The sequence below is a fragment of the Nicotiana tabacum genome, chromosome 12 (assembly GCF_000715075.1).
Source record: "Nicotiana tabacum cultivar K326 chromosome 12, ASM71507v2, whole genome shotgun sequence".
Classification (NCBI taxonomy): domain Eukaryota; kingdom Viridiplantae; phylum Streptophyta; class Magnoliopsida; order Solanales; family Solanaceae; genus Nicotiana; species Nicotiana tabacum.
Genome location: NC_134091.1, coordinates 88,494,406 through 88,566,494, shown reverse-complemented (window position 1 = coordinate 88,566,494; position 72,089 = coordinate 88,494,406).

Genomic DNA, 72,089 nt, shown 5'->3' with positions numbered 1-72,089 from the left:
GAGAAGATGCAATAAAGAATGTGAAATGAGTCTCGACTCAATTGTTTAAAAATGACTTCGAAGATAGAATTGTATAAAAGCTTTTGCACTTAATTCATGCCCATTAGTGGCTGCTTTAGCTAATGCTTTGACTTATAATTATATCCAGTGTGATTCGAGTTATATATACTCATGTGTTGAAATTGTACATTGTCATTTCTAGGGAAGAGTATTGCAAGAGTAAATGGTGTATTGACTGTTTATGATTTTTCATGTGTGTTTCTATTGTTGGTTGGTATGCCTCATTCTTTGGGAAGAAACTATTTGTGTTTGAAGTTTCCCTTTCAAATAGATTTGAAGTATATGATTTCTGAAATATCCTATATGTTGATACTTGATGGTGAATTTTGAAATTGAAAGTGGTGAAAGTGTGGAATATGAAATTGGGCCATCGTGCCAGGAATAAAGAATCTATTGAATGGCCTAATGAGCCAAGGAAATATTGTCATTGTGAATGACTGGAAATACTAATGAGAATTCATACAATGTGAAAGATGTTGAGGTGAGGACAATTGTATTTATGATATTTCTATTTGGAAATCAAATCAAAATTATTTTTGGGAGCATCATTAGCAATACCGAGGAAGGGTGGGTCATAAGGCCCACACCTGAAACTACACGTGCCGGTGTAGGGGTGGATTGAGATTATTCCTCTTATTTGGGATGAAATTGGAACCTTTGGAAATTGTGATATTATTCCCCTTAATTGGGAAGAAACTGGAACCTTTGTGGATTGGAAAAGTCAACCCACACGGTATATGTGGGAAGGGACGCCATATTGCGCATATGGTGGTACTACTCTTGGTAACAACTTTCTTTCGCATCACATGTCAAACCACATTGTTCGTGGGGAGATGGCCTAGCCGATCGAGCATGATCAGACTCCGTGCTAACAAAGACGGTGGTATATCGGTGCTAATGATCTCCCAACCAAAATTATATATGAAGTTCGTATTTTGAAAATTATTATGTTTTAACTGGACGTTTGGATATTGTTGATTGTGACTTGTTGTTTCTATGTGTTGCCTTTTCTTATATGGGCACTCTATTTTGAAAGAGGATATTTAGCTATACATACTAGTGCTATTCGACAGTACTAACGTCCCTTTTGCCGGGGTGCTGCATCTTTAATGGATGTAGGTGGTTCTTCAGCAGGCGGCATTGATCAGTGATAGCAGTACACTCTTTTCAGCTGATTTGGTGAGCCCCACTTCAATTCGGGGTCATGTATCTTTTGTTCCTCATGTACTGTGTTTTGAGGTATAGCCGGGGCCTTGTTGCCGGCATTTTCATATTACTCTTCTATTGTACTTAGAGGCTCCGTAGACAGGTTGTGGGTTATGGTTGATGTTGGGAATTGAACTAGAAATGTTGGTACTTGGAAATTATGATTTTTATTAACTCTATAAACTTGTAATGTTTTGGAAATTATGAATGAAGTGTCTAATGGGAATGAAAAGGAAGTTGTTAATAAAATCTTTTCTGTGATTGATTAATGGAGTACATCTCCTCTTTATTAATGGATGAGTTTGGGTAGAATGAAATCTAACAGGCTTGCTCGGTCGGGTTCACTCGGTTGAGCACCAGTCGCGCTCCTCGGTTTTGGGGCGTGACAAACTTGGTATTAGAGCCAAAGGTTTTAAAGTGTCCTAGGATGTCTCGGAGCCGTGTCTAGTAGAGTCCTTCTTATCGGTGTGTTGTCGACCACATCTATAATAAGGAGGCTACTTGGACATTTAGGAATAATACCCTTCTTTGATATTCTGAATCGTGCGATGAAATTGGTTGTGAAACTGTTCTTCCTCCAACTTGTGCGTTGATGTTCAAGGTATGTTTATGCGTTGAGGTTCAAGGTAAGTTTAAATGCTCTTTTGGTTTATTCCAAGTAATGTTGTCACGTGACATGACGAATAGGTAAAGGCTTGAATATTAAACAGATGGCACATGTATCATGTTGAATGAATGGTATGGCCATATGAGACAAGTATATATTACCATGAGCATACTTTATATGAGAAGAGTGCTAGAAGTGATTACCCACCTCCAAAGAGGCATTGACGTGATAAATGAGACCTAAGCTTAACTAGTACATGTGGATAGTGTGGGAACTATGTATATGATTCTAAGATGTAAACATGTTATATACGCACGTGATATATGAAAGGCATGGCCAGGAGAGTAATGATAAATGTGTAGGTCTCTCACGGGAGACAAGCATTTATGAAAGGAGAGTCAATTGTAGCACTATGAATATTATAAAAATCCCAGGAATGTGCGAAGTGGTGTTACACTCCAAAAAAGATATTGACATGAGGGATTTGGATCCCAAGCCTATGTGGCTGAATACGAGTAGAGAACGTATAAGGTTAATACCATGGTGACTTAAATCTCCCTAATAGTCGAACATATATATGAGGGATAGAAACATGAGACATATGTCCCTGAAGTTGCTAAATTCAAGACTTGTTTCAAAATGTGAATCATTCACCCCAAGTGGGGGAGGAAGGGCCATAGAGAGGCCACTTAAATACAATGAAACAAGAGTAAGACCTTGTAGTTATGATGTTTGGATATTTTTTTGAAGACATGTGTAGTATAGAAAAGTGGTAAGGGGTAACGTGATTCTCTGAGAGGGTATGCAAATGATAAACCACTAGTACGAAAATAATGTGGAAGGTTAGGAAATGTAAATTCTTCGTATGTGGCAATATACATGACAAGGTCAACGATACTAGAAACTAAGAGTAAGGTTTGCAAAAGGGTTTTATACTTGTTAGAGAGTCAGGGACAATGGAACCCAAGGAAGTACTACAGATCAAATGTGAAAGGCTTGCAAGTTCTTAGAATGAGTTAATTATAGATTTGCAATTTAGCTAAAGTTCCAAGTCTTTAAGAAAGACAGAACGAGTGGGAGAGATAAATGTGATGTTATAATAACCCAAGAGTACATCGGGACTTTATGGGGAGTCTCTTAAGAATCTTATAAGAAAGGAAGTGTTAAGTGATACACGGATGAACAGACTTTCCCACGGATATCCCAACAAGTGTCGAAAGGCGAGTATGATGAATTCCCAACTATGGGAAAAGACCACGTAACATATGGAAGAACACATGGTTATTCACTAAATAGGAAGAATGAGGCGAGAAGAATTGGAAAAGAATTAACAGGATGGTTATCGCAAAAGAGTTCGTATCAGAATGATGGACTCGCCTAGAGTACAAGTGTTAATAGAAGATATACAGGATCAACTGTAATGCAGTCAACTTGAGTAACACTGAATATCAACTAAAAGATATAGAGTCAGTTCATGTCTACATATTACATTGGAAAGTGATACTACTGGTGATGAAGTGGTAGTGTGATAAACTCAACAAACCAGGCATAATGATACTACGAATTCATGGGAGGCAAACACGTGTGTGGCACAATAAGGTTGTCAACTATGAATTAAGGACAAAATGGGATGGGAGTGAATGCTCTAGTCACAAAGGAAATATAGTACCAGCATATTGTCTAGACTAAAGGGAAAATGTTCGAAACAGATTAAGAGAGGATGAACATTTGTTATGAACCGAACATGTTTAACATGATAGCTCTTACGCTGCAATACCAGGAAACACTATTGGTGACTACAATACTGGAAATAAGGTGAGTTACTCATCGAGGATGGAATCGGGTGGACTAAGTCCTACACTTATAAGGAAAACAAGAAGGTGTCCTTGAAGAATTTAGGAGGATCTCAAGTTTTAGAAAAGGCCATGTTCGGGACAATGATTTTTGTTGAAGTAAATATATATATGAAGGGTGTTGATATGTGTTTTGGGAAGTATTTCGCAGTAAAGAGGGATAGTGAGAATGTTCACGAGGGAAGTAGAGTGGTCTCTTAAAATCCTATAAGACTTATAAGGAGAAAAGAGGGTGGCTAAGAAAGGTATGAGAACGATGTTACTTCACATATTGAGGCAATGCCATGCAGGTTGATGTTATTAGGGTGTGCGCGCAAGCTAGTAGATGTTTTTCATTTGAAACAGATGGTCCCATACGAAAACTGACCTAGTAATGTCTTTTGTTGGGAAATTTGGAAGAAAAAAAAAGACAAGTTGCAAGTACTAATAAGATTGTAACTATATCAAGGAATATTTTGTAGAACTCAATTCCTATGAGGTCATATGAAAGAGAAATGTGATATAGATGTTCCACTAATGATGAAATATGGCAAGATGATCATTTATGCCTCTAGGAAACTCTATGCCTCATGTGTCGAATTAATGATGTCATCACAATGATTAACAATGTCAGCACTATTAGTAGTAACCTTCATGTTTCTTAGGATATAACCTCCTAAAATGCTGTGCTCAGTACCTTGATGGATTTTGAATTATTTTAGCCAATCTTGAACCTCGTTGTTCATAACTATAGAAACCAGTGGGGGTTGAAGGCTCAAACATGTCAAAGAAGCATCATCACCCAGTGATCAAATGTAATGGATAGGAAGTTTTATGGTCATATTCAAGCTAGCACATCTTAGAGTGATTATTGGAGGTCTCCAAAGGTTTAGTTTGGGTGTTTGGCATAGGGAATTAGAGTTGAAGAAAGTGAAAGGGCTATTCTAAAGATTTTCTCTATGAATATATTGGGTGAATTGTTAAGGAAGGTAAAGTATGTGTAGTCACATTAGGTCTTATGAAATCTTGAAGGAAATAGGCCAAACTAAGAGTATGATGTATGTAATATTGAGATTAATGTTGTTGATATATATCGCTATGCTTTGTCGAGTTATGGAAGTGATGTTAGGGTGGTTTTGGTGTTACTCTGGCAGGTGGTTAGGCCCAAAAACAGGGGAGACTCTGCCGAAATTTCTGAAAAACAATTTGGGAGTTAGTCAATTTGGGGACTTGAGGTATGTGAGAAAAGAGATAAATTGTGTTAAGTATTTGGGACGGACACTACTCCTCATTCGAGGACGAATGATCCTAAGCGGGGGAGAATGTAAGGCCCCAGAAATTTTTTCTAACAATTTAATATTTTAAAGTACGCCAACGGTATTTGGGAATAACATGTTAGAGTATTAAAGGAGACCCATGGGATAGAACCATATTGTTTCCAAATGAAAAGTATATGTTTAAGGTGTGTTGAAACATACTAAGGAGTTTTGTGAATTGAAAGAATTCGTGTGGAACAAGTAGGATACATTAAGTGGAAAGGATGTCCCAATTTGCACAAGATCCTACTTCAAATGTATGCTGCTACCAAACTATAACGACTTATGAGGTTATCTACCTATCAAATTAGATCCCTTTGAGTCTAGTTTCTAACGCTTTAAACCGTTCGTCATTCGGACATTCCTACAAGAAGTTATGATCAAATACCCAAAAGCTGGCCTGTAGCTGGCGAGGCCAGGTTAAGACTAGGTTTTAGCCTGGCGAGGCCATACTAAAGCGAGCTAAGACCAGGCCATACAAGATCCTACTTCAAATGTATGCTGCTACCAAACTATAACGACTTATGAGGTTATCTACCTATCAAATTAGATCCCTTTGAGTCTAGTTTCTAACGCTTTAAACCGTTCGTCATTCGGACATTCCTACAAGAAGTTATGATCAAATACCCAAAAGCTGGCCTGTAGCTGGCGAGGCCAGGTTAAGACCAGGTTTTATCCTGGCGAGGCCAGGCCTGTCGTGCGGTCCGGAATATTTGGAGTATCCATTCTTCTATTGTTATAATCCGACCCAACTTCGATAAATAAGCCTTGAAGCTCATTTTGGAGCAAAAATCTGATATTTTTAGAGAGAAGTGAGAGGTTTCTAGAGAGAGGAAGAAGCTCAAGTGCTTTGTTCATCAAGATCTTGTCCAAACCTTGAAATCCAACAAGAAATCCCTCAACTTCTTCATCTAAGAGGTAAGGTTCCATACCCTAATTTTCAATTTCGAATTTGGATAGATGATGGTTGATTAGGAGTATTATTCATGGGTATGAGAATATTATTTATACGTGCATATACCAATAAGAATTGTGGGAAGATTGTTGAGCTGAAATAAGTAAGGATTGGGTTGTGGAGTGAAGGAAATCTTGTAGAAGAACCTTGTGGTTAAATTTGCACACCTAGTGTCTGATAAAATGCTCAAATGAGCTGAGACCATGAATATCTTCCTAATTATAGTTCAATTTTGTTATGTCTCAAAATAGATCGGGATTGCTAAGAATTCCTGATCATTCTAGAGTTAAGGAAGCTCGATTGAGTTATGATGGCTAAACTTTCTCTCTTGGAATTGAATTCCATAATGTTTCCGTAAGTTTCAAAGTATGGGTTATGTATTAAAGGGTTATGGCTTTGAGTCGTGTTTCAATGAAAGATAGTATGCCAAATTGTGTGAGAAAATCTCAATATTCTTAAGACTCTTAATTTCTCATATGTGTACCTAAAGTCTTAATTTAAAAATGTCTTATTGTTGATAATCTATAAAGATGGTTGGAAGTGAAATAAGTTAATTGGGGATATAGAGTGTGGCCAACGTGCCAAGAATTTGAGTTATGATTGTGTCTAGTAGTGCAAATTATTTGAGAAGATGCAATAAATAATGTGAAATGAGTCTCGACTCAATTGTTTAAAAATGACTTCGAAGATAGAATTGTCTAAAAGCTTTTGCACTAAATTCATGCCCATTAGTGGCTGCTTTAGCTAATGCTTTGACTTATAAATATATCCAGTGTGATTCGAGTTCTATATACTCATGTGTTAAAATTGTACATTGTCATTTCTGGGGAAGAGTATTGCAAGAGTAAATGGTGTATTGACTGTTTATGATTTTTCATGTGTGTTTCTATTGTTGGTTGGCATGCCTCATTCTTTGGGAAGAAACCATTTGTATTTGAAGTGTCCATTTCAAATGGATTTGAAGTATATGATTTCTGAAATATCCTATATGTTGATACTTGATGGTGATCTTTGAAATTGAAAGAGGTGAAAGTGTGGAATATGAAATACGGCCATCGTGCCAGGAATAAAGAATCTTGTGAATGGCCTAATGAGCCAAGGAAATATTGTCGTTGTGAATGACTGGAAATACTAATGAGAATTCATACAATGTGAAAGATGTTGAGGTGAGTACAATTGTATTTATGATATTTCTGTTTGCAAATCAAATCAAAACTATTTTTGGGAGCATCATTAGCAATACCGAGGAAGGGTGGGTCATAAGGCCCACACCTGAAACTATACGTGCCGGTGTAGGAGTGGATTGGGATTATTCCCCTTATTTGGAATGAAATTAGAACCTTTGGAAATTGTGATATTATTCCCCTTAATTGGGAAAAAACTGGAACCTTTGTGGATTGAAAAAGTCAACCCACACGGCATATGTGGGAAGGCGGCTTAGCTGATCGGGTGGAGATCAGATGCCATATTGCGCATATGGTGGTACTACTCTTGGTAACAACTTTCTTTCGCATCACATGTCAAACCACATTGTTCGTGGGGAGATGGCCTAGCCGATCGGGCGTGATCGGACTCCGTGCTAACAAAGACGGTGGTATATTGGTGCTAATAATCTCCCAACCAAAATTATATATGAAGTTCGTATTTTGAAAATTATTATGTTTTAACTGGACGTTTGGATATTGTTGATTGTGACTTGCTGTTTCTATGTGTTGCATTTTCTTATATGGGCATTCTATTTTGAAAGAGGATTTTTAGCTATACATACTAGTGCTATTCGACAGTACTAACGTCCCTTTTGCCGGGTGCGCTGCGTCTTTAATGGATGCAAGTGGTTCTTCAGCAGGCGGCATTGATCAGTGATAGCAGTACACTCTTTTCAGCTGATTTGGTAAGCCCCACTTCATTTCGGGGTCATGTATCTTTTGTTCCTCATGTACTGTGTTTTGAGGTATAGCTGGGGCCTTGTTGCCGGCATTTCCATATTACTCTTCTATTGTACTTAGAGGCTCCTTAGACAGGTTGTGGGTTATGGTTGATGTTGGGAATTGAACTAGAAATGTTGGTACTTGGAAATTATGATTTTTATTAATTCTATAAACTTGTAATGTTTTGTAAATTATGAATGAAGCTGCTAATGGGAATGAAAAGGAAGTTGTTAATAAAATCTTTTCAGTGATTGATTAATGGAGTACATCTCCTCTTTATTAATGGATGAGTTTGGGTAGAATGAAATCTAACAGACTTGCTCGGTCGGGTTCACTCGGTTGAGCGCCGATGGCGTTCCTCGGTTTTGGGGCGTGACACATATTCCGGATGCACTCCTAAGTCCAAAATTACCTATCGGAGCTAACGGAACCATCAGAATTCAAATCCGAGATCGTTTACACATAGGTCAACATCCGATTGACTTTTCCAACTTAAGGTTCTAAATAAGAGACTAAGTGTCTCATTGCACTCCGGGCCCGAACCAACTAACCCGGTATATCATAATATAGCTTAAGAGAATTAAAGAAACAGAAAAACGGAAAATGAGGCTATAACTCCCGAAACAATCGGCTGGGTCGTTACACTATATTTGCCTTCATAGCATCGATGGTACTCAAGGCCTCCATGAGTATGCATTCCAAGGCAGTGATGGTTTGCCTTAGCTCCATCTCAATCTGTGTACGTCCCTCCAAGTCACTTCAGATACTCTCAATCTCCTCAAGAGTGCGTCCCTCATGAACGCTAAGGGTGCCTTCCACCTTCCCCAAGCTTTGGCCAAAGATCTCGACGGCATCCATCCTCGCATTTACCTTCATCACCCACTCTTTACTGAGCGAGACGTCCTCCGGAAGGCCTCCACTTCATCCTCTCTCGCCTTAGTGGCAGATGGTTCTTAGGATGTAAGCCCCTCGTTTGGCACAATCTCAGGTGGCACCTCCTGACCCTTGTTAGTGGCATTCCTCTTTTTGTTACAGCCGTTCTTGCCAGCAACATCCTGGATGACGTTGGCTTGGGTGTTGCCAGTGTTAATTTCTCCGTCGTTCACCATTCCCTTAGTTGCAACCTTTGCTCTGATACTACGCTGTTGCGTCCTTAGTTTTCAACTAAGCGCACGTGCGACACTTGACAACTTGCTCACGATCTTGCGCAACTCGCTCACGATCTTGTTATGCCATGTCAGCCTTACTACACTAAAGATCACTAAGGGAATGTTAGAACACATGAGAATTTTCAAAGGAAACTTTTTTATTAGAGAGAACTTAATTGTTTTTCTTGATGAGTTACAAATGAATAGCCGCCTTTATTTAATAGTCTCTTAGGGGCTAGTGAGTAAATAATAATTATTACACAAGACCCTTATTATTTACAAGTAAGTCATTTCTCTAGAATTTTCTACATAGCTAGAATCTTCTAAGGACTTTCCTAACAATTCCATAGGGTTCTAAGGTCTTTCATGAGAAATCTACATATTTCTCTAGAACCTTCCCACATGTGCTAGTATATTTCATATGTAAGCTTTCCATATGGCAAAAATACATACCAAGTGGTACCTACGTGGCATGATGATGTGGCAGGCAATGGCACTAAGCTAAGTTAGGCATATACAAGATAAAATACAATAAAAACGGTTTAAAATAAAGGAAAGTAAATAATATCAAAATATATGAAAATATCCCAACAAAATAAATGAAACTATACTTTTTGGTTGAGACAGCTTAACCTTTTTATTCAGCCTGAACTGCTGGGAGGGTGGTTTTTAGGATTTTTCCCCCTTTAATATTCGTATCAGCTTGAGATAGTATTTAATACTAAAAAGTAGTAGAACTCTAGGATGTATATCGAATGCAATTTTATTAGAATGAAAATTTTATCTCTTAGAAAATCTACATAATTCGTTTGACAAAAGTACATTGATATACCAAATTTTCAAACCTGATAAGTGATACCACATATAGATACAGGCTATTCCAGAAATTTGATTCTTAATTATTCTGAGCTCTACCGGAACTAAAAGTGCTTGGCATTAAATTTGGAATCTAATATAAAACAATTAACTGCGATAAAGTATAAAAGTAGAAACCAATTAAAAATGTTTGATGTCACTGCAGTATCGTCAAAGATTGTACAAAACAAACTTTAAAATGAATTAATTAAGAGACAAGAAAATTTTACAAACATTGGCCGAACATGAATCAAGGTATCATGTTGATGTCTTTCCAAGTTAACCAAGAATCCATCGACAAAAATGGAGCAAATTAAGGAGTTATATATGTTAGGGAAGTGCCAAACATATGGTAGTTGAGGAATTATAGTATACGTATATTTTAGGAAGTGTATGTAATGATCCGATCGGTCGTTTTGAGAATTAGCGTCCCGTTCGGTGGCTTAAAGTCTCGAGCAGCTTCACATTATGTATTATGACTTGCGAGTGTGGTCGAGTTCGGATTTCAGATGATTCAGGATTGATTTTGAAGGATGATTCTTGTTTTAGAAGTTTAAGTGAAAAGAGTTTACCGCAGTTTTAATTTTGTGTAGACGACTTCAAAATGGTGTTTTGATGATTCTAATAGTTTCGTATGGTGATTTTGGACTTAGGCGTGTGTCTGGATTTGTATTTGGAGATCTGTAGGTTAATTTGATGTATTTTGGCAAAATTTGGAAAGTTGATGGTTTAGAAGGTTGAGAGGTTTGACCAGGAGTTGACTTTGTTGATATGGGGTTCGAATTACGATTCCGAGAGTTGGGTTAGCTCCTTTATGTCATTTGGGACTTGCAAGCAAAATTTGAGGTTATTTCGGGTTGATTTGATATGATTCGACGCGAGTTGTAGAAGTTGAAAGTTCATAAGGTCATTAAGTTCGATTTGAGGCGCAATTCATGATTTTGATATTGTTTGATGTGATTTGAGGCTTCGAACAGGTCCGTGTTATGTTATGGAACTTGTTGGTATGTTCGGGAGGGGTCCTGAGGGCGCCGAGTGTGTTTCAGATGGGCTTCGGGTCATTTCGTCATGTTTTAGAGTTGCTGGTTTTATGATGCTTCAGGTACTCTATGCGATCCCGTGTATGCTGTCGCGATCGCAATGTGTTGTGGGAGCTGGGCGTGGTTCTTCTTCGTGTTCACATAGCTGGTTCCGCGTTCGCGATGCTTGAGTTGCTTGTAAGTCGCATTCGCATCATGAAAATCGCGGTCGCGTAGTGCTGTGGAAGGAGGCAGGCTCGTTGGCTTACGCATTTGCGGAAGGTATTGCACGTTCACACCTCTTTGGTTCGCTGGCCTTTGCGATCACACTGTTTTTTACGCGATCGCATAGTGCAATTTTTGGGCAGTTATTGTTTCTTCTTCGCGATCGCGTGTGTATTTCTGCGATCGCGATGTGCAAATGGCTGGGCAGAATATAAGAACTCCATTTCGAGGGTTTGGCCAATTTTATAATATCTTGAGTTGTAGACCTCGGTTTTGGGCGATTTGGAGGGGTTCTTCACGGTTTGAATTGGGGTAAGTGTTCTTTATCCGGAATTTATTATATTTCATGATTCCATCTTTATTTTTAACATTAAATTAGTGGGTTGAGTTGGAGAAGAATGGAAATTTTGTGAAAACTTTCAAAAATGTAAAATGATGATTTGAAGGACGAATTGATGTCGGAATTAGATAAATTTGGGGTGGTTGGACTCGTATCGGAATGGGTGTTAGTATTTTATGAATTTTATTGTGTTTTGAGGTGCGGGCTCGGGTTTGACTTTTCGAGTTGACTTTTTGGGTTGACTTTTTAGTTTTCATTAAAGATCGAAGCTTTATTATCCGAAATTATTTCGTATGGTTTTTATTTATGATGTTAAGTTATTTTTACTAGATTTGAGCCGTCCGGAGGTTGTTTCACACGACAAGGCCATTTTAGAGTATCGATCTAGCTTTTTTGAGGTAAGTATCTTGCCTAACACTGTGTGGGAGAGCTACCCCTTAGGATTTGAGTCGTTTCTGCCAATTGTGTTATGTGAAAGACGTGTACACGAGGTCACAAGTACATACTCGGGCTTATTTATGGAATTCGACTGGTTTAGACTCTTAGGCTTCTTTCATGTATTTATTTGGAATTGTTAGCACATGTTATATCTTTTATTCGCCATGTCTATTGTCACATATTTATTGAAGTTGTCGTTACACGTCATATCCGTTAATTGTCAATTTTGCTCTTATATGATTTACTTGAAGTTGTTATCACTTTTATCATTATGTGATCTCCTTTATTGTGGAGTTACTCTTAGTTGATATTGTTGTACATGATATTCGTTTTGTTGCCGAGTTATTCTCATGCACTTAGACGTAGTACTAGTTCGTGCCATCCTCTTAATTGTTAGCCTAATTCATACACTAGCGTCCGAAGTTTGACATTTCATGGAAGTACTTTCACTAGCGAGGTTAACCTTAATACTGCACATGTTATTTTGTCTAGTGAGTGCCTTGACTTGTACCTCGTCACTACTCCACCGAGGTTAGTCTTGATACTTACTGGGTATCGATTATGGTGTACTCATACTACACTTCTGCATATTTTGTGTAGATCCAGATACTTCAGAGTCTGTAGATTTGTTAGATAGTGGATCAGATATTGCGGTGGAGACTTCAAGGTATACCTGCCGTCGCGTTCGTAGGCCTTGGAGTCTCCTTCAAAAGTTATATGTGTACAATTTATTTCTATTTCGGAATAGTTGTACTTAGAGATTTTTTAGTGAACTCAATAGTACTTATGACTTGTACTGCCGGTTTTGAGATTGCTAGCTTTGTATAGAAATTTCTGTTTCATATTTAATAGTTGTTGATTGAATTTTGCCATTAATTCAGTAAGTATTAGGCTTACCTAGTCTTGAATACTAGGTGCTATCACGACACCCTACGGAGGGAAACTGAGGTCGTGACAGTGTAAAATATCACAGAAGGCGAAGAAGGAACAGGAGTTAGGTGATCATGAGGCGAGCTAATTTATTTAAAAAGGGGCCCTAAGGTGCGGGACGTAAGCTTCATGGGTATTTAATATTTAAAATTTTATAAATTAATAAAAAAACAACAATAATAAACCCAGTGAATTCTCACAAGTGGGGTGTTGGGGAGGTTAGTGTGTGTGCAGGGCCTTACCCCTACCTTGGGAGGGCAGATAGGTTGTTCTCAATAAACCCTTGGTTATAGAGAAGATGCAAAGAAGCAGTTGCAACAAGTAGTTACAACTGTAGGATATTTTATAAATTAATAAAATAATATATTAATTAAAAAATATATTAAAATTGTAAAAATAGTAGAACAATAATAATTTTAGCAGGAATATATATATATATATATATATATATATATATATATATATGCACGAACATACAAAAGTTTTTTTTTACTTCAAAAAATAAAAGACGTAAAGATGTATTATACCTATAACATGGCTCTCATGGAACATACTTAGAGTTGTAAAAATAATATTCTAGTTCCTAATATTCAAAGAATAAAAATGACGATTATACAAAAAAAAAATTAAAAACCTAGAACTAAATAACAAATCACAAGTACTCATTATAATACAAATAGCTAGAATAGAGTCTTCAAAATAATATTTAAACAAAAGCGATACAAAAAGAAATATTAAAATAAAAAAATAACTTGAAAAGAATAAATAAAAAATGCAAGAGCTAATACTCCGAATTTAAATAAAAAATAAATTAATCTCTCTCCTCTCTCTAGGCGATTCAATGGATTTTTGAGAAGCCATGGCTGCTGCGATCTCTCCCCAGTCATTGACTGTGGGAGAGCAGATCCAAAATGTTAATGAACCAAGCCAAAACATAAATATTCATCAATCTTACGCTATGCAAGTTCGTCCAAACAAATCAGCCGCGAGTTATACCAAAGTTTCTGCTCAAACACGTCAAAATATAAGTCTACTGCCAGTTAGAATTGATCATGGAGAACCAACCATCGAATTCACCAAGGAGGATGATAACGAGTTCACCATTGAAGAAGGGCTACACCAAGCAGTCATCGTCAAGTTTTCATATGGAAAGCCAGAGTTGCACGAGTTTAGAAAGACTTTTCCAAAATAATTCGAGGTAAAAGGATTTTGTAATATTGGGCAGCTTGAATTTTGACATATATTAATAAGGTTTGATTTATATGATGACTATGTTTACTTCGTTACAAGATCTAATGGATATGTTAAATCCAAAGGGGATGAATGTTTTTTCAGAACGTTCCCATGGATGTTTGGGTTCAATCCTAGACAAGAAACATCGAAGTCAGTTGTGTGGATCTCTTTCCCAGATCTGCCGCCCAATTATTTTTCAAAAGAGTCGTTAATGTCAATTGCTTCAGCAGTAGGGAAACCTCTTGCTGTGGACAAGGCGACAAAAAATCGCACTAGGCCAAATACTGCGAGAGTTAATGTTTTATTAGACCTTTTGGACAAACATCCTAAGAAAGTTAAGATTCATATCGTTGATAAAGTTTATGGAAAATCTGTGGAGTTTAATCAACAGGTGGTCTATGATAATCTCCCAAATTATTGTACCTGCTGTAAGCATCAAGGACAAGATGAATATTCATGTCGATCGATGCAGGGGAGAAACAGGGAAGTCAACAAAATGAATGCAAAGCAACTTGGTATGACTAGTGTGGAGCTGCGTAATGTCGAGTAGTTAAAAAGGGAGGCTAGGCAGTTGTTGAATGTCAAACAAGATACAAATAAAGTACAAGAAATAACAAATATTGAGGTGCATCCAGCTATGAAACCAACAGGTGATACCAGTAGAGAAGATCATGTATGTCATCTTGATACAGATCGTGACGCTACTATAGTAACTATTAATCGAGCTTTAGACAGTATTAACACAGCATTGGAGCCACATTTTGGGAAGGATAACATTGTTCAGTTTGATAGTGAGAAGGAGGAGGAACTAGCTGGGCAGATGGTTAACAATCCAGGGAAATCTGGTAATGTTTCCTTAATCTTGTAATGTTTCCTTAATGATAGGTGCACGACCTGTCACAGTTGATAGTCTACAAACAGCTGCTTTAGATACTATTGTTATTAGAGGATATTGTGTTAAAGGGGCTGGGCACCTTTTTAATGGCCAAGGGTAGGAAATGGATCAACAGAGTTTATAAGCAGGAATTAAAATTACAGCTGCTAATAGGGAAGGACATGCTCATAATTCATTAGTTGATCAAGTTGAAAATCAAGCAGCCCTCGTAACTTCTGTTGTGCAAGCTGGGCAGGTGATTTCTGAAGGCAAAACTGGGCAGCTTTTTGATAGCGAGTCGGTTACAGTGGAGACACCAGCTATTCAAAAGGCAGATGTCCAAGCAATTCGAAAATCAAATAGTAGGGACTGGATAGTGGTTAATCGATCTCTAAACAAGCAGAATCCCCCTAAAAATAATGCACAAGTTAGTAAAACACAGTCTAATGCATCAAAGAATGTTAGTGTATCTAACTCCTTTGATGTATTTCTGAATGATCCAGTATTGGGTGATGTTGAGAAGAATCTACAGTAGGTTGATCATGACTTACACTCATCATCTAGGATTTCTAAGTCTGCAGGCACTAGGAAGCAGTCCCCCAGGCCGGCGGCTAAATCTCTTAATCCTAAGGGCACCTATTGTCAATCCAAGTGACCAAGGAAAGACATATAGAATACACAAGGAGTCAACTGCACAATGGGTAAATAGAATTTTTGGACAAGGAGGAGCTACCAATTTGGTTAAAACTAACCAGTCATGTCACGAAATTCCATCTCACATAGGTACACTAAGCAAAGAGGCTGATAGGGTTCTGCTGACAAGTGGAAAACTATGGTGTGACCAGGTAGAGGAAGAATTTGAGGAAGGAGAAATAGGATCTGAAAGTGAAGAAGAAGGTCCTATTGATGATCATGATCAAGATCCTATTCAGCATCAAGATCAAGACGATGAAAAACTTAATACTAATGAAGTACACGAGGAGCAGCAGAATAACAAGGGAGATGCTACTGATAAGATCTGTATAGAAGCTAATGCGGTAGGTAAAATGAGGCAGGAGAAGGATCAACATATAGCAGCTTTAGGAAATATAACACAAGCTATAGCGACCACTAAGAATTCAACTAGGAAATCTGGTGCTAAGGAAGGAAATAAAGCTACATCTACTGAGGCACAGGGGGTTCTAAATGCAGACACCACTACGACAACTGGTATTACACAGAACGATAGGTAGATATATGTCCAAGAAAAATGTAAAGTATGATTGATGGAGAAACCACATGATGATAGTGGCAATGCGAAACTCAGCAACGCACAACCAAGTATCTCTATGAAGGAGAAGACTGGTACTAGTTTGATCCCTAAACCTGTAAAATCTCAACTGGTGAATCAAGTTGAGCATGATGGAGACAGGGCAATTGGTGGGAAAGACATGGATGAGGAGTCTACTGCACAAAACTTACTTAATATAGCTAGGCAAGGTGATCTATCCCCAAGGCAAATTGAAAAAGGGAAGTCAACAGGGAAAGGTCGAAAGAAGCAACAAAAGGAGAGTAACAACATCCAACCAGCTGGAGTACAAACAAGAGGAACTACCTCTAAATCAAATTTACTGCCATGAATGTGAGATCGGTTAACACCAAGGGGGCCTTTCAAAGGACCATAACAATGAATAGACACCATCACTTTAAGCTTATTGGATTAATGGAGCCCATGCAACCTGGCAGAAAATTAGAAAAGTACAGAAGGAAAATAGGCTTTGATAAAGCCATCAGCAACATATCCAACAAGATCTGGGCTTTTTTGATGAAGTATATGAGGTTACGATATTGATGGATACGGAACAACAGCTTACTGTAAATCTATTTGACATAGAGCACAACTTAGATTTCATATCACCTTAGTGTATGCAAAATGCAATGCAATTGAAATAATTGAACTTTGGGATTCTTTGTATGCACTTGCAAGTCAAATGTCTCTTCCTTGGCTTGTGGGAGGGAATTTCAACGTTATTTGGGATGAGGAGGAAAAGTTTGGAGGGCTCCCCGTACACATGAATGGAATTCTTTATTTCAGACATTATGTAAATACTTGTAACCTATTTAATCTTGGCTTTAAAGGGAGTATCTACAATTGGTGGAATGGTAGAGCTGAAAATGACTACATTTTTAAACGTTTGGATAGATGTTTAGCCAATGTAGAGTTTCAACAGTTGTTTGCAGATTTTGAGATAACATATCCTTCAAAGATTGGTTCAGATCACAGCCCGATACTTTTGAGTGTCACTGCCTCGAAACCTTCAATTAAGAAATCATTTGGATTTCTTAATTTATGGAATAAACATGATTCGTTTAAAGATATTATTAAAGAAAACTGGAATGCTGATTTTCATGCCAACCCGTTCACTCTCTTTAATCACAAGCTAAAAAAGTTGAAAAAGACCCTCTCAATACGGAGCAAGGCTACATATGGAGACATTTTTCAAAATATTGTTAGTTTGGAGGAGATTGTTCTTGTTCATGAGTCACAATTTAAATTGCATCCTTCTCAACAGAATATAGAGCGGTTTCATTAAGTTCAAGCTGAATTCATAAGATACTTAGCTCTAGAAGAGGAATTTTGGAAATAGAAGTAGGGCATGACATGGTTTAAAGATGGAGACAGGAACACAAAGTTTTTTCACGCACAAGTCAATGGAAGAAGGAAAAGGTTAGAATTGAAAAGAATACAGAATAGCGAGGGGAACTGGATTGAAGATAATGAGGCCATGGCTGAAGAAGGTGTGAAATTATTTCATACACAATTTCATGAGGACAAGGTTCCTGAAGCATTTGGTATACTTGATCATGTACAACACATTGTTAGCGATGAACAAAATGAAGAACTTATGAAGCGGCCTACAATAGATGAAGTGCAAGGTGCTGTGTTTGGTCTTAATGATGAGAGTGCAGGAGGACCTGATGGCTTCACTGGCTGCTTCTTCCAAACGTGCTGGGATATCATCGGAGACGATGTTTATGACATGATCAGAGTATTCTTAAATGGGTATGACTTACCAAAGTTTGTGACTCACACAAATTTGGTTTAATTACCGAAGAAGAAGGAGATCACTACTTATTCTGATATGAGGCCTATTAGCCTTAGCAATTTCATTAACAAAGTCTTCTCTAGAGGTATCCATGAAAGACTTGTAGACTTCCTTCCTAATTTGATATTAGACGAGCATGCAGGTTTTGTCAAGGGGAGAAGTATTGCAGAAAATGTATTGCTAACATAGGAAATTATCACTGATATTAGACTAAGGACTAAGGCAGGCCCTAATGTAGTACTCAAGTTAGACATGACAAAAGCTTATGATTGATTATCTTGGATTTTTATAACTAAGGTATTGAGGAAGATGGGGTTTGGAGAAAGATTTATTGGCTTGGTGTTTGGCATTATCTCAAACAATTGGTACTCAGTGTTGATAAATGGATAGCCTTATGGTTTTTTCGAGTCAACAGGAGGAGTGAAGCAAGGTGATCCACTATCTCCTACACTTTTTATTTTGGTAGCTGAAGCATTATTAAGAGGTTTGAATGCATTGCATTTGAACTTGTACTTCTGTGGGTTTGGATTGCCTAAGTGGAGTCCTAAAATCAACCATCTTGCATATGCCGACGACACTATCATTTTCTTCTCCTCTTATACTATTTCATTGCAATTGGTTATGGAAGTGTTATCTGCCTATGAATCTGCTTCTGGTCAATTAATTAATAAGTCCAAATCTACGGTATACATACATCATTCGATTCCTCTAGAGGTGGTGAACAAGCTTCAGAGAATAACTGGCATCAGCAGGCAAGATTTTCCATTTACTTACCTTGGTTGTCCTATATTTTATACTAGAAGGAAAATGGATCATTATCAAGGACATATCACCAAAGTTATGAATAAGATACAATCTTAGAAAGGTAAGCTGCCATCAATTGGAGGTAGAGCTATACTTATTTCTCATGTCTTTCAAAGTATGCCAATCCATCTACTTTCAACAGTCAATCCTCCTCCCAATGTCATAAAACAGCTTCATAAGATGTTTGCTCAATTTCTTTGGAGTAGTGATGTGGGTGCAAAGAATAGACATTGGACATCTTGGGACAAATTGTGTCTACCTTGTGAAGAGGGAGGGGTAGGTTTTAGATCTCTTCATGATGTCTCCAAAGCTTTATTTTATAAGTTATGGTAGAATTTTAGAACAAAACCTAGCTTGAGGAGCTCATTCATGAGTCAAAAGTGTTACAAAAAGCTCAATCCAATTATTGTTCTTTGGCGTAATGGATCGCATGTGTGGAGAATGATGCTAGAATGTAGAGATCTTATTGAACATCAAATTGTTTGGCATCCAAAATTGGGATCTTCTCTCTTTTGGTATGAAAACTAGACAGGTCTTGGAGCATTATATTTCATCACACCTCCAGTTTTTGTCATTGACGATTCTGTTAACAATGTTCATGATGTTGTTCAAAATGGTGCATGGGATGTGGACAAATTAATGGCAATCTTGCCTGAGGAGTATTCTGTACATATGTTGGAGAATATTAAACCTCCAGTTGCCCTTGATGTCTTAGATAAACTATATTAGAGTTTGGAGACTAGAGGGGAATTCAGTGTGAGGACTGCTTGGGAGTATTTGAGGAGAAGGAATGAACTAGCGACAACTTACAGAAAAATGTGGGTAAAGGGATTTCCTTTTAAAATTTCTTTCTTATTGTGGAAGGTTTGGAAAGAAAAGTTGCCTTTAGATGATTGGATGAGATGACTGGGATATTTCATGCCATCGAAATGTTGGTGTTGTGCTCAACCAGGCCAGGAATCATTAACTCACTTGTTCTTTAAATCATTTGTAGCTAATATAGTATGGACCTATTTCCTAACTAATGCAGGAACTAGCATAGAAGGTCTTGACTTTGCACCACGAGATTGTGAAATGCTGGACAATCAAGATTGTGCCAAGGCTTCAGCCAATTCTCCAAGCATTGCTTGCTATCATTGTATGGGAACTTTGGAAGAGATGAAACACCTACAAACATGGAGAGGGGGTAACAATTAGCAGGGTGGTTTACCAGGTATCTACTATGCTGCAAGCTCTTATTAAAGTACGAAAGCCTAGCCTACAAAATATGCCCCATAAATGGCCAGACTTACTTCAAATGTTGGAACACTACACTCCATCTTTGAAGGTGATAAAAGTAATATGGAATCTACCAACACCTGGATAGATAAAAGGGAATACAGATGGAGCTTCTAGGGGAAATCCAGGAAGAAGTTCGATAGGCTATGTATTGAGAGATGAGGAAGGTGATGCAATCTATGCAAGAGGTAAGGAGATACAAGACACTACAAACAATGAAGCTGAGGCAGTAGCTATTTTGGAGGCTTTAAGATACTGTGTAGATCATCACTACACTCATGTTATGGTGCAAACAGATTTCTTGATCATGAAGAAGGTGTTGGAGGGAGCATAGATATCCCATTGGATTGTTGCTGGGCATGTGGAAGAGATCAAAAATATGATGAATGAGTGTAATGTTAGCATCTCACATATCTTCAGGGAGGGCAACAGTTTAACAGATCACTTAGCTAATTATGCTATTGATGTGGGTGATATTGATGCTGATTGTTTTGCATAGCTGGATACAAATGGACGAAGGATAGTGAACACAGATAAGCTACAATGTCCATACTTGAGGGTGAAACCTGCTCGAACATAGATATGAATATGAATAATGGGCGGAGAAGAGGAATATATTGGCAATACATTGTACAAATCATCTGGGAGGAGAGTATAGTACTCTGTTTCTTTAACTAACATCTTTCACTTTTTTGCAGCTGACGTTAATGTGGCCATGCTCTTTTCCTTAATTAGTCATCAATGTGTGGTATTATCACCTGCTGCTCATTCCATTGAAGGTGAGGCAAGGATAGGCACAAGCATTGAACTGGAGGATTTTGATGGAATGCTGGGTTTGGGCAACAAGAAACTGGACTGTTTATGCAGTCTTGTTGCATTGAATCTCAATCAACGCCATAGCGGTGCTGTCACACGACATACAGTACGGTGGGATGTGTGGTCATCCCATAATTCCAAGTAAATATGGAGAAATGCTTAGCTAAATTTGACCTAATATTCAACATATTTATGAATGTAACTTGTGATGATCTTTGCCAACTTTTGTTCCACAACCCGCTTGACTTCAAAACATAACACACGACTATCATAAGACAAAAATAACTCATAACATAACCTCCTTATAATTTTTAGCACTCTAGTCTCACCCAAAAAGTACATGTTATAAAATACCCAACTTGTCGGCTATCGACGAAACTTATTTTCTTCAATTGGTTTAGCTTCTAAGACTTCCAACCCTCTTGGTACTTGCAGTCCATGATCTTAACCTCCAAATTAACATGATTAACTTACTTTATGTACTTTCACAGATGATCTCATTTCAGAGCTTACATCAATTGACTTACGACGTACTCTCATGTACGAAACTATGGGGTGTAACATCATTCCCCTCTTTGGAACATTCGTCCTCGAATGTTGACTGATGTGCTCATCAGTCATATAAACTATAGCTCTTACGAATAATTTAGTATTGTCCTTGACATCTAAACAACTATTCTGTGAATAAATCCAAAGCCTAGGGCATTCCCCCCTTTAGGCCTCTTTTTCGCACCACAACCTGTGGTCGGAATTCTTCCAATCTCGTTACTGTTTCTACCTCTGTCGTGTAGCCTGTACGACTCTATCCCTATATGTGCACCTATGCGACTCTTCTCTCTTTTTTCCTCCAGATATTATACAACCTCTAGGCCTCACTTTGTGAACATATACATAACTATGACAAGTTGTCCCTCTAGGCATCTATAGGTGTAATGAAGTCCTTCACTTGGTACTTTGTCAAACTTACGACAATTACTATATCTTGTTTCATAGCCTCGGTTATATATCCTTATGGCTTTACTACATATAGGCAGGTTATACTATACCATAACACTTACTTCGGTTTATTATTACCGACGTTTGCTACTCAACTCCAGGTTACTCTCTCGCTACTTATCCTATATGTATAAATCTAAGTCCTTTAGTTCTTCCTCATTACTTTTCATCTTAAGAATGACGGCCTAATCTCATCTCATACTTTTGAACTTTTATCCGCCTATTGTTGATTCACCTTAATGTTGATCTATAATTTACCACTGATAACTTGAAACCTCTTACTTAATACATTGCCGTTAGGGCTCACGTATCATCGGGGAACATCTGAAGTTATTTGCCTGATCCACCTAGGGAAGATACTAATCTTCAATAACCATATTTCATAGCATCTCAACGTGATTCATCTTATGGGGGTATTCTAATCCCATGCAATTCATGAAATGATTTTTCTTTGAATCATTACTCAATCGAAGGCCTTAATGTCACCCACTTATCATTTATCACAATTACACCCTTATTCTACCACCAGGGAAGCGTTCCCTCTTTTCCAAATGTTCCTAGTCTTAAACTCCTCCGAGTTTATTCAGGTTATATAGGGCTTTCTATAACTCACGGAAACCATCAGCTCTCTTGTTTTGATGGGCTTAAACCTAATGCCTTACCTATTCTCATCACCTTCTCATTCACCTTTTCTTATCCTTACTCATGTATACCTAAAACCTTTTTGCTCTACCATACTTTAGCTTACGACCTACACATATCTATTTATACTACTCACAACCTTCCTTTAACTTGCTAGCACCATAGATTTCCATATATTATTCTGGAACCTCAAGCGAGACATCACGCTATCTCTAACTCTTATTTACTCTCTAAACTAGACCTCTCGGTACCTGGAAACTATAAAGCTAAAAGATATGCCACTAACGACACAACTATCATTTGTGGATACAGAATCAGAGTGCTTCTAGCCCTCTATTTGAAGTCTGGACTATTCATAACCTTCTGCACTTGAGTATCTCGTACCTTCTTTACCTTTACCTTACTCACCTTTAAATCTAGAATTGTATTTTCTATCTCTTTCATGACTACCCTTCCACAAAGGTGGAATCCACATCCACAACTTGAAGCTCTACTATAATACTTGCACCTGTAGAGCATATACAGTCCAGTGGGAGCTTCATACTTACTCCACATGAGGCTAGTACTTTTCTAACTGTCTTTATCATAGAGCCGTTATAGAATATGGTTGTTATACTATCTCTTTTGTACCTTTGATATTAAGAGTGATTCTGCAGTGTTTTGAATCATGCTTCCTATAATTATCAGGGTCTAATAATAAGACTCCTGATTCACTTAGTTGATGTAACTCTTTAGTTTCCTCTTCTCTCTCGGCCTTTAAGTAGGCTTAAGCTATCTTCCGATCTGCGGCTCAGGATATTAGTTATTACTTTCACCTTTGGTGGATGCTATGGAACATCCATAATATAATCTTCTAACAATTCAATCCTTTGTCTGTGAGGTGGACTCAATTCTTTATTTTAGCTTATACCGGAGTCTCCTATACTTTATGAATGTCAACATATATGTTGTATGGATAGTACTCTGAAATCTTGAGTGCGGTCATAGCGTAACTAACTCTGGGTCGTAGCTCGAATAATTCCTTTCCTACCTTCTCAACTTTCTTTAAAAGTTAAGCAATTACTTTTCCTGGTCATTCTGCCACTTGTTGCATGAATACTTGGCTTATATTAGTGGACACACCTATTGGAATTTCGTGCAACTCATATGATCTCGAATATTACTCTTGATTTTACTTCTCGTCCCTTAGTCACGACAGGTACCACTTTGTTATGGAGTGCATACAATGTCGTAGTGAGACTGTTGTTACAAGATCATTTCTTATTTAGGTCACTATGGTTTTGTTGAAGCCTTCTTCCTTATTTCCTCAGCTAGTCTTTCGTTGTAGCACTTAGGGAAGACTCTCTGACTCTTGTAAAGTTGTGATCTTATCACATCATATGCCCAACGGAATTTTTGATGATCTTACTGACCTATAAATATCCTTAGTTACATACCTTCGTGCCCTTGTTCTTATAGTATTACTTCTGAACTCATTTTTTTGTCTCCCCGGTGGCACTCTTTTTATTTCCGTAACACCTTTTCGGCGACTATAACTACCTCAACTCCTATCTGAATATTTCTCAAGGATTACGATGTCATATATGTAAGACTGAATTTCTTGTGCTGGGTTTCACTGTGTTTATCTTGCATGATCTGCTGATTTATCAGATACCTCTTGTCTAGCCATAACTAAGCTCTTCCTGGATCAACTACTATCTACTCGTCAATCCATGCTCATATCTATATTCTGTGTAACCTCTCTTGGGTTATGTCTTTTGTATTAACTTGGCTTTCGCAGTGGATCCTAATGTATCAAGTATTCATTCACATTTTTTTAATCAATAACATGTTGTCCAGGAACCCTTACCGTTTCTCCTCGGCATCGTGCTTCCATAATGTTCTGGAGTCGCAGCATATATGTAGGAACTGAATAAATGCAATCTCATTCCTTTCAAATTTTTGTCGTATTCTTCCTTTACCATTCCATAGTTACGTGAACCACTTAACTCCGACTTAATACCATATCACATAATTTTCCCCCCTTTAGGGGAGTACTAGCATTTAATTCTATGAAGATATAAATATTTTACCTCTTCATCTTCAGCGTCTTTTCACGTCTTCACTGACTCTTACTTGCCTTGTGGTAACCCTTCTGTACCAGGGATAACTAAATCTCTTACTTGTAACTAGCACACTTAGTCCCTCGAGCTTAACTCTGCTCACAGTGCTTGCTTTAGGGAAGCGTCTTCTGTAATGATCTTTAAAGGTTATTCTTCCATTGTCCATTCTATTATTGCCGAAACATGATCGCTGAAATTCTTACGATGCCGACTATTATCAAATCATTCGGTCCCTAAATCATGTTCGATTTTTTTTTCTTGTTTACTAGCCCATACTAATTTCTATCACTCCGGAGGTCTAACTTAGCCTTCTAGTACTCATGTTGGAGTCACCAACTCATTTATCCAAATAAGGATATAACTTTATGGCTTATACTCTTTATGGTCTCAAGGCCTGTCATCTCTTATCTTTTACTTCACTTGAGTATAGACTCTATCATCCTGTCATAGTTTCATTTACCGTTATCATCAATTTGTCACATCTTACTCATAATACCCCATTTACTCTCTTCTCATTCTCTTGCAAATATCTCTGTCTATTACCTTATTCTGAAAACTTCAACAAAATATTCTTTAGCTTTTAGATCCCCTTGCTCCATCTACTCGCTCTTCAGGTCGCCTAACATTCTCTCTTGACTAGGGATGGGAGCCATATTAAGGTAAATATTTACCCTTTCTAGTATTCCACTTCATGTCTTCTGAAATTTCTAAACATTCTAGTATTCATATCTGATTGTTCTATTCTAGAGTGCACCATCTCGGTGTCTCACAAGGAGATCTATTACCACATTTGCACTATCCTTCGAAAATGTTAGCTAATGATAACAATCCATCCACCATTTTGGGTTACTCTAACCCTAGCTAGATCCCGATGTCCCATCTTTCTCTTAAACAATAAATGTTAGCTCTCATAGGGCATAACTGAGATGAGCGTGGCCAATAGTATATATCTCTATTACTGTGGAATGTAACTCAGAATGCTTATATTTCTTTGCCTGAATTGTAAATATTGATAATATTCACTAACTGGGTACCGCGTACCCTTCTTCAACTTACTTCTTTTACTTGTTAAAAGTTGTGTCTACCTTCTGATTCTCTTATTGCTTTTTACCATATTGGTAGATAGATATTCATGCCTTAGGGTTCCTTATCAAGAAGCTTACACGTCTCAGTACACCCATGATTTACTGAAGACCTCACATTTACTCATCGTACGCATGATGCAAAATCGAGTTCTTCTGACTCAAATCTTCTACAGCCACATTCAATCTCTTACCAACTGTCTTTCTGGATGTAGGTATCATTGTATTACGAAAAAAATAAAAGTTAGGAGTTTGAATCTTACAACTGAGCTCTACCACACGATCTAGAGTAAGAAGAAAGAGTGAAAGTCCTAAATGCCCTGTAGCCTCCTGCTTATAAGTGTAGTGCACAACACACCCATAAAGAAGACTCTACTAGACACGGCTTGTAGACTCCCTAGGATAGAACTGCTCTGATATCAAGTTTTTCACGCACCAAACCTGAAGAGGCATGGCCGGCATGTTACACCCCATATTTTTGTACGTGAAAGTACTCCATAAGTAAATTGATGGAAGCTCGGAAATGAGATATTACATCCTGCATTTTTATTTGTTAAAGTTTCGTCGTAAGTTAATCGACTTAAGTTCGGGAATGGGATTATTTTGAGATTATAAGCATTATGCTATTTCAAACAAGTGACGAGTAAATTCGTGAAGGTGAGAGGGTAAGGAAATCGAAGAAAATGAATTTCGTCGAAGTTTGACATTTTGGGATAAAATACGGCCCGATCTAAAATACCTGATATTTATGGACTAGTACCATACAAGGTATCATATGACCATGATAGTAAGGTATATAAAGTGTGTTAAAATCAAGTAGTATTTTAAATAATTTGAGATAATTCCTAATTATATGGATAATTGGATAATTATGGATTTTTAGTGGGGGATTAAGTTAGTAATTAAGCTAATTAAGTAATTAAGACACTTTGGATAAATTCTTGAACCCCAAATGTGGCAGCCAATGAGTCTTCGTTAAAATGACTCTTAATACACGTTTGAAGGTGGCAAAGTTAGGGTGTTTAGTGGCTTAGTCATCCCAAAAAGTGGGGGCCATCTAAAGGTTAAAATATAACCTTTCTAAAAATTGAATTGTTCAATTATTAAGGGGATGCTTATGTCACTACAAGGTGAGGAAAGGAATCTTTAGCAAAGTATCATACATATTTTGGAATGGTAACGTGATTGTTTCAACAATTCATACAAGGATTCCAACGTTAGCAATGTGAATCCAACGAGATTTCTTGAAATAAAAATTCATGTAGCAGTAACGTGAATCTATTGAAACAAAAATTCCAACAAGATTTCTTAGCACCTTAGCAACGTGAGATTTTGCAATTTTAAGGAAGTACGGTGCAATCTTTCTCAAGAATATCATACGAATTTTCCCCTACTTCGATATTCCGTTATGTGTTATCGCAATCAACGGGTGTTAAAGGGATTGTCAAGAGAATCGGCTCAGGTATGTTAAGGCTAAGCCCTTCCTTCATTTTGGCATGATCTCGTATTTACATGTGTTTGATAACGAGGCATAAAGAGAAGTTCATACTCCCAAATTTATATACATTATCCTAGTCTCATAAATTACAGTATTCTCCTTATCGGGACTTCATATTTAATTGAGTATTGTCTTCTTCCAGTCAAGAGAGCAGAGAGCCTATATATATAGTATTACAGTATTTTCATTACCATCGAGCTATAATCGATGGGCAGGCCCCTATTGGGCAACCTCTGATCAGATGGTAAGCTATATACCGATCCTACTGTGGCCGAGCACGTACGAGCGAGCCCAGTTGGCCGAGATACAGAGTGTAGTATGACCGAGCACCTATGAGCGAGCCTACTACGGCAGAGCAATTACATATACCGAGCCTTATAAGGCCAGACAACTATCTTACTTACTATGTTGAGAGAGTTGAGTCAGTATCAGAAGGTGAGCATATCTTCAAATTATCTTTGACTCCCAGTTACTTTCAGTTATTATATTATCAGTTCAGTTTTAGCTTTCAGTATATTGCCTTACATACTTGGTACATTATTTCATACTGACGTCCCTTTTCTGGGCGCACTGCATTTCATGCGTACAGGTTCAGACATACAGACGGGTAGACCTCCTCATTAGGTGTTGCCCGAGTTCAGCTTGATCGGTAAGCTCCATGCCCTTCGGAGTTGCCGGGTCTAGAGCTTTATGTACATCTTGTGTATATATGTATAGATGATATGAGTAGGTCGGGGCCCTATTCCAATCACAGTATATCCATCAGTAGAGGCTTGTAGACATATCCTCTCAGTTAGTGCAGTATTTTGGGCTTGTAGGCCTTTTATGTATATTTTGTTGGTTTGCCAGCTATAGTAGTTAAGATAGCCTTGTCGGCCCAGCATTATATTGATGTTTAGTCAGCATTCGCAATTATCTTGCAATGTGGCCCATGGCAAAAGTATGACATTATATGTTCAGATTCCCTTAGTCGCAAGTTGGTACGCAAGGATAGGTGAGGCATCGGGTACCGGTCTCGCCTCCCATGTTCGGAGTGTAACACGGCATCCGGTGCCATACTCGGCCTGAGCATACCACTCTGTAACTATGAACTCTGGAGGGGTAACTCTCAACTTAGGCCGATGAGGCCAAATTCTGAATCATCTAAAAATAATGTCTGTCTGCAACCAGCAATACCAAACTAAACATCTACATAGGGATGGTAAAGCCATAATACTGATAAAAAAATATACTGGACTCGCCTACAAGCCTCTAGAGATAATTGAATTGTATCATGGTCGGGACAGGGCCTCGACCTACCCATCAAACCTGTATATATAAAATGGACTCCAAGGTATACACATGGTAACTCCGAGGAAGTGGAGCTTACCAACCAAGCTGATGTTGACTTTGTCTACTGGGAAGGTCTATCCAACAGTCTATCAGGACCTGCAGGCATGAAATGCAGCATCCCCAGCAAAAGGGACGTCAGTACGAAATAATGTACCAAGTATGTAAGGCAACAGAATAACTGAAAGCTGAAACTGAATTGATAATATAATAACTGAAAGTACCTGGGAGTCAAATATAATTGAAGATATGCTCACCTGCTGATACTGACTCATCTCTCTCAATATAGTAAGTAAAATAGATGTCCAGCCCTATAAGGTTCGGTATGTGTAACTGCTCTGCCGTAGTAGGCTCGCTCATAGGCGCTCAGCCATACTGGGCTCTGTATCTCAGCCATTCTGGGCTCGCTCATAGGCACTCGGCCACAGTAGGCTTGGTATATAACTTACCATCTGATCAGAGGTTGCCCAATATGGGCCTGCCCATCGATTATAGCTTGTTGGTGGTGAAAGTACTGTAATACTGTATATATATAGACCCTCTGCTCTCTTGACTGGAAGAAAACAATACTTAACTGAATATAATGTCCCGATAAAGGAGAATACTGTAACTTATGAGACTAAGATAATTTACATAAGTTCAGGAATACAAACTTCTCTTTATGCCTCGTTATCAAACTCATGTAGTTACCGGATCATGCCAAAATGAAGGAAAGGTTTAGACTTAACATACCTTAACTCCGTTGAGTCCTTAATACCTTCCAAGCAATTCTTCAAACAACTCAACTTAATCTACCACAGCATAAGGAGATTCAAAATCAGTGCTGAGTAAAGGTTAAGTCCGCAACTTAAACTAGTAGCTCGTTTACGTAAATTTAGGCAGCATCTCCCATGTAACAAGGCCCTCCTCTAATACTATATACCAACAACAACAAGAACACAACAATAAGAACATGTATGCATCATTTTCCAACCATATCTCTATCACAATATACCACAAAATAGCCCACATACCCTAATCACTTCATACATAAAATGACAACCAAAGTAGTGTCAAACAACCTAAAAAATGTAACAACAAATGACCGGCCCCCCATTCCGTCATTATATGGTTTTTCTTCACACATTTTATCCTCCAAAACTCCATAAAACATCAGCATAAGAGGCCAACACGAGTGGACTACAAACCAGTCCACTAAAAGTGATATAAATCGAACTCACGGCTTCCAATCACTGTCCCGTGAGTTCTAACTATTAGGAAACAAATTTCTCAAACTTCCTTGACATTTAAAAGCTTAAATACAGAAATTATGCATTTTCTTAACTATGAAGTACCTTCCAAAACTAAAACAACAAATAAAAAGAGAGGAGATATAGCGATACTTACGTCGTAGGGATCATTCTAATTATATCGCTTCTCGATTTCATACCCGGGATGATAATCTTCTTTGGAACCCTTGTAGAGAGCTTAAGGGTAAGTTTTTGGGGGTTCTCTGGTCGTGTTCTATGAAAAATGAATAGAAAGACGATTTAAAACTCTATATATATCAACTTTTGAAAAGGCAAAGAGGTGCTAGCTTGGCACCCTAGCATTGGACCTTCTTCCGATGCTTATATCTTTTTATCCGGATGTCGTATGAACAAACGGTTAAAAGCGTTAGAAACTACATTCCAAGACCTTCAATTCGGTATATAGTATGTCCCAAAAGACCTCATATAACCCACGAAGTATATTTATGAATGTAACTTGTGATGATCTTTGACAACTTTTGTTCTACAACTCGCTTGACTTCAAAACATAACACACGACTATTAACATAACCTCCTTATCATTTTGATCACCCTAGTCTCACCCCAAAAGTACATGTTATAACATTCCCAACTTGTCGACTTTGGACGAAACTTATTTTCTTCAATTGGTTTAGCTTCTAAGACTCCCAACCCTCTTGGTACTTGCAGTCCATGATCTTAAATATTTGTAATCTCCAGGTTAACATTATTAACTTACTTTATATACTTTCAAAGATGATCTCATTTCAGAGCTTACATTAATTGACTTACGATGTACTCTCACGTATGAAACTATGGGGTGTAACATTGGTAGCCATCGATTATTTCACCAAATGGATCGAAGCATCTACTTACAAGTCCGTCACAAAGAATGCAGTGGCAGATTTTGTCCGGAACAACATTGTTTGCAGATTTGGGATACCGGAGTCCATCATCACTGACAATGCCGCTAACCTCAATGGCGACCTAATGAGGGAAATCTGCGAGAAGTTCAGAATCGTCCACCGTAATTCCACAGCCTACAGACCACAAATGAATGGGGCAGTTGAGGTAGCTAACAAGAATATCAAGAGGATTCTGTGAAAGATAGTGGACAATCACATACAATGGCACGAAAAGTTACCTTTCGCTTTATTAGGTTACCGGACTACCATGAGAAGATCTAATGGGACAAAACCCTTACATGTTGGTATATGGCACTAAAGTAGTGATACCCACAAAAGTCGAGATACCGGCCTTAAGAGTCATTTAAGAAGAAAAACTGGACGATGCAAAGTGGATACGGGTCAGGCAAGGACAACTCATGCTCATTGACGAGAAAAGAATGGATGACAAGTGTCATGGACAGCTATACCAGAACAGGATGGCTAGTGCATTTAACAAAAGAATGAAGCCTCACCTATTCACATCGGGGCAGTTGGCACTGAAGAAAATCTTTCCCCATCAAGAAGAAGCTAAAGGGAAGTTTGCACCAAACTGGCATGGTCCTTGCGTGGTTCATCGAGCACTATCTGGTGGAGCTTTAATCTTAGCAGAAATGGATGGAAGAGTCAGAATGAAGCCTATCAACTCGGACGCAATCAAGAGATATTACGCTGGAAGACAGATAGAGTTAGGATTTTTATGTAATAGAACTACGTTCAACTTGACTTCCCACGGAGGGATACGTAGGCAACCCACGTAGGGTTAGGTTTCTCTCCCCCTTTCTCTTGTAATAGAAAAACCAAATATCATTATTGTATGTTGTTCAAGAACTACGCCGACTTGATTTCCTTAGAAAGGAATATGTAGGCAATCCTCATCAGATTCAGTCATATTTATTAATTGAACTACGTTCTGGCCTGATTCCACTTGGATACGTAGGTTGTTTGAGTCAGACTCGGCCATTTTCATTTCTGAATCTCATTATTTTGCATTTGTTGTAATTGAACTGCGTTCTGACCTGATTCCATTTTGGATACATAGGCTGCCTAAGTTAGGCTCAGTCGTTTCATCACATTTCATCATTATCCTACGAACTACATTCAGACCTGATTCCGTTTTGGATACGTAGGCAACCTAAAAGGGCTCGGTCATAACCTTAGGAAACCTCTATAATGCATTAGTTCTAATTAGGACGCAGTCACAATAGCAATCTTTTGTAACATGTCATAATCCATAACGACGACATTTACCTTAAAAGAAACAAGTATTTTCAAAATATTTTCTAAAAAATATATATATATAAAGCAATATGTTCCATCTACTAAACTTTATGGCGCAAAGGCTGGGGGAAATCAATACCATGGTCAACGCAAACCAACTCCCCCTCCACTAAGAAGTTTTCTTTGAGTGCAAGGTCAACAGGGACTAAAGAATCGCTGGGAACACACTGGGGAAAATGACGGACCCGCCACTTACCTAAGATTATTTCTCCTCCATTTTACTTAAAATCTTCAAGCACAGCTAAAGCTAACATTTGAATTCTCTGTAGGTGCCTCAGAATTAGACAACTGATATGGAATATGTAAATAGCAAACTGCATGCTCAATCAATCAGAGCATCCTATACAAATCGAATGTCGGCTTTGCCAATCGAAGTCCTGTATATAGCAGACCGCCTGCTCAATCAATTTGAGCACCCTGTACAAATTGAACATCGGCTTCGCAAATCGAAATCCTGTATACATCAAACCGCCCATTCAATCAATCGGAGTGCCTTGTACAAATCGAATGTTGGCTTTGTCAACTGTAGCATTGTATATAGCAAACTGCAAATTTCACCAGGAAAAAGCAATCTGCAGCGCTGCTCCATCAATCACAGATGCTAGAAAGACAATCGCAAACCTCGTTATGCCAATCGATGGCCGCAACCTAGCTTCGCAGTCAAGAGTATCTCTTGGGCATGCTTATATTTTACTTTGCAATTACTTTGAATGTTTTAACATTTTGTTCGTGCAGCTTAAGGTATGATTACAATTTTTATTAATTACTTCCGAGCAGAGGATACCTTTACATTTCAGTGCAAAGCTCTCCCAACAAGTGGGGATGCACTTTACAAATCAATCTCTCCCAACAAGCAGAGACATTTATCAGTGCAAAGCTCTCCCAACAAGCGGAGATATTTTTCAGTGCAAAGCTCTCCCAAAAAGTGGAGACTCACTTTACCAATCAAGCTCTCCCAACAAGCGGAGATAATTTTTGAATGCTCCGACAGCTGCGGAATGGTACACATCGCGGCTAACAAATCAAGTCGGGATCAAGTATCCCATCATCCCAATCCCAAATAGTGGCTCGGTGGCAGCCATACATCATCATTCATGCATCATTTACATCGCATCTTAATATATTTCGCATTATAATATATTGGTATGCGTGTATTTCAATTATTTTGCAGGAACAAACACCACAGCGTGGAGACATTTCTTAGCAGCAGACCGAACTACAATGCTATGGGGACAGCCAACCCAGTAGCGGGCCCAAAATCCCAGCCCAAGACGATCACCAAGCTCTAAATTTTGAATCATTCAAATCAGGACGCAAAATTCAAGCTACCATGAGTGACCAATCTTCCGTGGGCGATTCCTGCGAGTACCGCTTCCCCAAAATCCCTACTCCAGAACTACATGATGCCTGATCCTCGTTAAGCCTGAGCTATGTAAGCAATTCAATGACAGAATTCGAACAAATATCCCCAAATCTTTCTAGATTCTTTCTCAATTTAATCCCACAAATTCACCATCTCTATTTCCTACAATACTTGCCTAAAAGTCGGAACCTGATTGGCTTTGGTTTAATTTCTTGGCCTGAAAACGCTTTCATCAGCTCCGGTCAAAGAGGGGCAGCTGTTGACTGCCAATTTTGACCCTCCCTTTTAAAATTAATTTATTTTTACTTAATAGTTTACAATGAATTCTTTGAAAATATCTTTTATCAATAAATACCTATTTTCACAAATTAATTTAGTTTTAATTTTAAAATATATTTTTCAGCATTAATATTATGTAATTACAAATATATCTGCGATTTACAATTATTAAATTTCTAAACGAAGGTTTTATAATTAATTAAATAAATTATTTCTTAAATTTTTAGTTAATTAGTCTACTATTTCAACAATTCAATATTAATGTCCTAGTGAAGTATTTTTACAACTAATCAATTAATTACAATAATTAGTAGTACTTAACAAATATGATTCCTACTACATTTTTATTGAAAATAATTAATTTTATTTAAATTAATCTCAAAAGAGTAAAAGACAAAAAGGCTACAATTGCAATTCCTCAATAAAACACAAGATGGCCATTTCTTAAATTATTTTAGCCCAAATACACAGCCCAATCCGAAATGACCCAGTACAAACACCCCTGTCCTTTGCCACCTTGGTGATCCGTGACACTCTCTCTTAGCCAATGAGAGTGTGCCACGTCATTCGCCTCTCTCTCTCTCTCACACAGAACAAACACAAAGACATCTAGGCCGTTCATTTTCTATCAATGGCCCACGATTTTCACTCCATTTTCTCTTTAATTATTAAATACCCCAGGCCGTTTAATCCTAACCGTTGGATTACAGTGATCTAACGGACACCAAAATTATGCCCTAAAAATTTTAAACCTTTGATTTATCAGGGCCGTTGATCTATTGATCCACTGGCCCAAGTTAGATCTCCCAACTTTAACCTAGAGACGAACCAAACTCCTCCTAAACCCTAATCATTTCACTCAAACGCCCAAGCGCCACTTTTCCCTTTTTCTTTCTTATTTATCTCATCTATCAGCCTCCATCAATCACACAAATCTTGCACAAATCCATGCAAGGTCAATAAATCAACTGTGAAATCACCCCTTTCTTGCTTCCCTAGCCAGAATCCCACTGTCATTTCCTCTTTTATTAACTGAATTTGTACCGGAGTTCTACCTCTCAAACTCGAAACACCATTCCGTCATTGGCTTTCAAATCAAAATCAGAGACCATGTTTTCTCTCTAGGTTATGATGAAGGTTGTTTCCATTTATTATTCATTGATAGATGCTTAAAACCCCAAATCCGAAAACCCTAGACCAAATCGTGCAAGGATCAAATCTCTGAAATCCCTCTGTTTGTTAAATCTACGGCATGCATGGGCATATCTCAGAGCTTAATCATGGTTATTCGAGGTCCAGAGGTCAAACGCAGTGACCTCTGGACATTAATGTTTTATCCAGTGGTCCTTGCTTTCAACGATAGACTTCTCTCCTCTCAGGTAAAAAGCTTTACTGATTTTCCCTCTGTTCTCTTTAAATTTCACTCAAATCGTGCTCACATCCTCTGGTAATTGTCACTCTCCACTATCTTAGTTTGAAATCTGAAACCATAAGGCGTTAAATGGCTCTATAAAAAGGGGTCTTCAATGATCTCACCTAACAAAGAGATATGAACACACACTAAGAACACAAAAGACACTAAAAAATTTAGGGTTTCGAATCTTGGTTTTTTTATTGTTTTCCCTCTCTTTGGCTGAGTTTTATTTCTAGTCTAAACTCGAGGGTTCTGGGATTTTGAGCAACAAAAAGAGTTCGTTTGGTCTGCTGCCCTCAAAAAGGTCAGCACCTCTCTCACTTTTCTCTTTTGAATGATATAAGCATGGCAATATAGGTTCTATGATTGCAATTATCCTACATGTGTTTGACATGTTGATACTTATGTTTTGTTAGTTTTAACAATTGCTTGTTATTAGCCTGTTCTGTTATGATTCTTTAAGTGAATATAGATTAAGCCATAATTGATATATGTTGATCTCTTTTCTGAGATTTCCAACAATCTCCATGCCTAAGTTCCTATGTGTTTATGTTCAATATGAACTTCACAATTCTCATTGACTTGCAGTAAGCTCATCTTTGTCTTGTTGCACCTCTGTAATGTTTTGTGAGCTTAGAGGTTGAGTTTGCTATCTGATAATTATAACTAAGATAAAGCTTGAAATCGTTTAAACTTGTATCCCCTGTCTTTTATCCTTGAGCTTGAACTTATAGTGTCTAAGTGCTTTCTTCTCTGCCAGTGTTTGTCCAAATGTTTTTCTGAGTTACTACCATATTCTTTCACTTTGTTTAGTTATTATTATTGTTAAACCAATCATGCTTATCTCAACTTCATGTTTCTCCCTTCACTGATGATTCTGTTGTGATCTTCATATTGTCCCTTGCCTCTTATTTTCCTTAGGGCTGAGTTAATTATTTGGTAATCCTGACTGAGATAAACCTGAAAGTTCATAAAGTCCATATCACTTAACTAAGGTGAAAGAACCTATGTGTTTAGATGCTCTCCTCTTCTCTATTTGCATCTGCTAGCCCCGAGGGTAGTTTCTAGACTATCACCATGACCTTCTCATGGTCACACCTAACTGCTAGATGCTTTTGTGGGAAACTATCTTGTCTGAGTTAAGCTGTCTTCTTTCCATGAGCCTTTGTTGTACACATTCTTTTAAAGTTAAGCTACTTTCATTTTCCTAGAGTAGGTCATGATCTTCTTTGGATAAAGTCAACTAGTAATTGATGTAACTAAGTTTGTTTGTCCAATGATTAGTTGGGATCTTCATATAGATGTGTAATTCAAAACTTGTGCAGTACATGCTTGTCCTCAATCTCTTTGAGCCACTGCTGATTTTGTAAAGCTTACATGCATCTATCATTTACTTATCTTCCATGAAAAATAGGACTTAGACACTCTGTTATAATCAAGTGACACTTTTAGAAGTTGAATCTTGATCACCTTATACTTACACACTCTGCTAGACTCATGTTTGAGTTGAACTTGTTCTGATACAATGCTTCCATTTCCTTTCTTCATTGATATGTTTAATTTGGTTCTATAATGTGTAAATTTCCTCTACTTATATGAGGTCACTACCTCACTTACCCTTTCTATGTACAGTTGACTGAATGTTACTAGCAACCCTGTTTAACCCTGTAATACCATGTTCTGTCTTGAATTATGCTCAGTCTGTCTCCTTATTGTTAATTTGAAATTGAACTTGACTCTCAAACGTTATGAAGTCCATGTCTGAACATGATGGCTTGCTAATACTGTTAGAAGCATGACCCTGTTGAGACCTTAGGAATCCCATGTTTGAATGTGTTAATTTGTAGTCACATTGAGAGTTTAACCATATTCCTGATATCCTTGATAACCCCTCTGTAACAATAGCTGACCATGATTGTTGGTCTGAATCTACATTGATGATCTTTAAAGTGTTAAGTGGTGTTACTAATCCATGCATGTGTCAATAACAAACTAAGTAGTTCTCAATTAGTTTGCAAAGACAAGGGGTATCTGCATCTCTTGTGATGATGTCCATATGAGTTATGCATGCCCATTTTCTCTTTGAATATGTGGTTCTTTAATGATTTACTCCTGCAATAGTATAATATTTATGTTTTTAATATATATGTGTTCTAAAGTCAGCCTCCTTTAAGTTTGCTTGATATGTGTTCTTTATTCAATGTCAATGGTAAACTGTGTTCTCTTGTATTACTTTATTAAGAGGAAAAGTATATATTTTGTGGTAAGTAATAGTATTTAGTTTACATTAGAAGGGCCTCATTGGCACTTAAACCTGTAAGGAACATATGTCGTTAGTGTTTAAGGATAATTGGGAGCGGAGTTCGACTCTAGGTTGGGTTGCCCTCCCCGGCACAAGCATTTCCCTGGGCCTTGTGTCCCTTAGGAACTTTGAAGTATCGGAGGATCCAAAGGGAACATCGACCTCGAGTGGGGCTCCCTCCTTAGCTCTTAATTCATTGACACTTGCATTTCTTTAAGGGTTTAATGTTTAATGACAATGAAAGGTTTTTAATTTGAACTATTTGCTCGGTAAAGCCACCACATCAATATATATATAATTTTTCCACTCTAGTATTAATCATATTCTTGTTTCAATTATTTGTTTGTGTACCTGTCATATACATCAGAGTGTGATCTATTATTAGAGTATGCTGATCATATTGAATATATCTAATGACTTTCTTCCTCTTTTGGATATGTACATCTGCTTGGGCATCTGAGTTCCTGATGAACTCAGGCCCAATTCCAGCATTGATGCATTTAGTCGAGGAGCCCAAAATCAGCCATACTCGCGTCTCTTTACTGCTGGGCCTACCTTCTTGAGCCCAATCCCCAGAGTCCAATCCTCTTTATCTCAACTCCTTTATCACTGTTTACTGTCCGGTTAATTCAGTTTACCGCTTTTGCTAATCTAGTTTACTGTTGGTTGCATTTGTTATGTCTTTGTTGTTGTTTTATATCTCATGTATATAACACTCATGTATTAGATCACATGCTTTTCTTTTATGCCTTAATATCATATAAACTTAGGTAAGCCTTAAACAATATAGGATTTTAAGATCTCAGCTTCCCCTTCAAAAGGAAAAAACCAGAACTTCAAGAGCTATCACCTTAAGGGATTTTCAGCAAATAATCTTTTCTTTAAGAATCTTCAAACCAAGGTATATCTCAAGGCTCACTTTCACAAACACCTCTTAGGATTACACCCATCTTCTTGACCAAGTGTTTTATAACTCAAACTATATCTTCTCGTGCTTTACAAATATGGACCGTTTACATACGCATTTCAAAACACTCTCAACATATCTTTAAACTCCTTTCTAAACTCACACTCCTCTTAAGTCTCACATCCCTTTATACTCTCCCTTAGATATATAGTGAGTCGTACTCTTTAATAGTAATTAAGCATAGTACAAATGATTGATCCAAAACTTAGTCTAAGTCCCATTGAGCTACCTCAGGTTGATTTGTAAGGGGTGCCTAACACCTTCCCCTTAGAGGAACAATAACCCTTACCCATAATCTCACCGGTTAGCAGACTAATAAAGAATATAATTTAGTAATTAAATAGGTACCCTAATATACCTTTAAATATTGGGTGGCGACTCTCTTTCATCAACAATAGATAAACTACAAGTTGAATCATGTCTTGACTTGTGCAAAATATGGTGCAATAAGGGTCAAACAGTCAAATGAACTGTGCCCGTGTAGCTCATTCTTGCCATGGCAGAAAGCTTTTGTGCCTTCGATCATGTACTCTACATTCAAAGTAATATAAGAAGTTTGCCTTTTACATTCCATCAGTTCACATTTGCACCAGCAATATTATCGTTAAGTTACTTAGAATTAATAGTGGGGTTCAAAACCCTAGAGCCCACGGGCCTCCCCGAATCAGGGACTACTATCCGATAATAAGATCGGACAACTTAGGCTACCGAATCTCGAAGGCATCGAGCCTATTAGGCAGGGCCCAAACATGAAAGACTATGGCCAACTTAAACCGGCTCGGAGAAGTCCGAGTCTATGCATAGAAAGTAAGGTCCTTACACATAGTTAAAACATATGAAAAAGTACTTCAGACCCGGCTATAAAAAGGGCCACCTTCGGCAAAAAGTCATCATGTCTTGTTGAAACATTCACGTATTTTAAAGACTTCATTTTTTATAAGATATTCCTAAGTCAAAGCAACTCGGAGTTGTTACTTAAACTAGGCCTCATTCGGGCTCTAGGGGAACAAACATTGTAAGTTATGACAAGTTCTATGCTAAGGAATTCACTGCATATTTTAAACAAAAAGTTGTAAGAAGATGCTGAAAAATAAGGACACGGTATAGCCGAAGGGAAATGTTTAATATATATCAAAAGTATTTATAGAGGCACTATGAGGCGGCCCAAAAATAATAAAAAATAAAAAATGTACCAAGGAAAACAAAAACTAAACTAAGGCATTTTTTGCCTAGTCTTTTCCAGAGCCCGACTCGTTGCCCGAGCCCTGTGGCTTGTATATCTCTTTGGCTTCTGCCTCGAGCCTCTTCGATCTTAGCCGTTAGATCAAACCCCCGGGCATGGATCTCCTCGACGATCTCTCTCCAGGATAGCCACTTTACGTATTCGACCTTTGTTATTAAACGGGCCTCGGCCACCACCACATCATTCTTATATATGCCATCATATCTTGGACCTCGGAGGACTCGTTCAAAGTTGCCTCCAACTTGGACCTCAATACGGTGTACTCTCGGCCAAGGGCATCCCGTTCCGAGATGGCCGAGTCTAGTTTTGCTCGGAGCTCATCATTCAGCCGAGACCATTTGTTGGCTTTATCTTTCATCACCCGGAGGTGGTCCTTGGCCGATGCCAGGTCCTCTTTGGTGGCCTCCTTTTCCGAGGCCAGGAGATCTTCCTTGCTCCTCAATGCCTCGGCCGAGGCTTTGACCTCGTTCATTTCAGCCCGAAGCTAGCCGATCAGGTCTATCTTATCTTGGATCTGCGGGGTTGTGGCATTAGCAACTGCGCTTAGCCTCTCATTATTAATCCCAAATACCCTTACCTTTTTGACCAGAATGGCATGCTCCCGTTTCACCTACGAGGCCTCCTTTTGAGCTTTTTCTAGCTCGGCTTGGAGGATGAGGATTTTCTTGAGAGCCTCATCTCTTTGCTAACTAAGAGATTTGTACATGTCCTTCTACCGGGCATGCTCCTTGAGCTCAAACTCGAGATGGCTCACCTCCACCCGAAACCGATGGAAGTTCTCATGGTGAAGCACCGAGGCCTGAGAAAAAAATTATGAAATCATAAAAAATATGCTAAAGTTAAATAAACCCCTTAAGGGATACAAGGAAATAAAAACATACCCTATTCAGCACATGTTGTGCCTCGTTGAAAAGGCTAGGTGCGTCCATTTTATTCATCTTTGTTTGGTCATATTCAGTCACAAAATAGAAAAGGTAGCAATGCCAATCAGTCTGGACAGCACCCTCGTATCCATCGAGATCGTAAAAATGACAATTCTTTTACTGTCGGGATCCATGCTCGGGGAGGGGAACTGCGTCACCAGCTTTGGGCTTGAGCTCGGTTCACCTGACTCCAACTGCACGTCCTTTCTCGGAATCTTCAGGTCTCCAAACCCGGAATATTCATCCAGCGCTCCGATCTCCATGCCTTCAAAGAACATGATGAGGGCCTCATATGTGGCCCGTGATGTGTCGGTTGGCTTTTATTTAATGACCCGAGCCTCGTCAAATAGAGATTTGTGCGAGAAAGAGACTCCAGGATGTCGATGACATCAGCGTCTTCTATCGGAGCAGGAGTAGCTTGTCGAAAGGTCATAGCCACAGTCTTTCCCTCGGGCTCACAAGACTTCGGGCTCCTGGTCGCTTCCCTCTGGTGCTATCACTCTTCTGCAGCAATGGCCAGCTCATGGGTGACGAACTCCAACTCATCATCTTCAGGGTAGTCTCTGAGCCGATAAAGGGATTCGAGGTCCGGTACCTTGGCCCGAGTGCTCTTCTTATTGCTCTTTCGGACCTTGATCGCGACCTTCTTTTTCATGGCCTCGGCATCCGCATCCGCGTCCAGGGAACCAGAAGACCTCCTCTTTCTTCTCTTTTTAGCCTCCTTCTTCATAGTGGCATTGGCGGCAGGCTGTCCCGAAGCAGAGGGTTTAGCAGGTGAGGATGAAGCCTTCTCCTCATCCACTACTCAAAGCTCAGTGGTGTTGGGAAAACCTATAGAGGGAAGAAAGGGACTTAGTAAAAATGACAGTTAAATATAAAAAGGAAACTCAATCGGGGGGAGAACACTCACCATGGGAACGGGCATCCCACTAGTCCTTTGAGAGTTTGCTCCATTAGTGCTCGGAGTTTGATAATTGTTTGCATATAACTTCGACCCACTTATTGAAATGAGGACCTGTATTGGGGACTTGGGCAACCGCTGCGCAAGGGTAGAACCGGGCGATAATAAAGAAGAACAAAACCAAAAAACCATTTTAACTATTCAATAGGAGAGGAACTTACGTGTTAGGTTCCAGTTTTCAGGAAACGGTAGTAACTCGAGGAGAATGAGATCCTCGATTTCACCTTAATGAATCTCGCTGTCTAGCCTTGATCCCTATTTTCATCGATGCTCCAGAATGGGGCATTCTTTGCCCGTTGGACAAGCTTGATTAATCCCATTTGGAAGATTTGGGGATTGTAAAGGTGAAGCAAATGGTCTATGGTAAACCGAGCATCCTCTGTGCTGTTAACAAAGTGACGGAGGAGGATCACGATCCTCCAAAAGGATGGATGAATCTGCCCGAGGCAGACCTCGTACCTTTTGCAGAATTCGAGGAATATCGTATCCACCGGGCCAAGTGTGAAGGGGTATGTATAAACACTTAACTACCCCTCTACATGCATAGTGATGTCCTCATCGGGGCCAGGGACGATTGGAGTAACTACCCCTCTTTGGTAACATTGGAGTATTAGTGTTGGCTCAAACCCTTTGTTCCTTTAATATATAAAGGTTGTCCATTAGTTTGTCTACGCCAAAGACTTCCTTAAAAACTCGCGGTGACCTCGACAAGTCTAGGAAAGTTGTCTCCCAAAACTTCAAATTCTCTTATCTTTCGCTAGCTATACCTGACTCCAGTCGATAAAAGAGGCAAATTGCACCCCATGGTGAAACATTGGCCAGAGGATCTCATATCGGAAATCACACACTATTCTCCCAACTATTCTATCTCATTGAAGCCATCATACGAAGATATATAACTGTATTTGACTTGCTGGCAGTAAATCATGTAAAGTCTATTTACCCAAAAATCGGATAATGTTAAATTTATGTATGGTTCTAAGGATATGTAATATCCTTTGAAACGAAGATAACAATACAATTATTTTGACTATAAGAATGAGAATGATGAACAAAAAAAAATGAATAGGACGAAGTAAGACAGGCACAAGGAGATATCTTTATCTATAAGAAAAGGTTTGTTTTTTCCAATCTATACAATGTGCCCAGTATTTACAAGGATCCCCTCTTTTATAATAGAGGGTCATTACATTGTTTATAACAAAATAATAAAATAAAGCATATAGTGGAGAACCCATGATGATTTGTCTCTTCCTCGATTCCCGCCAAGATTCTCTCTCTTGGTGCGGTTGTAACGGCTCTTGTCTGTGAGCTCGATACTGGCTCAAACTCGATACTGGCTCAAACCCGTTACTGTCGGCCCTTCGGTCTTGGTTTGAGTTCGACCTTCGGGGTGGGCGTGATGCACTTCTGACCTCAAAGAAATGCCTCGGGCTCGATAAGATTATCGAGCCTACTCCTCGAGCAGCCTTCGGACTCGAGGCTCGTTTGTACCGTCTTCGAAGCTTATTCCCAAAATCCTACTCCGGTTTCTTGACACTCGATCTCGATCAAACGTAGGAAAACCGAAATCTATTTTGACCGTATACAGATAGTCCCCTCGATTCTCATTAAGTATATGGTGAGAATCGACATGATCTTCGACGGTTCGATCGGACAACAAGCTGACGTTTTATCCGGGATCAATTATGATGTATGTGATAGCTGTCCCATCGATTTAGTCTTTCAAGGTATTTAATGCTTGTCAGATGATGGTCGGCCATTTTTGATATTGAATCGGCATGATGAGAGCCTATAAATAACCCTTCCATCTAACTTTTACCACTTTTACGCCTTTACTCTTCCAAATTCTCTTATCTTTTCCCTCTGTTTCGTTGCCTTTGAGCCATCTACACCAGAGTTTTAGGTGCCGTCAATTTTTTCACTTTCCTTTGCCTTTCTTCCTCTCATATCAATGGCTAAAACTTCGAAAATTGTACCTCAGAAGGAGAAAGCTTCTTCTTCACGACCGTCCGGCGACAAGGCGCCGGTGGAGCCGTCCATTCACGACTATGTTCCCGGCCCGTGCACTCTAAAGATCGATTTTAAGGTTGAGAATCCTTCATCCATTCCGGGTCGATGCAAGCACGTGTCGATGTACATGTGCTCTATAACAGAGGGTCATCTCAAGGCCGTCAAAAAGACTGTAACTGGGGTCCGGAGGTTGTATTGCAGATTCCATCCCCCGAAGAGAATGTCATCACTCATGTGGAGGGGTTTTTAAGTGTTTAAATGTATCCTTTCACGTTGGGACCGGTCGACTCGGTGATCATTGATTTTTGCAAAAGATATCAGGTCACCCTCGGTCAAATTCATCCCTCTCTATGGCATATAGTGATCTTACTTTGCTTCTTCTCTATCAAAGCCGGGAGGCTGTATTTTTCTCTGAATCACCTCATACGATTGTAACGACCTCAAATATTTTGAGGACTAATCAGACCTCACCGCCAGACAACAAAGGCTTTGATATCGAGCATCAACGAAGAGAAGGATCGGGTTTGGATGGGTCATTATATTCGGGTGAGGACCCGTGACCTTATTCCGGAAGAGAAGATGCCGTTCCCCAAGGAATGGAATTTCGACCATAAGTGTTTCTTGTTTGTTTTAGTGTCTTTTGTTGATTTTTTCTAATGTCTTTCTCCGATATTCAGCTGCCCCTTGGATGCCACAAGCGGTACCTGACCTCGAGGATTGGGTTCGGAAGTTAACCTCGACTTTCTCTTATGCCGAACGCGCTTGGTGCGATTTGGCTAAAGGTAGATGGGAGGCCAAGAACCATGGTAAGGTTTTGCTTCTTATTTCCTTCGAAGTATTCTTTGTGTTCTATTTGTTATTGATTTCCTTTCATGCAGGTGTAACCAAGGATGACGCTTTGAGGCCTTCGAGCGGTGAAGAAGAAACTAAGTCCCTGGTCCCAAAATCGAGGAAAGATAAGAAGCGAAGAGCTGCCTCTCGGTCAGAGGACCCCAAGCCCAAAACTCAGAGGGTGAGGAGGAAGGAAATTGCCCTTCCGATTGACTCGGTCCAACGACTGAGAGAAGAAGAAGAAGAAGATAACGCCATGGCTTTGGTGATCCGATCTGCGAAAGCTATCGAGGTTGCTAGAGCTCCTGAGCCGATGGCGGCTGTACCGGTCGGGGTCGATCCTGAAATCCCATGTCTTGATCGGATCACCCCGAGTGATTTGCTCTAGTATATGACAGTGGGCCATTCGCCTTCTCTTCCAACCTTTTTCGAGGAGGCATTAAAGGAAGCCCGAGAATTGAAAACCACCGATATGGGCGGAGGCTCTAGTGCAGGGGACCCTTTTCGGGATTTCTTCACTGGAGTCGATGATGCTTCCGATATTGGTGACGCTTCTTTTCTGCTAGAGGAGGCCCAACGTTTCATTACTCGGGTAATGATTTTTCTACACTTTGGTTTCTTTGTTCTTTTCCATACTTGACTCGTGTTTTTTCCCTACTGTGTAGGCCATTAGTAGGTTTTGAGTCAATCTTAGTAAGTGTGAGGCCGAGCTTCAAAAGGTCTCGGGTGAGAGAGACGCCATGCAGCTTCTTTGTAGCCAAAAGGATGAGGCTATAAAGGACCTCCAAGGGGAAGGGGCCGAACTCGATAAGCAGGTGAGCCTCGTTCTGTTAAAGTATGGGTCTGACTCAACTGTGGAAGTTAACCCTTCGTTGTCACAGCTGCAGCAGAAGGTTGAATATATTGGGTTACTTCGGGAAGAAGTTGATCAAATCAAAGCTGAATGTAATCGGTGGAAGGAGACTATCGACCGCCTGGCTGCAGAAAAGGAAACCATTTTGACCAAATTACTATCGACCGAGGTTCAGCTTCGAAGTATCAAGCAAAAGGGGTCGGCTCAGGCTAAGAGGATTGAGGAGATTGAAACACATCTTGCTGAGGCCAAGGCGTAGGTTGAGTCATCGAAAGTCATGGCAGGTAAGTCCATTACTGTGTATCGGGCCGATGCTGAGGCTGCTCAGATGGAGGCACGGGAGGCGGCGGATACTGTCGACGCTCGAACTCATTGGGTTGCCGAACTTGCTAAATGTAGGTCTCAGAGGGAGACCCTCGAGGAGATACACGCTCGAGGTTTCGATCTTACCGAAGAGATAAAAAAGGCTAAAGAGCTCGAAACTGAAGCTGAAGCCTTGGCTTTTGATGACGATGATTATGGTGGTAGCAAGAGCGGATCCGAGGACGGGGAAGAGCCCGACAGAGAAGCGAACGCCCCTGAGGATGACCAGGAAGCTTAGTTCTTAATTAATTTTTTGTATATCATGTAGACAATTCTGTATATATCACGCCAATCAATCATGTAGACAATTTTGTATATATACAACTTGGTCGACTTGTTTTTGTGAAGACTTTAATCAAATTTTGACTTCGTAGTCTCTATGATCGATCGATTGTTTTTTCAGACTCGAAGTGATGTAGCCCTTAGGCTTTCTAGTTGAGTCAATTATCGGAACTTAAAGAAATATAATCCGTAGGCGTGATGGTCGAGTGAGTGCTCGCTCAAACTTAAAATGAAAGCAGCTTATAGGCTTATTAGCCGTCAAGTGAATGATTTGAACTCGACGTAATATAGCCCGTAGGCGTAATTGTCGAGTGAGTGCTTTCTCGAACTCGAAATAAAAAGTGGCCCGTAGGCTTATTGGTCAAGTGAGTGCTTGCTCGAACGCGAAATCAAAGTAGCCCGTAGGCTTATTAGTCGAGTGAATGTTTCGAACTCGAAGTAATGTAGCCCGTAAGCATAATGGTTGAGTGAGTGCTTTCTCGAACTCGAAATCAAAGTAGCCCGTAGGCTTATTAGTCAAATGAATGCTTCAAACTCGAAGTAATGTAGCCCGTAGGCGTAATGGTCGAGTGAGTGCTTGCTCGAACTCAAAATCAAAGTAGCATGTCGGCTTATTAGTCGAGTGAATGCTTTGAACTCGAAGTAACGTAGCCCGTAGGCATAACAGTCGAGTGAATGCTTGCTCGAACTCGAAATCAAAGTAGCCCGTAGGCTTATTAGTCGAGTGAATGTTTCGAACTCGAAGTAATGTAGCCCGTAGGCATAATGGTCGAGTGAGTGCTTGCTCGAACTCAAAATCAAAGTACCCCGTAGGCTTATTAGTCGAGTGAATATTTCGAACTCGAAGTAATGTAACCCGTAGGCATAATGGTCGAGTGAGAGCTTGCTCGAACTCGAAAATAGAAGTAGCCCATAGGCTTATTAGTCGAGTGAATGTTTCGAACTCAAAGTAATGTAGCCCATAGGCATAATGGTCGTATGAGTGCTTGCTCGAACTCGAAATGAAAGTAGCCCGTAGGCTTATTAGTCATCAAATTTGTCTTGATTCTGATTGTGCAATAAATCTCTAAAATAGAGGAATTTTCTTGGACGTTGGTAAAGAGGGAGGACTTTCTTTGCCAGTCATTATACATGTGTTCACATTTTGCGCCTAGGTTCGGGCCAATCTACATGAGCATGGTTCATTTCGACCATTTGGCTCTTATAATTTTTCCTATGGGAACCTTGTTGTTGTGAAATAACTTTCTTGCATCTGAACTCGATGTATTTGAGGGCCTATTACCCCCCCAGTATTCGAGGTCGATTGTAAAGAGGCCTCGGATATTGTTGTAAGTGCAGCACGATCAATGGTTGCCTCATTAAAAATTTTGCCGAAAAACCCATTTGGGATAAAATCGGTCTAAGGGAAAAAGAGTGCAACGCGTGCTTTCAAGCGAAAGATCCATCTTAGCTCTTGTTCGGACTTCTGTAGGGATCAGTTTCAAAATGTAAATGAATATGGAAAGGTCGTACCTTATCAGTAGTACCGTTTTAGATGTGATACATTCCAGCTGCTTGATAACTGTTTGCCGTTTATAATTCCGAGCATGTACCCTTTCCGACATTCTCGAGAACCTGATATGGTCCTTCCCAATTTGGTCCTAGTTTTCCTTCGTTCGAATTTCGGGTATTGATGGTAACTTTTCTTAACACTAAGTCCCCGGGCTTGAAATGGCGGAGCTTGGTTCTTCGATTATAATATCTTTCTATTCGCTGCTTTTGGGCGGCCAATTGGACGAGAGCAGCTTCTCGTCTTTCGTCCGATAATTTGAGGCTAGTATTCATAGCCTCGTTATTTGATTCTTCCATCGTGAATCGAAATCTGGTACTGGGTTCACCGACTTCGACTGGTATCAACGCTTCGGACCCATATACTAAGGAGAATGGGGTTGCCCCCGTACTGGATTTCGATGTCATCCGATATGCCCAAAGGACTTCGGGTAGGATTTCCCTCCATTTTACTTTAGCGTCATTCAACCTCTTCTTTAGGTTTTGAATGATAGTTTTGTTCGTTGATTCGGCCTGTCCATTCCCACTGGGGTGGTATGGCGTTGATAGTATCCTTCTTATTTTGTGATCTTCGAAAAATTTTGTTACTTTGCTACCAACGAATTGTTTCCCATTGTCGCATACTATTTCGGCGGGTATCCCAAATCGGCATACGATGTGATCCCAGATAAAGTCTATAACTTCTTTCTCTCTTATTTTCTCGAACGCCTGTGCTTCAACCCATTTAGAAAAATAGTCAATCATAAATAAAATGAATTTGGCTTTACCTGGGGTCGATGGTAGAGGGTCGACGATATTCATTCCCTATTTCATGAACGACCATGGGGATAGGACTAAGTGAAGTTGTTCTCCGGGTTGATGGATTATTGGCGCAAACATTTGACATTTGTCATATTTTCGAACAAATTCCTTCGCATCTTTGTGCATATTGATCCAATAATACCTTGCTCTGATTATTTTTCGAACTAATATACCGGCACCGGAGTGATTCCCACAAGTGCCCTCGTGCACTTCCCATAGGATGTAATCGGTATCTCCTGGACCCAAGCATACTGCCAATGGCCCATCGAATGTCATTCGATATAGCGTTCCGTCTGAAGCCAACGTGAATCGAGCTGCTCTAGTCCGTAGGGCCCTGGAATCTTTAGGGTCCTGTGGGAGTTTTCCGCTCTTTAAGTATTCCATATACTTGTTTCTCCAATCTCAGGTTAAGTTTGTAGAATTTATCTCGGTGTGATCGTCTTTGATTACTGATCCCGAAAGTTGAACGACAGTCCGCGAACTCAAGTCATCTACCTCGACCGACGATCCCAAATTTGCAAGCACATCGGCCTCATTATTCTGTTCTCGTGGAACATGCCATATAGTCCATTGTTTGAAATGGTGCAAAGTGACAAGCAGTTTGTCTAAATACCTTTGCATTCTACCTTCTCGGACTTCGAAGGTTTTTTTTACTTGACTCACCACCAGCAAAGAGTCACAATTGGCTTCGATGACTTCTGCTTCCAAGTTTCTAGCTAGCTCGAGACCTGCAATCATGGGTTCATACTCGTCCTCGTTGTTAGTTAACCTGGTAGTTTTAATAGATTGCCTAATAGTGTTACCCATGGGCGATTTCAAAACTATGCCTAGTCCGGACCCTTTTACGTTCGAGGCTCCGTCGGTAAAAAGGGTCCATACCTCCGATGATGTACCCGATTTCAACATGAGTTCTTTTTCGACTTTGGGTACGAGGGTTGGCATGCAATCGGCCACGAAGTCTACTAAAATTTGAGATTTGATGGCCGTACGAGGTTGATATTCGATATTGTACCCACAGGGTTAATATGAATATGGGGTGACATTCAAAGTACGGTCTTTACTTTCTAGAGGCGCTTATCAGTGCAAGCGCCAATTTTTCTAGGTGTGGATACCTGGTTTCTGCTTCTCCTAAGGTCCGACTTATATAATAAACGGGAAATTGTGTACCTTGCTCTTCTCGAACTAGGACACTACTTACGGCGACTTCCGATACTGCCAAGTACAAGCAAAGTTTTTTGTCTATTTTTTGAGTGTGAAGTAGTGAGGGGCTCGATAGATATCATTTTAGTTCCTCTAACACTTGTTGGCATTCCGGTGTCCAAGCGAAATCGTTCTTCTTTTTGAGTATAGAGAAAAACTTGTGACTTCGATCTGATGATCTCGAAATGAATCGGCCTAAGGCTGCAATCTGTCCAGTTAGCTTTTTTACAGCTTTCACACTGTCCACAATGGCGATGTCTTCGATGGCCTTGATTTTTTCGGGGTTAATCTCGATTCCCCGATTTGACACCATGAAGCCGAGGAACTTGCCCGAGCCGACCCCGAAAGAACATTTTTCGGGGTTGAGCTTCATGTTGTATTTCCTCAAAATCTCAAACGTTTCCTGCAAATGGGTCAAATGGTCCTCTGCGCGCAGGGATTTAACTAGCATGTCATCAATATAAACTTCCATTGATTTACCTATTTGTTCTTCGAATATTTTATTTACTAGGCGTTGGTAAGTAGCCCCTGCATTTTTTAGTCCTAAGGGCATCATATTATAGCAATATGTTCCATATTTGGTGACAAACGAAGTCTTTTCCTGGTCCTCCGGGTTCATCTGGATTTGATTATACCCGGAATAGGCATCGAGAAAAGTGAGGATCTTGTGGCCGGCCGTGGCATCGATCATGCGATCGATATTGGGTAGCGGAAAGGAATCTCTGGGGCATGCTTTGTTCAAATCCTTATAGTCCACACGCATTCTAATTTTGCTCCCTTTTTTAGGCACTACAACTACATTGGCTAACCATTCAGGATATTTCACCTCCCGAATGGACCCTATCTTGAGAAGTTTCGTTACCTCGTCCTTTATGAATGCATGCTTTTCCTCGGACTGGGGTCTTCTTGTTTGCTTCATTGGTCTGACCCTAGGGTCCAAGCTTAACGGATGCGTCATTATGTCTGGTGGGATCCCTGTTATATATAAATGGGACCAGGCAAAACAATCAATGTTATCGATAAGAAATCAAACAAGTTTTTTCCTAAGTTCGGGGCTCAACCCCGTCCCCACGTATACCTTTCGTTCGGGCCAATGTTCAATTAGTATGATTTGCTCCAGTTCCTCAATTGTTGATTTGGTAGGGTCGGAATAATCGGGGATCACGAAGGATCGAGGGATCCTCTGATCATCATCTTCTTCGATCTTCTGGTTATCTGGCTGGGTCAAACCCGACATCTGTGCTTGCTATTTGGTGTTCCGTTCTCTTTCTGAGCCTGATCCCTTTATCGGCGAAGGTGAGGATATTGATTTTGCTTCCTCGACGGAGAACATTTCTTTTGCGGCCGGTTGTTCTCCATACACTGTTTTGACACCTCTCGATGTTGGAAATTTGAGGACCTGGTGTAGGGTCGAAGGTACAGCTCTCATGTTGTGGATCCATGGCCTTCCAAAAAGGGCGTTGTATCTCATATCGCCTTCGATCACGTGAAACTTTGTTTCCTGGATGGTTCCAGCCACGTTTATTGGCATGATTATCTCGCCTTTGGTGGTTTCACATGCCATATTGAATCCGTTTAGAACTAGAGTCGCGGGTACAATCTGGTCCTGCAGACCGAGCTGTTCCATGATCTTCAATCTGATGATATTGGCCGAGCTACCTGGGTCGATTAACACACGCTTAATTTTAGTTTTATTCATGAGTACAGATATTACCAGTGCATCGTTATGAGTTTGGATGACTTCTTCTGCATCTTCATCGTCGAAGGACAAAGTCCCTACGGGTGCGTAATCTTGAGTCCGAGATCGCTTTTCCCTCACAATCGATATTTTAGTGCGTTTAAGCGCCGGTCTCTGAGGGGTATCGATACCACCGATTATCATGTGAATGACGTGCTACGGTTCCTCTTGCTCATTTTGCTTGCCAAAATCCCTATTTTTAAAATGATTCTTCGCCCTATCACTCAGAAATTCCCGAAGGTGCCCTTTGTTAAATAAGCGGGCTACTTCCTCTCTTAATTGCCTACAATCTTCCGTTCTGTGGCCATGGGTGCCATGATATTCACACATTTGATTGGGATTCCTTTGGACAGGATCGGTCTGCATGGGTCGAGGCCATTTAGTGTCTTTGATGCGTCCGATAGCCGACACGATGGCGGATGCATCAACGCTGAAGTTATACTCTGATAATCGAGGTGCTTCTATAGAATCAGAATATTTATCAAAGCCGCTCTTGCTCATAAGTCCCCGAATATTTTTCCCTCGATCAATCCTTCGATTGTTCTGAACTGTATTGCGTGCCGAACCGTTGTTCATCCGATCTATGACGTACGGTTGGTATCGGTCTCTGTTCGACCTTTGTTCTCTATCCATCTCCCTTTGGCTTTTAGTAGCTGTCCTGCTCTGATGCACGGGTCCATACGGAGCTCCCAACTGATCATCCTCGACCCTAATTTTCGATTGACATCGGTTGTGTATATCTGCCCAAGTTATTGCTGGATACTCGATCAAATTTTATTTCAGCCGACATGATGCTGTCGAACTTAGTTCGTTCAACCCTTGGGTGAAAGCTTGTACGGCCCAATCGTCTGTGACCGGTGGCAATTCCATGCGTGCCATTTGAAATCGGGATACAAATTCCCTCAGTATTTCATTACCCTTTTGCTTTACTTTGAAGAGGTCTGATTTCCTTGTTGCAACCTTTATCGCACCAGCATGTGCCTTTACGAACGAATCTGCTAACTTGGCAAAAGAATCGATGGAATTTGGTGGTAAATTGTGATACCAAATCATTGCTCCCTTCGAGAGAGTCTCCCCGAACTTTTTCAACAACACGGATTCAATCTCATCGTCCTCGAAGTCGTTACCTTTTATGGCACATGTGTAAGAGGTGACATGTTCATTAGGATCGGTCGTATCGTTATATTTGGGAATCTAGGGCATACGGAATTTTTGGGGATTGGCTTTGGGGCCGCACTCGAGGGAAAAGGCTTTTGTATGAATTTTTTCGAATCAAGCCCTCTATTCATTGGTGGAGCCCCCGGGATTTGATCGACCCTGGCATTGTATGTTTCCACTCTCTTGTCGTTGGCTTCAACTCGTTTTGTGAATTCCTCGAGCAATTTAGTAATTTCGGGAGTGGTCCCCGATTCTTGCTCGTTTGATTTTACTACAGCGGGCTCCATTCTGGGGGTGATTTCTTGAAGCGGATTGGAATCCGGCCTGCTCTGTATATGAGTTTGGCTTTGTAACTGAGCTATCACTACTTGTTGGGCTTGTAGCATCTCGAAGATCATACGCAAGCTGGCCCCGATTTCCCCCGCGTTATGGGTGTCTCGGGCTACGGATCGAGTACCGCCCTGAATGCTTCTTTCCGTTTCAGAACGCTGATGCGCCTCTAGAGCTATTTGTGAATTGACATCCAATGGTACTTCGGCTGGAATTTCGGGTGCTTCGATTCGAGCCTCAGTGCCATTATCGAATGGCCTTCCGGCCCCGGGTGCCAAGTTGTTTGTTTAATCTTGAAGGCCGGCTTCGTGGTCGATAGGTAAAGCCATTGCTAATTTGAAGTTGTAAGCTGGTGTGTACTGTAGGTTTATATCAAACAATCACTGTTATCCTTAGCCCCACGGTGGGCGCCAAACTGTTTACCCAAAAAATCGAAAAATGTTAAATTTATGTATGGTTCCAAGGATATGTAATATCCTTTGATACAAAGATAATAATACAAGTATTTTGACTAGGAGAATGAGAATGATGAACAGAAAAAATGAATAGGACGAAGTAAGACAGGCACAAGGAGATATCTTTGTCTATAAGAAAAGGTGTGTTGCTTTCCAATCTATGCAATGTGCCCAGTGTTTACAAGGATCCCCTCTTTTATAATAGAGGGACATTACATTGTTTATAACAAAATAATAAAATAAAGTATATAGTGGAGAACACATGATGATTTGTCTCTTCCTCGATTCCCGCCAAGATTCTCTCTCTTGGTGCGGTTGTAACGGCTCTTGTCGGTGAGCTCGATACTGGCTCGAACCTGTCACTGGGTCGGCCCTTCGGTCTTGGTTTGAGTTCGATCTTCGAGGTGGGCGTGATGTACTTCCGACCTCGAAGCAATGCCTCGGGCTCGATAAGATTATCGAGCCGACTCCTCGAGCAGCCTTCAGACTCGAGGCTTGTTTATACCGTCTTCGGAGCTTATTCCCAAAATCCTACTCCGATTTCTTGCCTTTCGATCTCAATCGAACGTAGGAAAACCGAAATCTATTTTGACCGTATACAAAGTCCTACTACTTCCTTAGGTAAAACACCACAAATGTTCAAAACATATTGCCTTAAGAAGCTTGAAATATGTGCATTGTCTCAAGAATCAAAAACTCTACTGTAGTTTCCTAGGCACAAACAAATAAGCTGAACACACTTTTCCCCTTGCATATTGAAACCTTACATAACAGCTAACCTTGCCCGTAGGTAAATGTGAAATGTTCTCCATATGAGGCTAAGCTCCAATATGATGAAACCAATAATCTCGTGCTTAGGTTGACTTTCTTGTCATCCTAACAACCTGTCTTAAGTTGAACTGTGACCACACATGCCAAATAGGCTTAATCTACCATAATACGCTTCCCCACATAGGGCTCAAACTATAAAAACTCATCCAGAACTCAAGTTCCATCTCTTTTCATGAATAGTTTGCTAACTATTAACATTCTGACTATCTTTATCAATCTCATGTTATGCAAAGCATAGGCATATCAGATCAATTGTAGGAATCCAAATCAGTGCTGATCTTTATATAACCTACCTTCAAATGTATCAAACATTTATATGACTTATCTCTTAACTTCAGGATGCATAGTAGTCTCTATACTTCATGTCTTACTCAAACTCTAATATCATTTATGCACTAATGCGCTAAGTCTCATACTCAATGTCTTACTAGCTATAACTAAAAGTACCTTGTGCTATGTTGAGTCTCACACTCTACACTTTGTTATATATAATGTAGCAAGCATGCCCTGTTGTTATGAGCATGGCGCTCAACAGTTACTAACTATAATGGTAAATATGCCATGCTATGCTCAAGCCATCTATGCCCTTAGGCTAAACTAATTGTAAATACAAATAGTGTAATGCTTTCTATCAAACAACGCATATTGCTACGTCTTTTGCAATAAGTGCAGCACCAATCCCTACGTCTTATACTCTCAAAGCGACTGCCTGCCTTATGCTCGTGCTCAGAAAGATAAGTCACAGTTAAAGAACATAATTAGGTATAACATCAACTGAATTGAAACATATTCAATACGCGAAATGGTCAAGATGAATGCCTCTCTAAGGCACACTTTTGAAGTTTAAACACTCAAAGGTTTAGAATCTCTGCTACTCCGTAGTCCGGAACTCTCTCACAAACACAAACTGAAATATGATGTAGTTCTAACCAATTTGTTGACCCTGCTGTGACATTCGTGATGATAGTAACCTCCATATCATAACCCCACGTATATCATACTCAATATCTTGTATGCGGTCAACTGAACTTGCTGATATGAACTAATTTCTCTCAACCACTTGTAGTAATCAACTACATGTATGTTCAATAAGACTATGGTCTTAGTCTGTGGTCGACCTTTCTATCTATGTTTGTACTCAGGGCAATTCATGTTCTCATGCCCACGCTTTTGAAGAACCATCCTTACTCTTCATATCACTAGTAGCCTTATTGATTGCATTGCTAACCATATAGCCAGTGTTTGTCGCTTAACCTACCGTACCATTTATCCAGTGTTAGAGACATACTGAGATACTATTTGCTGATCTCAAATATATTGTGAGTTGGGGGCAAGGCTTTGGCAGGACCTAGATCCCAAATAAATCTTCTAATAAAGAGTTGAAGGGCCCGGAAGAGGAAGTCCATGCCTCCCCCACACTCAAAACGAAAACAAAAGAGAAAAGATCAGCAAAAACAACATTGTATACGGTCAAAATAGGGCTTGCCCGATTTATATGGTTAATCGAGACCAAGAAGGATAGAGATCTAGCGAGATCGAAGGAAGCTTGCTAAGTCGAATAACAGAAAGCCGAAGAATCCGTGACCAGGCGAGGATTGTGGCGGAGATCTCGACATGTATCAAGTCAAGACCGGTTGATTAGCCAATTAGGAGATTTTCTTCTGTATTTAGAATTGTACCATATGTAGAACTCCTCTACTATATAAAGGGAATTCCAATCATTTTGTAAGGAGGACATTCACGCATAACAAAGCAATATATTACGTTTTCTCTCTTAAGCTCTCTCATTCAGTTGTTCAGTTCTTACTTTTCAATAATATACTCAGTTGGTTCGAGGGCGACCTAGCTCGAGGGTCAAAGTTGCGCGTTACATTGGTTTGCTTCATTTTACGGTTAATTTCTAACTTCAATTCTCATATTTCTTAGTTTGTGCCAAGTGAAATCACATATCCTTAAAATCACTTATAAATTTAATTGTTATCCGATTTTAGGGGTAAACCGTTTAGCGCCCACCGTGGGGCTAATGATAATAGTGATTGCCTGGTGCTAATTTTCATAACACACACTGCTTTACACTTGTTCTTGTAAACGTTTTTGATTCCAGGATCAGCTTGTCAAACTCTCGAGCAATACCCACACACATCGACAATGGCCTATTTATCATGGTGAAAATGACAATGTAGCCGCCCCAGGAAACGAAGTGCCTCCAGTTGAGCTCGAGGGAGTACCAGTTGCAGACCCCATCGACGTCAGTTCCCATGTTGCCCTGAATTCAAATCTGGGCGTCGACCCCGAAAATAATATCCGCAGAGACGTTCGATCAGCCGGTTAGTACGCACAGGGCAGCGAAGAAGGCGGAATCAGCCTTCGAATAATATTTGAAATGCTGCAGGCTCAACAAGTTGTAATAGCACAACTTCAAAATAAGAACCACGCACCGAGTAGGGTCAAACCCGAGCCATCACAGGAAGTTGTTCAAAGGGCTGAACCAGTGCCGGGGAGGTCAAATGTGAATGAGTCAGGGACCGACCCCGCTATCTTGAAAATGTTCGAGGAGCTGACAAAGCGAATTGAATCGGGGGAGAAGAAGATTGAAGCGAATGACAAAAAAGTGAAAACATATAACTCCCAAGTTGATCAAATTCCAGGGGCACCACCAATTTTGTAGGGTTTGGATTCAAAGACGTTCGTACAAAAGCCCTTTCCCCCGAGCGTGGCTCCTAAGCCCATTCCGAAGAACTTTCGCATGACAGAAATTCCTAAGTATAATAGAACTTCTGACCCCAACGAGCAGGTCACTTCTTACACATGCGCAATAAAGGGGAACGATCTAGAGGACAATGAGATTGAGTCCGTACTGCTGAAGAAATTCGGAGGAACTTTATCATAGGGGGCGATGATATAGTACCATAATTTGCCACCTAACTCCATTGATTCTTTTGCCATGCTCGCAGATTCCTTCGTCAAAGCACACGCTGGAGCGATAAAGGTCGAGACTAGAAAGTCGGACCTCTTCAAAGTAAAACAGAAAGACAACGAGATATTCAGAGAGTTCGTATCTCGGTTCCAAATGGAGCGTATGGATCTGCCCTCGGTGGCCGACGATTGGGCCATCCAGGCTTTCACTCAAGGCCTAAACATACGAAGTTCGGTAGCCTCACAATAGTTAAAGCAGAACTTGATCGAATATCCAGCTGTAACCTGGGCCGATGTGTATAATTGGTAACAGTCAACGATTAGGGTCGAGGATGACCAGTTGGGGGCTCCTTCCGGGTCCATTTATCCAAACAGGACCATCGACAGAGTTAAAAGGGATATTGACCGGGAACTACGGTCAAACAGAGATCGATGTCAGCCATATGGTGGAGATCAGAGAAACAACTGGCTTAGACACAACCCCGTTCGAATTGATAGAAGAAATGATTGAGGACAGAGCTTTCGAGGGCTCATGAGTAAGAGTTGTTTCGATAGAAATGTCAAACCCAAAGAAGCACCACGACTAACGGAATACAACTTCAACATTGATGCATCAGCTATTCTATCGGCCATTGGGCGCATCAAAGACACCAGGTTGCCCCGACCTCTGCAGACTGATCCGGCCCAGAGAAATCCTAATCAAATGTGCAAATATCATGGCACCCATGGTTATAGAACAGAAGATTGCAGACAGCTGAGGGAGGAAGTAGCCCGTTTGTTCAACGAAGGGCATCTTCGAGAATTCTTAAGCGATCGGGCTAAAAACCACATCAAGAATAGAAATTCAAACAGACAGAATGAGCAAGAAGAGCCGCAGCACGTGATCCACATGATTGTTGGAGGGGTCGATATTCCTCAGGGGCCCTGTTCAAACGCACCAAGGTGTCAATCACGAGGGAAAAGTAGTCTTGAGACTACATACCAGAAGGGACAAGTCTTTCAATGACGAGGATGCAGAGGGGATCTTACAACCCCACAACGACGCACTGGTAATATCTGTCCTTATGAATAAAATTCAAGTTAAAAATGTTTTGATTGATCCAGGTAGCTCGGCCAACATTATTCGATCGAGGGTCGTAGAACAACTCGGCCTACAAGATCAAATTGTGCTCGCAGCCTGAGTACTTAACGGCTTCAACATGGAAAGCGAAACCACCAAAGATGAAATTACTATGCTAGTAAATGTGGCCGGGACCATCCAAGAAACAAAGTTCCATGTGATCGAGGGTGACATGAGGTACAACGCCCTACTCGAAAGGCCGTGAATCCATAACATGAGGGCAGTACCCTCGACCCTTCACCAAGTTCTGAAGTTCCCGACATCGGAGGGAGTCAAAATAGTGGACAGGGAGCAACTCGCCACCAAGGAGATGTTTGCAGTCGATGAAGTGATACCGGTATCGGCACTCTCATCAATGAAGGGATCAGATTCGAAGGTAAAGTAGGAGGCCAAATAGAAACCACAGACACCGATAGACGTGGGTGACGACTATTGGATCCCTCGATCCTTCATAATTCCCGATGACTTTGATGCCACCAAGTCAACGGTCGAAGAGCTGGAACAAGTCACACTGGCCAAGCATCAGCCCGAACGAAAGGTATACCTGGACATGGGGCTAACCCCCGAGCTCAGGAAAAAACTTATTCATTTCTTTAAAGCTAACACGGATTACTTTGCTTGGTTCCACCTCGATATGACAGGGATCCCACCAGATATTACCACTCACAAACTGAGTCTGGACCCTAAATTCTACCTAGTGAAGCAAAAAAGAAGGCCTAGTTTGAGGTCAAACATGCCTTTATCAAGGACGAGGTAACCAAACTTTTCAAAATAGGATCCATTCGAGAAGTAAAGTACCCAGAATAGTTAGCAAACGTAGTGGTAGTCCTTAATAAGTGAAACAAACTTAGAATGTGTGTAGATTATAAAGACCTAAATAAAGCATGCCCCAAGGATTCTTTTCCTTTGCCTAATATTGATCATATGATCTATGCCACGGCCGGCCATGAGACTCTCAATTTTCTCGGTGCCTACTCCAGGTACAACCAGATACAGATGAAACCGGAGGATCAGGAAAAGACCTCGTTTATCACTATATACGGTACCTACTGTTATAATGTAGTGCCATTCGATCTAAAAAATTGCTGGTGCAACTTATCAACGACTAGTAAACCGAATGTTCGAAGAACAAATAGGAAAATCAATGAAAGTTTGTATTGATGACATGTTAGTTAAGTCCCTGCGAGTAGAGGACCATGTAAAGCATTTGCAGGAGACTTTCGATATACTAAGGAAGTACAATATGAAGCTCAACCCCGAAAAGTGTGCATTCGGGGTTGGCTCGGGCAAGTTTCTTGGTTTCATGTTGTCCAATCGGGGAATCGAGATCAACCCCAATAAAATCAAAGCTATCGAGGATATCATGGTAGTGGATAATGTAAAGGTCGTGCAGAGGCTGATGGTGCGGATAGCCGCCCCTAGGACGATTTCATTTCGAGATCCCCAGATATGAGCCACCGATTCTTCTCGTTGCTTAAGAAGAAGTCAATTTTGCATGGACTCCGGAATTCCAGCAAGCCTTGGAGGAACTAAAGCGGTATTTATCGAGCCCACCAATGCTTCACACCCCGAAAGTGGACGAACAGCTTTACCTGTACTTGGCAGTCTCGGAGATAGCGGTAAGTGGAGTCTTGGTCTGAGAAGAACAAAGTACGCAATTCCCTGTCTATTATGTTAGTCGGACCTTAGTTGAGGCCGAAACTAGATATCCACACTTAGAAAAATTAGCGCTTGCTTTAATAAGTGCCTCTAGGAAACTAAAACCATATTTCCAATGTCATCCTATATGTGTTGTAACAACTTATCCTTTTCGAAATATTTTGCACAAACTCGAGCTTACGGGTCGATTGGCCAAATAGGCCGTAGAAATTAGTGGGTATGAAATTGAGTATCAACCTCGAACCGCCATCAAGTTTCAAATCTTGGCGGACATAGTGGCTAACTTTACACCAGCTCTCGTACCCGAGGTTGAAAAAGAACTACTGATAAAATCGGGTTCATTTCGGGAGTTTGGACCCTCTTTAGGGACGTTGTGTCAAACGCGAAGGGGTCCGGACTAGGCATCGTAATAAAATGACCCACAGGTAATATAGTTAGACAGTCTATCAGAACTACAAAATTGACAAACAATGAGGCCGAGTATGAGGCCATGATTGCAGGTTTCGAACTAGCTAGAAGCTTGGGAGCAGAGGTCATAGAGGCTAAGTGTGATTCCCTCCTCGTGGTAAACCAAACTAACGAGACTTTTGAAGTTTGAGAAAACCAAATGCAGATGTACTTGGATAAACTACAGGTGACTCTACATCTATTTAAGGAATGGACCTTGCAATATGTACCTCGAGAACGGAACAGCGAGGCCGATGCTCTTGCAGACTTAGGTTCATCAGTCGAATATGACAAACTCAACTCGGGGACTGTCATACAACTCATGACATCGGTAATCGAAGAAGGTCATGCCGAGATAAACTCCACAAGTTTAACCAGGGATTGGAGAAACAAATACATAGAGTACTTAAAAAAGGGAAGCTTCCATCAGATCCAAAGGAGTCGAGATCTCTGCACACAAAGGCATACCGGTTCACTTTGTCCGAAGACGGAACGCTGTTTAGAAGGATGTTCGATGGACCGTTGGCAATATGTTTGGGACCGGGAGATACCGACTACATCCTACGGGAAATTCACTAGGGCACCTATGGAAATCATTCTGGTGTCGATTCGCTGGTCCACAAAGTAATCAGAGCGAGATACTATTGGACCAATATGGGGAAGGATGTAAGGGAGTTCATTCGAAAATCCGACAAATGCCAAAGGCATGCGCTCATGATTCATCAACCCGGGGAACTACTCCACTCGGTCATATCCCCATGGCCCTTCATGAAATAGGGAATGGACATCGTTGGCCCTCTCCCGTCGGCCCCAAGTAAGGTTCAGTTTATTTTGTTTATGACTGATTATTTCTCTAAATGGGTTGAAGCACATGCTTTCGTGAAAGTCAGAGAAAAGGAAGTCATAGACTTCATTTGGGACCACATCATATGTCAATTCGGTATGCCCTCCGAGATTGTATATGATAATGGAAAACAATTCATCGGCATCAAAGTAACTAAATTTCTCGAGGATCACAAGATCAAAAGGGTCCTATCAACACCTTATCATCCCAGCAGGAACGGACAATCCGAATCGACCAACAAAACCACCATTCAAAATCTTAAGAAGAGATTCACCGACGCCAAAGGAAAATGGAGATAAATACTACCCGAGGTTTTTTAGGTATACCGCACAACATCAAAATCCAGTACCGGAGAAATACCGTTATCGTTAGTTTATGGCGCGGAAGCTCTGATCCCAGTCGAGGTCAGAGAACCTAGCATCAGGTTTCGATATGCAGCAGAAGAGTCGAATAACGAGACCATGAATACGAGCCTGGAATTGTTGGACGAAAGACGTGAAGCCGCACTCATCCGATTAGGCGCCCAAAAATAGTGGATCGAAAGGTACTATAATCGAAGATCCAATCTTCGATATTTTAACATCGGGGACTTGGTGCTAAGAAAAGCAACCTCAACACCCAAAATCAGAATGAAGGGAAACTAGGTCCGAACTGGGAAGGACCGTACCAGGTTCTCGAAATCATCGGAAAAAGATCCTACAAACTCGGCTCTATGAACGGCGAATAACTGTCGAGCAATTGGAACGTATCACACCTAAAACGATACTACTGCTAAGGTACGGCCCTTCCCATTTTCATTTATGTTTTAAACTAAACCTTACAGGTGTTCTACCAGAATCATCGATGGATTCTTCGACACGAAGCCTTTAGGTCTAAACGCATACGTTGCACTCTTTTTCCCTTAGACCGATTTTGTCCCAAATGGGTTTTCTGGTGAGGTTTTTAATGAGGCAACCATTGATCGTGCTAACTTAGAACAATTCAACAGTATCCGAGGCTTCTTTACAATCAACCTCGAATACTAGGGGGAATTGCCCTTGAATGTCAACTTTGATGCGAGGAAGTTACCTCATGGCAGCAGGGTCTCGATATGAAACGTTTGTGTGGGCCAAAAGGTCAAACGAACCGTGCCCGCATAGTTTGCTCGAGCCATGGCACAGAACATGTACGTATGTATAATCATTTATAAAGAGAAGTATTTTTCTTTACCGATATCTCATGCCTTAGAAAAAATTTTCTACTTTACAATTTCGTATTCTTGATCTATTATGTAAACAGGCTTAAGGGCCGACCATAACTAGAGTTCGGATAATTACCCCTACGCTCGGGGACTGCCGTCCAAAAAATAAACGAGATTGAATTATTAAAACTCTGAGATCATAAGACCTTTTAGGCAACCTTCTATTTTTATAGGCCACGGCTACCCCACTCGGGGAGTGACACTCCGGGCAAGCTCGAAGTAAAACGGGAAAATAAGCCCAAAGGAAAAATCCCGAACTAAAGAGGCTACAGCTGAATCAACACGGGTCGGAGACGTCCCAATTACGTAACAAAACAGGCCTTCGAATTCTTTCATAAACCAGTTAAAATGGCTAACCCCGGCAAAATCATAAAAGACTTCGATAATATCAAGCCTCGAAAACTCTAATGAGTACAAAATTGTTCTAACTCTCGAACAATTCCTTATTTCATGCTAAGGCATTACAAGTTTTGCAAATACAAATGATAAAAAACTTTTTCAAGCCGAAAAGGAGAGAAAGCCATAAACAATCTTTTTACAAAAGCCTAAGGGCTATTTTTTGCTTTGAGTTCGAGAAACCATCCTTGCTCAACTAAAAAACCTAAGGGTTACCTTACTTCAAGTTCGAGCAAGCACTCACTCGACCATAAAGCCTAAGATCTATACTAGTTTGGTTTCAATCAAATTGTCTAAACCTCAGACCTTAGAATACAACTTCATAATTTTATAAGGCAGAAAGGACGAAGGTTTATATATATATATGTGTGTGTGTGTGTGTGTGTGTTTCTACAAAAGACCGAAACGGTCTTAAAAGAAACACAAAAAATACTAATCCTAAATTATTTAGTCTTCTCCGGGAGCAGCATCTTTGCCCTCGAGGCCTTCTTCGCTTTCAGATCTGCTCATACTCCCAGAACCATCATCATTAGGAAAGGCCAACACTCTGGCTTCAGCTTCAAGCTCCTTAACATTCTTGATCTCGGCTATGACATCGAAGCCACGGGCGTGGATCTCCTCGAGAATCTCCCATCGAGAATGGCACTTAACATGCTCGGCAACCTAGTTTGCTCGAGCCTGAGCAGCTTCGGCAACCTCCTTTGCTTGAACCTGAGCAGCTTAAGTGTCCGACTGGTAGACGGCCACCATTGCATCAGCATTAGCCTTGGCCATTTCAACCTCCGATTGGGCCACTGCAAGTTCTGTGGCCAGCCTCTCTCGATCAGAAATTGTTGAACCCAACCGAGACTAGAACTCCTCAATTTTCTTTGCTAGCACCAAGGCCTTCTCTTTCAAGCTACGGAGTTGGGACTCAGCCGAGGCCAGTTGAGCTCGAGCAGCCTCCATTTCTGAGGTAGGGCGGTCCATGTTCTTCTTTCACGCCTCGGCCTCCGCTTTCACTGCGTCCACTTCCTCACGAAGCTGTGGGACCGAACTATTAGCCACCATGCCCGAGTCAGTGTCATTAACTTCAAAGATTCTTTTTACCTGCTAGGCCAGATCAGCTTGTTCTTTCTGAGCTGCTTCTAGCTTAGCCCGAAGTCCTTTTGCTTCCTATTCTCTCTGCTCACTGAGAAGCTTGATAGCATATCTCTCCTTAGTAAGCCCTCGGATTTCGGCTTTGTACCGGCTCAGCTCCCCTCGGGATAGGAAGAATGCCTCGTGATAAAGCACATAAGCCTACAAAAATAGAAAGAAGGAATTATACAAGGGGAGAAAAGTACAAGTATGAAAATTGAAAAAGAAAATATAAACTTTACCGGTTCAGGGCCTGTTTAGTTTCGTTGAAAAGACAAGGCACTCCCACCTTGTCCATCTGGGCTTGGTCTTCTTCCGTGACCAAACATCGGAGGTAGCTAGCAACCCCTACGGGGGCATAAAAAACCCATGCATCCTCCGGGACCGTGATAACAATTGTTCGCTTATGCCCGGGATCGACACTAGGGGCCGTAAACTGATTGGTCAGTTTCAAACTCGAGGAAGCCTCGCCCGAAGCTCTTCTTTGGAGCCTTCAAGTCACTCATACCTGTGACATCTTCTACCCCAACAAAAAAACCATGGAAAGGATCTTCTTCTCTCTGGGCTCCCTCCCCGTGACAAGTCTCCACGGCCTGAGCGTCGCATATCATCGACTCGGAAAATAAAGAAAACGAGGGGGAATCCCCGATCTCTATTTCCACAAGTCGGTATTTTGGGGCGCCGCCTCCGTTTTGAGGAGCCTCAAGCCTGGTTTCTGCACCGATATCCACCGCCTCTTCAATGGTCTCTTTGCCCCGAGATAAAGAATTTTCAGTTTCTCTCAGCTCGGGGACTTGGGCCGAAGTCTCCTCCTCGACCTCATCAAGTCTAGACGGAGCAGTATCAACTTCCACCGGTTCTAAAATTCTCCGAATCTCGGTGCTAGCTCGCACACGGGTCACGAACCCGGAATCATCTTCTTTCTCTTCTTCTTCTTCTTTTTCTTCTTCATTTAGTATTTGGACTGACTCCATAGTCAGTGGGATTGTGTTCCCCTTGGGTTTATGGGCTGTTCTCTTCTTGGGTTTTTGACCCTCGGAGTTCGAGGCCCTTTTCCTCTTATTATTCTTTGCGGGTTTCGAGATAGGTGGTGAAACTTCTTCATCACCAGACTGGGGTCTCATAGTCGCATCCTTTCCGAGACCTATAAAAGGAGAAAGTAAGTAAACTCATATTTGAAACGATGCTTGAACGATAGGCAAATCGGTAAGTCAGGAAGAAGTCTTACCATGAATACAAGCCTTCCGCCGGCTTTTGACAAATTGCGCTGTGCGCACTCGGCGTATGTTGATGTCGAAACCAGGCTTCTAATACAGTTCTTGAGGTGGGGAACCGCACCCGGCATCCAAGCAACAACTGTATCGAGAAAAACACTAATAAGAAAGGATGAAGAAATAAAAAAAATGAATAGAAATTAAAGACGAAATCATACTTACGTTTCATACGTACGTTTCATATTCTATTTCTCAATAAATGGCATGCTCTCAGCCGGGATTAGGTCTGTGGTCTTCACCCGAACAAACCGGCCCATCTAGCCCTAATCTTTGTCTTCATCTATACTCTAGATGCGCGCCTTGCTGGCCCGGCATTGAAGCTTTATCAGCCTACCTCGATAGAGTCGAGGCCTATATAATATTATGAGGTGGTCAAGTGTGAAGGGAAGCCCGTCGATTTTGCTCACGATGAAATGAAGCAGTATCACGATCCTCCAGAAAGAAGGGTGAATTTGGCCGAGGGTCACCTGGTATTTCTTGCAGAAGTCTACGATGACTGTATCGAGGGTAGCCAGCAAGAAAGGATAAGTATAAACAATCAGGAACCCTTCCACGTGGGTGGTGATCGCTTCTTCTGGTGCCGGTATCACAACCTCTTTGTTTCCCTAATTGCAATCTTTCTTCACCTAGTCAAGGAGGCTTTTGGATATCGAGCATATATATATTGATACCGGCTCACATCGACCAGGAACCGATGAGGGTTTCTCGACCTTAAAGTCAGAATCAATGACATACCCCCCGAGAATAAGTTCTTCAGGGCGTGGCTCCACCATTGCTTTCTCGCCGGCCGGCCAAGATGAGGAGGTGACCTCTTTCTGCGTAACAGTTTTAGATATTTTGGCCATTTAGTTTTTGTCGGCAAAGAAGAATAGAGATTGAAGTATTTGGTGTTTTAGGAAGAAAACGCAAAGAAACTCAAAAACCTGAAGATAGGAAGCTTTGGAGAAGGCAAAGAACTATGGAGATTGAAATGAAAAAGACTTGAAAGTAAAGTTTGAAATAATGAAGAAGGGGGCTATTTATCGGTTTCACAACGACGATTAAAAACTGGTAGTGGCCGACCATCGACTGACGCATATTAAAAACCTGGAAAACTATACCGGTGAGACGTTTTGGTCACTCCCGCTGCTTATGTCACGATGATTACGTCATGATGTACCGAGGTGAAGATCAAAGGCTCAAATCATTTCTTGTCATTACTCTCCAAACACCGAGGGGACTATCTGTATACGGTCAACCGAGAAGGATAGAGATATAGCGAGATCGAAGGAAGCCTGCTAAGTCGAATAACAGAAAGCCGAGGAAACTGTGACCGGGCGAGGATTATGGCGGAGATCTCAGCATATATCAAGTGAAGACCGGTTGATTAGCCAATTAGGAGATTTACTTATGTATTTAGAATTGTACCATATGTAGAACTCCTCTACTATATAAAGGGGGTTACGATTATTTTGCAAGGATGACATTCACGCATAACAAAGCAATATATTATGTTTTCTCTCTTAAGCTCTCTAATTCAGTTATTCAGTTCTTACTTTTCAATAATATACTCAGTTGGTTTGAGGGCGACCAAGCTCGAGGGTCAAAGCTGTGCGTTACATTGGTTTGCTTCATTTTACAGTTAATTTCTAACTTCAATTCTCATATTTCTCAGTTTGTGCCAAGTGAAATCACATATCCTTAAAACCACTTACAAATTTAATTATTATCCGATTTTAAGGGTAAACAAATATCTAAGAGAGAAAGTAAGTATATCCGAATTCAATCTTCTGAGTCTCAAATGTTTTTAGAGTAACTCGTGTGTAATTTTGTTCTAGCCCTAGGGTATAGTACTCAAACTGAAGATGTACTCTATATCATGGCATGTTCTTTAAGCCTCTGAATTTCTTCTTGGAGCTTCATTGTACTATTGTGTGACATTTTTATTGCTATTTCCAGATTTCTTTCAACGTGTTTCCCAAAAAATCAAATACGAACGGAAATGAAGAAAGTCACTAGCCCTTCTCCAAGCAATATGGCATGAGAGAAGACGACTACAAGAAATTTGACTTTTAACGACCATTTCTTAACGAAGGGATGTGAATCCGGTCGCTACCGGTCGGTAAAATTAATTTTTTGCTCATCAATAGCAAGGGGATAATACCCGATCTTAAGCAAGTATGATTCCCAATCGCTAAAACTAGAATACGAAAAAATTAAAAAAATAAGAAGAAGCGTCAACTCTTTCCCTCAAATTTTTCCAAACCATCGCTCCAAATAAAACATAAAAAGGCCCTACACACAAGCAAAACTGACTTAGGGACGCAAATCTCCCTCTGCCTACTTAGTACTCTTTCATCACCATTACTTAAGGTGCCATCTCTAACATTCGCCTTTCTTTCGGATGTTTAGGTCTTTTGTTTGATTTGCGAAGCTGACACGAGGTTCGACTAAACACTTGGATCTGTCTTCTAATATACTTTTTAAATCTTATTATTTTAGTTGGTATAGCAGCTTAGTTTCTTTGATCTCCATTAAGCATTGGTATTACCAGTGAGTTGAAATTTACAAACTGATGTGAAGTATGTTAAAATTGAGATTGATAAGTCCATATTTTTCTACGGTTGTCTCTATCTATTCTGCGGAAGGTTGGGGCTCTTTTTGAATTTTTGAAAGGGAACACATTACTTGTTTGATGAAATGCATGTGTGTGAGAATTGGACAAACATCGAATTATTAGGAATTGAGTGTTAAAGATTGTGCTGGATGGTTGTGAGGGAATTGCATTTGAATATAAAGATCATGGATTTTGCCTTTAGTTTCTAGAATCTTACAACAACCATGTGAACTAAGTTGTTATAAGAATTGATGTAAGAAAACAAATTCTAGTTATCTAATGATGCTCGAAGGAGAGTGTAAAATTCTTTTTTGAAAGAGTGACTATATATTGAATATGCTAAAGTAGAGGAGGGAAAGAAAATAAAATTAGTGTATCACCGTGTGAATCTCCACCTTCCATAGGGAGAGAAAAATGAGGATGAAAGATAAGAAAGTACAAAAAATGGGTGTGCCGCTGGAGAGGGAGAAAGACAGGGAAGGAGGAATGTGTTTTCTTATAGATTGAAGAGAAGAGATTGATTTCATCATTCTTCGTAAATTCTAGAATGCTTAATTTTTTAATATGATGTATACAAAATTTTCAATAGTCAATTACATGTACATAATCACTATAAGGGTAAGATGTTAATTCAGAAAAAAAAAAAATTAATTTCACTTAAGTCAACAAAGCTTGTGCAAGGACCAAATATTGAGCGAAGTGTAAAAATCTATTATATAAATCATAGTATATATATTTCGTATTAACTAGTAACTGAGCTATACACAGTGAATAATTAATTACATGATACTGTAGTGACTTCATCACGAGTTTAGTTTTGATAGCCATTCACTGTTTTCTTTTTCTGTTTGGCAGTTAATATTTTCTCCATTAATTTAGATTCATAACTTCTCTACATTAAATAGGAGTTTTCATAGTCTAAACCCTTGATAAGTCCTTTCAGGTTTCGGAGCGTGGATGTTTGACAATAATCCTCAAAATTTCTTTCTATCAATTTATAATCAAGGTGTTCAACAGTAATAATTCTCCAAGTATTTGTAATCAGGGTGCCAATTAGAAGCATGTTAATATCATTTGCAATTAAAAACTGTCTGAGAACGGCTTTACATGTAATTAAATGTGCTTATAGTTTGTATTAACTAGTGAACTTTGATCTAGATCAATGTGTTCTGAATACTTTCTTGGTAATTGCAGGGTTTGAGTAACTTGAGTTGGGTATGAGTATTTCATATATTTGCTACTTGTATTTTGATATTAGAAGTCTTACCGCGGAACTTCATCTACAAAGAATTTCCTGTCTCTTTGTTGTTAATCTTTTAGAACACGTGCACATTTGATACACATGTTGTTTAATGATTTTCTGTTTAAATGTATTATATATTTTGAGGAAAACCATCTTGGGAATGGGAGGTGTAGTTTATTACGAAACTAAATGGATATTTAAAGATATTTTAATTTTTACCAGGAGACAGACTTGTATACATCAATACATTCTAGGTAACTACAGGGTGTCGCCTGAATAACATATGTGGTCCTTAGCTTTAGATTATAGTTTTAGAACCTTTACTAACTTTGTATCTACTTGCAGATCAATGGAAAAAATTCAGAATTATTTTTTGATAATTTGAGTTTCTTCTTCAATAACTCAAAAACATTTACCAGATGCTTTTATCTTTCAGAGACTAATCAGTCTTCCAAAATCTTTCTACCCTATATCTTGTAAACTTGTAATCTCTTTGTTTATTTTTCTCTATCTCCAACAAAATATTTTTTGGCATATAAAAATTTCATGTCCTAAGTGAATATACTGGTTGTGACCCTACAAGGTTGTTTGCTATGACTTAACCTCAATGAATATTTAATATGTACACCTTTACAATCATTGAAAATTAGTTTTTGATAAAGGTTGAATTGAGTATAACTTAAGAAACGCATTAGTGGAGTTTGTATGTGTGACTTTTCAAGTACGCATGGTGCACTTTAAGCTGCATAGCTGATTAATTTTTAAATCTTCAACTGGTACATTTTGGGCTCCCACAGGCTGGTATATTTTAGAGTTCAAACTATTGTGAGGATTATCCTTATTTTCTACCGGATGTGGGTAGATTGATGCCTTTGGCAAGCTTGGATGGAGTTTCTTTTTTGGTTTTAGGGATAATTTGCAAAAGAAACTAGTTCCGGTATGATAGGAGCTAAATTTAAACCCCAGCCTCCTTCTTATCCAACGGTAATTTTTTGAATTTTCAAAAGCATCCTCCTTCAGCCAGCTTTTTCCTTTTTGGGAAGATCATATATTCTTGATTGTTTAGGTATAAGAAAGAAAAGGGTGAAAATTGAATGGAATGGATATAGAAGACTCATATAATTGACCCTAACTAATTCGGGATTGAAGAACAATTAATGTCGTAATATATGTTCATAGTTGCAAACGGATATCACGATAAGAATTCTTATTAGAACTATATAGTGTCTGTTGAATTTTGAAGAATATTCATCTCTAGAAAATGTAATTCTTCTTTGTATGTTGTTTTACCATTGTTCTTTTGACAGATCAAGATTTTGAAGTTTGAACAATCTGTCTAGGAAGAAAGTGCAGAGCAAGTATAAGCAGCAACCGAATATGTTAAAGATCAAGTTGAAGCACAAAAGAAACATATTTTTGAATTTCTTGGGCGTTATTTAAGATATTTTTATGTTTAATGCTACAATGTCATACAATTTAGATTGGTACATTTTTGGTAATGTGAGGTTTTAGCTCTTGTAATTATCTATGAAATTTTATATGAATATTGACGATGTAATTAATTATTCATTATGTATAGCTCAGTTATATGAATATTAACAATTGGATTAGTTGTCGTAACTAATGGGTTTTCACGACCGAAATAATAATTAGCGAAGGAAAAATTTGGTCGCTAAAAGTAGGTATAATGATCAGATTTCTTGTTGTCGCTAAATATTTTTTAACGACCGGATCGAAATCTGGTCGTAAACTTTTAACGTCGAAGCTTTTAACGACCGGATATTTTTTGGCCGTTAATTACTAATTGTGACCGGATCAGGACTTTCAACGACCGCATTTCCCCTCGCTAAAAGCCTTTTATCTTGTAGTCTGAATGAAGGAAAACTTTCCTAAATTACCTTAGTAGCCTCTGCTAGTAAGTATAGGATTCGACAAACCCATAAATAAGACTCTACTTAGACACTACTTCATGACTACAAGGATATTAAACCTAGATTCTGATACCAAGTTTGTCATAACCCAAATGTAGCATTTAGGTCGCGAATGGGCACCCAATGAGCCACTACCCATTAGTTCAAACTGTATTAACCTAGTTGATATTTTTAGAAAACATGAGCCCCACTTTCCTATTTGATGTTCTAGTATGCTTGTTTGTGGTTTTGTGACTTGTGGGGATAATTGGTTTGGTTCTAGGGAGATTTAGGAGAGAATTAGAACGCTTAGTTCTATTATTTGAAGCTTAAGGTTTAAGAGTTGAGCAAGGTTTGACTTTTGATTAAATAACCTCGGATTGATGATCTTATGTTTCCAATAGATTCATATGGTGATTTTGCACTCAGGCGTATGTTCGTATTTGGATTTGGAGGTTCATAGGATGTTTTGGCTCTATTTGCCGAAAGTTGGCAATTTGACAATTTGGAGAGTTCCTAAGTTTGACCGGGAGTTGAATATGATGATATCAAGTTCAAACTGTCTTTTCGAACATATAATAGGTTCTTTTTGTCATTTGAAATTGTTTTGCAAAGAAGGCCTGAATCGCATGCTTGCTTTGAAGTTTGGAAGTTCTTAAAGTTAAGAAAAGTTCAACTTGTTTTTTGATCTTTGATTCATTGATATAATATTATCATATGTGTTTGGAGCCATTGGATAGGTTTGGATTAGTGTTATGGGCTTGTTGATATGATTAGACAGGGTCCCGGGTGGCTTAGATGAGTTTTGAACGACCCGGAGTAACTTTGAATTCGGTTTCGGTTGATACTGCTGGTGTCTGGTGTTCATCGCGTTCGCAAGAGGAGCCTCGATGTAATGCCCCAAAAATTTTGCCAAGGAATTTAAGGTTTCATGGTGTCGAGGTAGGCTTACGTGTTTGAGGGTTGTAGAAATTCTTCGCACCAAGCTTGCACCCCGCGGTACATACGTTTTGGGTTGAAGAATGCATCGAGGTGTTGGTAGAAATTTTATTTGCTGAAGGGCCAATTATGCGGTCAGATTCGCGACCGCAGAGTTGAGCAGGGAGTTCTTAAAATTTGAGGGTTGTTTCGTGGTCCATTATGGGATCGCATACCTGTTTTGTCGTCCGCACTTCTGTCGCAAAGTTAGCATGAGGAAATTTCGTTGGGAGATTCTGAGGCCCATTCTGTGGCCGCATAAGTGGTCTGCGAAACACAAACCTGTCGTAGACCGGCCCATTGCAGCCCAGTTCTTGGCATCATTTTCTCGCTATGCGGTCAATTCTGCGACCGCAGACTTGAGTTCGGAGGGTCCATTTTCCTATTTTTATAACCCGAC